Below are 72,089 nucleotides of genomic sequence, written 5' to 3'. Positions count from 1 at the left end.
GGCCATGGCTTGAGCCATGGGCCCCACAGGCGAGCTTGGGTAGTCGGGGAGGCTCGGGTCTCGGTCGGTCGCGAATTCGATTTTTATGACCCGAATGGACGGCGCATTATCGATGTTGGCAATGAGAGGATTTTAATGAGCCTAATATCGATGTGTTTCATTCAGACTGATAACTTGAAAGCCTAGAGGCTCATGAGTCACTTTTGCTCGTTTCGGGCGATTTGAGTGATGTTAACTATTTTTGTCAACTCCAGGTGTGTCAGCGTTCTGGGCCAGTCGTTTTGATATGCTTTTCTGTCGGGGCAGAACCGTCGACTTCACGACCCCAGGTACTTAGGGAAATTAGAAGATGGCTAGGGAACTTGAATGTCTCAAGGTGTCCAGAACCCATTATGTTCTTCGTTTGTTGAAATTGGATCCCAAAGGTTTGCCAGGCGGCGTTTAGGACCCTTCCGGAGCTAATCGGGAAGTTTAAATGATTTGTGCAGTCTTATATGAAAATGTCCTCCTTAGTCATTGGGATAACTGGGATTGGTCGGGCCTAACCTCGGGTGTTAACATTTCGCCTGATGGACCGGATTGGGAACCTCGTTGGAAATGCCATTTTTTCCAATTTGGAATCGCTTGTGAGGTGAAGATGATTTCCAAAAAACAGTCTGAAGAGTGCTCCACGTTCTTGAGATCCCCTAGAACTGGCTGGGGTCCTCGCCGGAAAGGCCCCTTTTTCTACTCGGAAGTTTTCTAGCTCAAGTAGATGATTTGCGAAATGTGCTCAGAGATACCCTTCATTAGTTTGGCACTATGAGGGACTTAGAGTCCCACATTGGATATCTTCTGATAGCCCGATAAGCCGGAAGTGAATGGTGCTACTGAAAGCCACTTGTTGACTCGAGACCATGTGTCGTTTGGACTCCCCAGCCACGTGAGCTCGTCTTCGGTATGTTCTATTCTATCCATACTCTCTCTCCCCTCCCCTTCGATCTCACGATCTCCAAAGAGTAGAAGTAATCAAAAGATATCCCTAACTATTCGGTTATTCCAAAGACTAAAATGAACTATTCTCTTTCTTTTTGACTTATTTGGTAATGGTAACTTTCTATTTAACAAGAGTTTTGTTGTATTCAAAATAATAAGTTTCTTGCAAAATAATAAGTTTTTTTATTATTTAACAAATATCTTATTATATTTAAAAACAATAAGTTTCTTATTAAATAATAAGTGTCTTGATAAGTTTTTTATTATTTCGGCACTGATAAACATCCAACAACTTGCGACGTGGCAGTCTTTAATTAGCCTCTACAAAATCCTCTTTTTAAGAGGACACCTAACTGAAGTTTATTTCATTTGGTAAACTATAGCAAAAGGTCACATCTTCCAAGACCAATTGATGAATAGGTTTTACTCGACTCTCAAGTCTATAAGAAAGAAAAAAAATATTAATAAAAGAATATAAAGCGGGATATTTAATTAAGAATTTTGCTAAAATCCTCCTAATTATCCTACTAAAAATCCTCCTAACTACTCACAATGGTATAAATTGTAATTTCATTGACATCTAAGGGCAATTTAATACATGTCGGTATTGGGAAGATAATTAGGCGTATCTTTTTAGGAAGATTTAGTATTTTTATTTAATTATTGTGATATTTTTTTGCGGTAAATATGTAATATGATGGGTTGCACATAATAAATAACATAAAGAATTTGTATTTGCCCCAAAAAAAATGAATTTGTAGATTTGACGAAGATTAGCAAGGGGCTTGGTGGAATCATTACTCCCGCTAGCTGCTGAAGAGGGAAACATGGAGGAACGTCACACGTAAACATAGAAAAAAAAGGGAAATGAATTTAAATTACACATATGCTAAATTGAATAAAATAATTATGATTAAACATTACTATCGTATTCCACGCATTACACGGAGTTAGTTCCAACATATATTAGTATTCTGGAATCATTACTCCCGCTAGCTGCTGAAGAGGGAAACATGGAGGAACGTCACACATAAACACAGAAAAAATGGGAAATGAATTTAAATTACGCATATGCGAAATTGAATAAATAATTATGATTAAATATTAGGGTAAATTACATTAGTGGTTCAAAAAGTTTTACAAATGTTTCAATATGGTACAAAAAGTTTTTTTTTTACTTGATGGAACACAATGTTTTAAAGTTGTTTCAATATAGTACAAACCGTCATCTCGCCATTGACGCCGTCAAGTCGACGTTGATTGTGCAAAATCGGTTTTTGTGGGACGTTACATGATGGTTCAAAATGTTTTGAAGTTGTAACTTAATAGTACAAAATGTTTTACGTAAGTTACATGATGGTGCAAAATTTACAGTCTTGTAAAGGACAGCTTGACGGCGTTAATGACGAGATGACGATTTGTACTATATTGAAACAACTTTGAAACATTTCGTACCATTAAGTAGCAAAAAAAACTTTTTGTACCATATTGAAATATTTATAAAACTTTTTGGATCACAAATGCAATTTACTCTAAATATTAATATCGTATTCCACGCATTACGCGGAGTTAGTTCCAACATATATTGGTATTTCCTAGTAGTTAATTGCAAATACTTTTTCCGTTACGTAGGAGAGAAGAGAACCAATGACAGAGAATAGAGTCGGACTAATTGGAGGAAGAGGAAGGGAAATTTAATCCCAGTGAGAATTGAACAGGCGTTTTCGTTTTGGTTTAAACATGAGAAATCATTGTACTTCATTCCCTTTGCTGGTTTCAAATATTCAAAATACTAATGTTTAGGTAAGTAAGATTAGAGATATAATTCTAGACCTAAAATATGTCTATTTTATCGATCAAAGGACTACAAGACTAGTTACAGAAACCCAACTTGGGAAATTAATTTGTACATTTGTTTCTGGTGATATTTTTATTTCTATACCAAATGTTTGTTGTTTTCTTTAGAAAAACATTTTTATATGACACCCCACTTTCCTTTTTTTTTAAAAAAAATATTACTGTATATTGATATACCAGTCAAATGTAATAATATTTGTTTGGAAACCTTATAAATGAAAATAGTTTTACTAAACACATAAAATCGTGACAGAAAAGCAAATATACAAATTTCTTTTGAAGAATTAAATTATCCAAGTACTCGACAAGACAATTAATCACAACCTGAGTTTTTAAAAGTAATGTTATCATGGCTCTTTCTAATATTTATCTCGGACTTTCATATATTATAATTGATTAGTGATACCAGTCAAATATAATAATATTTTTTGGAAAAATTATAAAGGAAATGAAGAACTATTCATTCTAAAAAAAATGACAGAACTAATCATAAGCAATTTGATTAACAATTCAGTTCACGAATTTTTATGTTGCAAAAAAAGGGTGTATTAAGGCACATATTCTTGCTTGATAATTTAGAGGTTTCAGATTCGATTATTGTTTCGGAAATAAATTCTTGGGCCATGCTACCTCACCAGTGGCATGAGAAAACATAAATTAAATTGTATGAAATAAGGGAATTGATGCTAATCACTCGATAATTGCCATAATTATTCTTCACTAAAGGAAACTTATTGGTTCTTTCTCGTTACGTCAATATGAGGAAGGACCACTTAAGATTTTTTTCCGTTTTGGGACCATCCTTACCCATGTATAAAATTTTTTATATCCTTGTATTAGTCCCATGACTCTCCTTTGTAATGAAAAGTGATAATTAGTTTGTAATATATATATACACAAATAAAGTTGTATCCCACCCTATTAAATAGAATTAAAATAGTAAATATCAAAATAAATCTTAAGTGAATTTTTATTAAAAAGTCAAAAAAATAAATAAATTATATTAATCTCTCACCCTATTAAATAAGGTTGAATAGTAAATATTAAAATAAAGTTTAGGTTAATTTTGCTTACTGAAAAAAGTGTAGGTTAACTTTTATGAAAATCTTAAAAATAATAAAAAGTTAATATTTTTATTAAGATAAAGTTTACGTTATACTAAATAAAACTCACTAGTTAAAAACTTGAGGGTAATAAAATTTATAAGGGGCATTTACTCTATTGCATAAATTAAGAAATATTACTTGCCTTTGGGAGCAATTTTATCATATATATATATATATGAGCATAAGTGGAAAAATTATAACATTGTATAAAATGGGTAAGTATATACACACACAAAAACAATGCTATCATATTTCCTTTTTCTGTCGATATATGGTAATTAGAAACCAGCAGTTTGGTTGCCATATATTAAAAAAAAAAAAAGCTACTATTTCTCTCGCGCCCCGAACTCTAAAATGAACATAATACTATCCCCAACTAGAATCACGAGCATCAGTACTGATTGGTAGATCTCGAGATGGATCGATCGACAATAGAAACTCCATTGTCGCGCGGACACAACAATTTTACGCAACCCGTAGTGATTACGGCTACTAGCTAGGAGGGAGGAGCCAATCCGGATAGGAAGAGGGTTGGGGGGAAAAGGACGGGAGTGCCCCCGCATGATCCCATTCATATAAGAGCGGGAATCTCTTGGGAACTCGCTTTCGTCCGTATGCTTCCCTTCTCAGATAGTCCGCTTCGCTTTAAATTGGACTGCTCCCCCTTTCTTCGTTTCTCGGGTGTTTCCTCCTCACACACTCTCACTCTCACTAACTTCCTTCCCGCAGCGAAACAAAACACAGACAGACACACACACACACACAAAGACACCACCAAAGCAAAGCAGATAGCCATGTCTTTCCATTCTATGTCTCTCCCTAATCCCTCCCCTACCATCACAACCATCACCAACCACCTCTCTCCCTGCCCCCGTCGCGACCTCGTCTTCGGTATGTTCTATCCAATCTCTCTCTCGCCCTCCCCTTTGATCTCACGATCTCGTTGTTTCAGGGTTTTGATTCGATGATCCATTTGGCGTTGTTTCAACAAGGTTTTGTTTTGAGAGACCAATATATAGTTTGGAATATTAATGGTTTGAATCTTCGTTTTCCCTTCTCTTCCTTCCCCTCTTCTCTTCTTCTTCTTCTTCTTCTTCTCTTCTTCATCGGTATCTTTCCAATATTGGGGTCTTTTCTGCTTCCTTTTACGGCACCGAGAGGAGAGAAGAGAAGCGATGACAGAAAAAAGAGTTGGACTAACCGAATCGCCTCGTGCGTTGAAACAATGGAAAGGTCATGATGCTTTAAAGATAAAAGAGCTTTTCAGATGTTATATCATATGTGCACATAAATGGTCCCATTTGGAAAAGGGAGAACAACAGCACATAAGATGGCAGCCCGAAAATACTAATTTGATTCTTTATGTAGTGTGCGAAAACACCAACAGACTTCGATAAGCGAAAGAATCGCTGTCGAGTGTCATACTCTTTATTAATTGCATTTTTATTCTTTGTCGTCTCATCATCATGAGGTAATATGATTTGAGATTCTCTACGGTGATATGGTTGCTTAAAAGATTACTATATGTTTTTTTTAGGGATTAATCTCTGATTAATATCTTACCTTATAAACTTTTCGTCAACCAAAGTTTAATTTCATCTCCTTTCCTTTCTTTTGCTTCTAATTAATTAATGATTTCCTAGAATGAGTTTAACTACAGGCCGGTTCGTCCCTTGTGTTATCTGTATCTCACCCTCGCCATCTTTCTTGTTTTTTCGGCGTGCACCATCTTGTATTAGAAAGCCCAACGGGCTTCTAGCTGGGTCGGTTCATTAAGGTTAAAACTCTCGCGATCAGGATTTTCTCTATTCATGAACTCAAATCTTAAATCTTGTCCAAAAAGAATAAACACTGAGAGTGCGTTTGGATTTAGAGTTGAGTTGAGTTGAGTTTTGGTTTTAATTGATTTGTAATGATTGTATTATTGAATTATGAGAAAAAGTGTGAAAAAGTAATGAATAGTTGAGAGAAAGTGATGACAAAGTAATGATTGTGTTGTTGAATTGTGAAAAAATAATGAATAGTTGAGAGAATTTAATATTAAAAATTGAATTGAATAATTAAAAAAAATTAAAAAGTTAAAAAAGTAATGATTGTGTTATTGATTGAAAATAAGTGGAGTTGAGTTGAAAATTAAAAAAAAAAAAACACACCCTGAACCATCCAAATCAGTGTCGTTGTTTTCAATTTTCTCTTCGAGTTAATTCCCCTTATATCCGCAAAGACGGATGAATGTGTTTGTCGTCGAGGAAGAGCATATCCGCAGAACCCATTCAATAATACATCAGTATGATGAGATGGTTTTTAATAATTATTTTATTCATATACAATAAGAGATTAATTAATTTTCGTGGTTTGAAAGAATAGTGCTGTCAAAAACATTTGCAGGTGTCTTGTTCTCTAAGAAAAAGGACAAACAGAATCACTTTGACGTCCGCCCCAGGTGCAACGCTGTTTCCAAACCTCGCACGCAGGGTACGTACGGCTCTAGCCAAAATACCCCCTTGTCTTGTTTTCTGTTGTAATAGTTTTCGTCATTAATAGATTAAATTGTCGTCGCATGATTGGAGAACTTCGCGCCGGATTTTATCTCGTTGTCACTGTTTATACAGTGCATTGTACTAATCGTATTTAGGGTTAGCAGCCCCGTTTTAGATATCAGTGGCAACATCGACACAATCAAATCCCAAACGAACAAAATGTTGAATTGAATTGTGAATTTCAATTTAATAGAATGTGTTATAGATCATATGGATACCTGGAAAGCAATGATTGGAAGTATTGCATTCTAATATAGAAGAGTAAACTAACAATTTGTCCCTCAAGATTGATGTTACGTCAAATCAGATCTCAATTTTTTTTTATATTAAATTAGATTTTGACAGATTAAGTATACACTAAATGACCCTTTCCGTCTACCTGTCGTCCAATAGTGGACTGAAACATTTGATGTGACATTATTTCTTACTTTTTTTTTACATCAATTTTGATTTTGACCCATTAAATGTACATCATATTGCTCATTTTGTCAGAAGATTCAGTTGAGTTTTTAACGGCAGACAAACGAAAGGTACAATATAATGTATATTTAATATGTCAAGGTCGAAATTATTGTAAAGATTTTCTTGAGATCAGATTTAATGTAACATTAATCTCTTGAGGGGCAAATTGTTAATTTACTCTAATATAGAATAATATTGGCTTTTTAATATGGTTGTAATATCACCTTTCTTTTTCTTAGAAAAAGATAGAGGAGAAGGTGGCCCGTGTACTTTTTTACTGACACTGACGATGATATAACTGGGGCAGGGTATGATGTGCTTCACAACGGTCTGCCAGTGATCAAGTGGCAAGAGATCATAGAGGATGAAGACATCGAAGTTGAATCCTTTGATAAGGTAATAAATTAGCATTATTAATTTGTCCATTTCAATTTTTTTTTTAGTATCTACCTGCATCACGTTTTCTAGGTTACAAAAGAAATTTTTGAGCCTAGACTAGAACGGAATAACTAGGGACATGTGACTTAAGGGGATATGAAAAATCACACTAATGAGAATCGACCTTAAGATTATTTATATCTTATTAATTTTTTACCGTTTAGCAAAAAATGATGGTCATAAATATTAAATATTTTTTATAGGGCTATGCCATTAAGATTTTTAACGAAAAAATTCTACAACCACTCCAACTGGGTGTCATGTTAACCTTATGTCAACCCATCACGTGAAGTCAATTTTTTGACCATTTATTGGGGAAGGGATATTCCTCACTAATTGGTTATCCTAGAATCCACTAATTTAACAGTTTATTTTCTATTTAAAAGTTTAAGAATCAATAGCATATATATCTTGTAAATTCTCTTATAAGGTCCTATGGTGCCTTACTTCAAATTTCATGTGCTTGAAGAAGGATGGCATAGTGGTTGGGTTGTTTGAATTTGTGAAGTTGGTAGAGCAGAAAAGGGGGGAAAAAAGGTCAAAAATTATGGAATACAAGTTGACCCCGTCATCCCTCAGGTCTATTCGATCACATCAACCTGCATGAATGATAATTTATTATCCAAATGCTCTTAAGATGGGATTTAAAGGTCATTAGATGGAGTGGATGGGTTTGAAACATTTGGTTTGTGATGTGATGCTTACTATGGGCCCTATGTTATTATTTTCATTTCATATAATTTGATATGCTTTTGGGTGATTAAACATTTCTGTTCAAATAGATTTCGCTACCAAATGAGATCGAGAAACGTGTGGACATTATCAAATCTTTGCTGGAGTCCATGAATGATGGGGAGATAAGTATCTCGGCTTATGATACAGCGTGGGTTGCACTCTTAGAGAAGAACGTAAGAAACTCTAACGGCAACGTACGTGCACCGCAATTCCCTGAGAGCCTCCGATGGATTGCAGATAATCAGCTACCAGACGGCTCATGGGGCGACTCTCAGATCTTCTCGGCTCACGATCGGATCATTAACACAATCGCTTGCGTGGTTGCGCTACAATTTTGGAACGTCCATCCTGAAAAATGTGAAAAAGGTACCCTGGACATAGAGGGAGAAATATAATTGTATATGTAATAAAATATATCATCTATATAAATGATTTACACATAATATATTATTATCTATTATTATGTGCTTCTTAATCCTATTCATCCAAAAAGTATTAGCTCTATCAACAAAGAAACCTTTCTCAGTTTTTTCTTTCTAAGTAGATGCCATTTGTCTCATGCAATTACAATTTAATAGCTTTGTAGTTAATAAAATATTTTCCTTGTAATTAATTAAGTGACATTGCAATGTCGTCCTAGAAGCTCCCTTTAATTCAATAGTGTTCAGTAGTTATTGAGTTTGATTCTCACGTACTTGCCCCCAAATAAGTAACACGACATCTTGTTTGTCAGTTTTATTAATTAGTTAAATGCTTTTGTGTCTTAGGTATGCTTTTCTTTAAGGAGAACTTGTCCAAGCTAGAAGATGAGAATGCCGAGCACATGCCAATCGGATTCGAAGTCGCGTTCCCATCAATTCTTGAAATGGCCCAAAAACTGGAGATTGAAGTTCCTGAGGATTCCCCTGTGCTGAAAAGAATCTATGCCAAGAGAAACCTGAAACTTAGCAGGTCAGAGAAACTTTTCCGCAATTAGACTTAAACCCATGCATGAATCTGTTGGGTATCCCTCTAAGAATTCTTCTTTAAACTAAAATATGTAGAAGAGTAAGAAGAGAAAAGGGTTTGACGCAATGTGACATTGCTTGGATCGTGGGGTTATGGAGCAGTAGGGTGGGGTTGGATTCCAAATCTCAAGTTTGAATAGCATTGATAAGAGGTAGGATGGAGGTAGAGAGGGAGTCGAAATCTCACGTTTGGGTGTATTATTAAGGGACGGAGAAGGCTATTTTTCATAAAAAGAGTAAAATAGCCTTATATGACTTTTGTGACTTTTAAATGACATGGACACAAAGATCTTTTCCTTTACAATTAAAATAAAAAATAAAAAAGACACCTCATCTTATTCCACCAGTCCCCTCCTTAAGAAACTCATTTCCAAACATGCCATTTTGAGTCCCACTCCACCCTATACTTCCGAAACCCACGAACCAAACATAGTCTTATGGTTTGATTCTCATTGGTTGGACTCTAGTACCCATTTATATCCCTTTCCTCTAACTTTTTTTTTTTTGGTTTGAACGGCAATTTTTATTAAGAGAAAAATAATTCACATTGAGGCATCGACTAGGCCACTGGCCATCGCGACCCCCAGATTGCCGGTTTTAGTGCCAGCCAAATTCCCCGCCGAGCACGAAGCCAGCCAAAGACACTGCCCGCCATGGAGCCAGCGAAAAACACTGCCAGCCAGTAAGCTAGCCAAGGAACCAACTAAGACATTAGTATCGACCAAAGGAGGCTGATAGACAGAGATTGATCCATATGCAGCCTTATTAAGAAAACTGACACCATAAACAATATGAAAAACATCAAGGAATCATACCCACTAGATTCTAAACAGATCTGACCCGACACAATACAGGACATAACAACTACCCACGAACTAACCAAACCAATGACACCTCCGGTGGACACCAGGGTAGGGGACAGAACATCGAGCAGGTGGGTACCATCGGACTATGTTAGTAAATCGTCGACGGTGATCGTCCGGGTAGTCAGAGCTTTTCTTGGTGGTAAACAAGGGGCAGTGACCAAAGAAGATAACATAGGTTCCGACCAGGCTGGGATGAGTGGCCATGGTATGTATCCTAGCCGAGGCAGATCATCGGGAGAACTAGAGGCGGTCAACTAAGATGTTGGAGGGTCGGTGGTGGAACAGATCCGCAGCAAGATCGTCGATGGAGGAAGTGTGTGGAACGGCTACTTTCGATCTGCCCTGGTGGTGGATGAGTATAGATTCGCGGTGTTGGAGTGGCAATCGAGCAACGGCGGAACACAGCAGTGGAGAAACGGTGTGTGCAGAATCGGGGTACTGAGAGTCGATAGGGGGCAGGTGAAGGGGAAAGGAGATGGATTTTTGGTCTCGAATATGGGTTGTGGGTGGGGGAAGAAGAATAGTTTAGTCTTTCAATACAATTCCGAATTTTTAATTATTGAAATACAACTTCCATTCAACCCTGAAACGGGACCGCGAGAGGGAGTGTAACTTTTACATCCATTCCCCTTTCATGATTTCTTTCGCATAGTTAACAATATCACCATGTCCTCGTAGAATAATGAAGCTTGGCCAATTACATCTAAGCAAATATAAACACGTAAATCATCATCCTCTATTGAAGTATATAGATGTGGATGTATAGCAATAATTACATGTAGTACAATAATGGAAATAATTGTGGGAAATATATATATAATCAATAGGATACCAAAGGAGATATTGCACAAAGTGCCCACCACACTGCTCCACAGCTTGGAAGGGATGGGAGGGTTGGATTGGGAGAAGCTTCTGAAACTGCAAAGCCCAGACGGCTCCTTCCTCTTCTCCCCAGCTTCCACTGCCTATGCTCTCATGCAAACCCAAGACCCCAATTGCTTTCATTACTTGAAGAAAGCTGTTGACAGGTTCGATGGTGGAGGTACGTAACCACGTAGCGTAGATTCGAAATGAAAGCCGATATGTTTAGTTCTCTTCTTTAAAATGTGGCTGGGGGTCTAAGCTGAGGTTTGTGGTTTTTTGGGGTGTGTTTAGTCCCGAATGTTTACCCTGTGGACTTGTTCGAGCATCTATGGGTTGTAGATCGGCTGCAGCGCCTCGGGATAAGTAGATATTTCCACGAAGAGATCAAGGAGTACATGAATTATGTCCACAGGTGAAATAATGCTAAATATAGAAATTTCATCGAGTTAATTACCATTTACGCTGTCTCCAAACTAATTTGAGTATCGAATATCAGATACTGGACTGATAAAGGAATATGCTGGGCAAGGAACTCACCCATCAGCGACCTCGATGATACGGCAATGGGTTTTCGGCTACTCAGGCTCCATGGTCACCAAGTCTCTGCTAGTGAGTCATCTTCTATGCCATAGATTTCCACACAATCACATACATTTGACTACTCAATCACGTGTATATAGAGGGCGATAAGGTTGGTGCAAGGAAATAAGAAGTTAAATAAAAAATTATAAGTATTCTCATTAATAAAAATTGAACATGAAACCCTTTATTGCTAAGCGAATATACATGCACTATACTATACCTTATTTTTCTTTTGTCACACATATTTGACTAATCTCTAAGATTGATTCAAAGTCATAATTATTGTCTCGAGGGCACATGTACCTTCCTAAGCTCGTCAATTAATTATGACTGTGTCATTGACTGATTGATGTGCAGATGTGTTCGAGATATTTAAGAATGGGAGCAAGTTCGAGACATTCGTGGGACAGTCAACGGAGGCTGTGACGGGGATGTTCAACCTCTACAGGGCTTCCCATGTGCAATTCCCCGGGGAGACAATCCTCGACGACGCTAAGGAATATGCCATAAATTTCCTCACTCAAAAGAGGGCAGCCAATCAGCTACTAGACAAGTGGATCATCACTAAAGATTTATCGGGCGAGGTATTCTATTTACAGATCATCATGCTTTAATGTGATAACGTGACTGTCGTCATTCGTCATTTATAACTGCACAACATGGATTTCTTATGCGGGGTTTAAAACTCATTAAAAGCATATGACAGTTAGAATAAGTCGTTGAATGAGTAAAGATTAGACTCAACTAACATGCCAAAAACATGTCGTGTTCTGGCCGAAAGTAATATAAAACTATCTTAGGGAAACCCATGTATACTTATTGAAGCACCACATGCAATTGGGGATTAAAAAAAATTATTATTTGTCATGATGACACGTAATTGAAGCTAAGTTTTTGTAGTCTATTAATTCCTCTGCCCCTCTTGCCGAGTGGGCACATCTGCAGTTCGACTAGAGCCACCGTAAAATACGTACATGCGGGTCTCCCCGTACGTGGCTCATGCCATTTGAGGAGGCCGAGCCTAGCGTTCCTTTCAAATTCCCATTTTTATTTACTTTATATTTAATTATGATCAATTAATATCTTTAACAATAATTAGTGAAGTATACTGTACTAGTTTTAGCATGGCTTGATTCATGAGCGTGATTAAAGAATAGTTAAATTCAGTGTCACAAAAGTAGATATATATATATATATATATATAAAAGTAATACATATGCCATATTTTATTATTTCGAAAGATTATGTCATATTTTATTTATTATAACAGTAATATTTTAAAAAATCATACATATATGTATATGCGTGTGTTTTGTGCATGGGGGACATGCATTTTTACTTGGAGTAGCAAAGGCCAGTGGCGGGTTTGGGGAATGTGGGTTCTGACATTTCCTGACAAAATGAGTGAATCTAGAAATCGACGTCGATCACCTTAATCAGCATTGGAGTAAACATGATTCTCTGTCCTTTGGTTTGTTCTTATCTTATCATTAACAACAAGCCAAGGAGAATAATTGTCGGCCAAAGTAAAAAGGAGGAAGAAGAAGCCAAACCTGATTTTCTTTTCCCGTATTTTCGAAGAGAATAATTCGATTAATTTGATTTTCTTTAAGATAATAAATAATAAACAAAGAATTAAAAAATTTAGGGGAAAAAAACAAATTGCAGGTGGGGTGCGCGCTAGACATTCCTTGGTACGCGAGCTTGCGTCGTCTGGAGACGAGATTCTACATCGGGCAGTACGGCGGGGACGACGACGTTTGGATTGGCAAGACCCTCTATAGGTATGTTGCAATAGAACTTCTAGGTTGTCTTATTATTTAGCCATCTCATTTTCACAATTTAATTTCACTAATAACGGACAAATCCAAAACTTCTGATAAACATGGGATATCACATAAATGTTCAACTCATCTGCCAATTTCACAAAATTATGATATTACAAAATCATGATTTTAAAATACTTTATCAGACAATGTTTATTATTATAGAAATAACATAACGATACTAATTTCTTCCATATCACTTCCAAAAAACTTATTACTTCCATTGCATAGAAAATTTCGACATATGTTCAACACTATGCACGCAGATCATGAAATATTTTTTGGCTCATCCCAGGATGCTCAAAGTTAACAACGATGTCTATCTCGAGCTCGCAAAGCTCGATTACAATGAATGCCAGGCATTGCACCTTTCGGAGTGGGACAGTATCCAAAGGTAATCGAAATTTTCCTTCGATGGATATCAAATTCAGCAGGAATTTCTTTTCGAGCAGTCTAAGATTGTCAATTCTGCAGATGGTACTTGGAGAGTGAAATTGGAGACTTCAGGATCAATACCGAAGCCCTTCTCTTTGCATATTTCGTGGCAGCTGCGAGTATATTTGAACCGGAAAGGGCGGGAGAGAGACTCGCATGGGCAAAAGCATTGATTCTGGTTGAGACTGTCGACTCATTTTTCAGTCCGGAAAGTGCTTCTAGTCGCCATCAGAGAAGAGCTTTTGTCCGTGAATTTCAGAGCATTTCCAGGGCGAGGGACTACATCAATAGAAGGTAATATAAACGTGCTTATGCATATAAATATATATGTATGTATTATTATAAAAGTGAAACCTCCGATGAGCAAAGATTGTGGAATTCAAGAAGTTTTGCAGTTGAAATTAATCAAGAAAAATAGAGAAGCTGCTGTGGATTGTATTGGAAGTCAAAGTTGAAGCTAAAGTAATCGTGGCCACCAAAAAAAAAAAGTTGAAGTAATCTACGTTTTATCTCAAAATGCACCTTAATAGAGTAACTGATGATCGGAAATAGCCAGAGATTATATCTTTCCTTGTAAACTATACGTAATTTAGTCATGGACATTAATTCGGTGATTCTTACTCTATATAATAGAATACATTATACCTAACTAAGCGTGGGAGGAATTCAGTCACTCTCTCTCTCTTCGTTGACGCCTTTTTAGGTAACTTTTTGCAGACAACATATCTTTTGTTGCAATCGAAGCATTTACGATATATATAAAAAAAAAAGGAAAAAAAAACAGAACGATTTATTAAATAATAAATAAGGAATAAATTTTGATTATGCCATCAATTATGGGGCAAATACTATAGTCCTATTTATTTATGTAGGACTATTCGTACCCCTTTATTAGATATTTAGGATTTTCTTTTCATGATATTAGATTCATAAACCTCCTCTGTAATAGAAAAAAAAGAAAAAAGCGATTGTCCTATTTGACATTAGTTTGTCTTTCTACATTATTACATTTATTCAAAATACATGTATAATACATACAACTTATTTATGATAAAAATTCAAATAATTTACTTATAACTCATGTAAATTATGTAAAAAGAAAGTAAATTACTTGAGATAAAGTAAAGTACTTAAAATAAAATACAACTAATTTGTTAGATTTATCTACTTAATGTACGTATGTCATATTATATTTTATTATTAAGCTAGTTTATTGGGTTGGACTTCTTACCTTATAGTACTATACTAATTAGCAATGGGATTAGTCTTCGGTCACTCCGAAAGAAAAAAAAGTTCTTCGACAAAGTAATTATGAAAAAAAAATAGTACAGAGTGAGAGAGAGAGAGAGAGAGAGAGAGAGAGAGAGAGAGAGAGAGAGAGAGGGTGTTTGAACTTTACATGAAAATGGAAGTATACATATGAGAAACTTTTATATATAATGGATATATTACATTATAATATCATAACCCAATATAAATTCACCAATTCGTCTCGATTTTCAGAAATACAAAAAAAAAAAAACCTATTGTTGATAAAAACAGTGTCACGTAATATAGTTACAGAATACATTTTTATGTACATAGATATGTAATATAAAGTACGAAAGAACAAGCATATTTTTTTGTTTTTTTGATGAGTAGAAAAAACAAGCGGCTCATGTCTGAGGAAGATCATTCACCGAAAAAATGTCAGATGAAGATCTACATGCAACGCATTCACAACTGCACTTTTGTCCTGCTTCCGACTGTAAAATTCCACTACTTTCTTGTCGTCTTCCGAGAGAGAATTGCATACTTCTTTGTCCTCTTTCACCCCCATTTTGTGTCCGCAACGATCTGCTATACACTTCTGTTTCTTTCTGTATTTTTCTTTCACACTTTCCAATAGCATAAGCAAGATCACAAATCTGGAAGAAATCAATAATAGGGAGGAAATAACGAGTACGAAAAATTCAAATAATGAAATCAAATTCAAGAACTCCTGATTTGAAGTTAAGAGTGATACAATTTCACTAAATCTCCTTTTTTTGCATACCTTGCGCAAAAAAATAATGTCATGTACATGCGTACCTCAGTTGCGAATATTCCTTACATGTCATAGCTAGAAATGCTTGAAAATACCATTGACTAATGAATTACTTACTTATATATCGAGAACTTATTATTGTTATTTTTGTTATTATATGTAATATACTTAAGAGACGAGAGAATGGAATTTGTTGCATGCAGGAGGGGGGTACCAAACAGGGCAGGACACGGGCTCATCGGGACTCTGCTCGGGACCTTAAATCAGCTGTCGTTGGATGTTTTAGTAGGCCACGGTCGAGACATTTATTCCCCTTTACATGATGCCGTAAGTCCCCTCTCCTCATCATGCAAATGCTTGAACTTACACTTGCGTATGGCCCATTTTGTCCGATGATTCATCTCAGCTTTTGGTCTTGCCAATCGGGCATTCCACTTGCTGTACTACGACCGACCTCCAAGAAAAATCATTATAGCACCTAGTCGGCCAACATATACTCATATATATATATATCTATGTATGTATATATGCCACTTCATGCCATCATCAACCATGAAAGTTATATATCACCTTAGATGCTCCCCGAGGATTAGCACAATGATGAAATTTAAATGTGCGTAGACTCTTGTTGAGAGTTTACGAGATGTTTAGTTTGAATCCTCACTATCATGCATACATAGCTTTTGATTAAGGTACTTGATTGTGTACTTTAATTCTGATTTGCTTGGGTCCATGGTCTTCTAGGATATTCATGTGCTTGAAACATTGATAGCTAACCGATTCCCTTTTGTCATTACAACCGAAAATTGTTTGTTTTCTCCGGAAAAGCTAAATCTTCCTAAAACATACACGTATTCATCCTCATAATACTCGCATAATAAATAACACTATTAGATGTTCATGAAATTACAACCAGTGCCGCTGTGAGTGATTATGAGAATATTTAGGAGGATATAGTAAAACTCTTATTCCTCGTGTTGGATAAAAATGCATGCACACTTCAATTGTGAAATTTGAATTTCGTAACTGGCCCAACTTTCCGAAAACAAGAGGCTGCATGCAAAAATATTTTCTTAGCGTTACGGAAACCATATTGGACCGTCTAGTTTCAGAATGCGATGCACATAATATGTCTGAAGACTTTGCCAGTCTTACGTGTAATACGTCAAAATAGGGATGTCAAGGTAATTTCGTGATGATGTGCATACGAGCATACCCCCATGAGATTCTTTTCAATTATGCGGCTTGGCCTCTAGCTTGCTAGAAAATAGAGGGAAGTGTTTATTCTCATGTATTTGTGTTTGTGCGTATGTGTTCAACTGCTTTTCTGTTTGGTTGGTGGTGACGATGATAAAAGTGGGAAAAGTGGTTGATGGGATGGGGAGAGGAAGGAGACAAGTACAAGGGACTGGCAGAGCTGCTCGTGCAGACCATCAGCCTCGGCGGTGGCCGCTGCTCCCCGGAGGAGCTGCTGTCCCTTCAGTCCTACGGCCGCCTCTCCGATCTCTCCAACCACCTCTGCCGTCTCCTTGGACGCCTCAAGCCTCAACAGGTCAGTAAGTAAACTTAACTACTTTCTTGTTTTATTTTCTTTTAATTTTTATAAGTAAAACAATACAATACATCGTTTAGACAATTGTCTCAAAGTTACCATATACTTTAAAACTTGTCTAAAATTACCTATACTTTCAATTTTGTGCTAGATTTAGCATGCCCTGAAATTTTCTTCCAAATTGGACAGAATCGCTGACATAGCGCCTATTCGGCATATGTAGCACTCATGGACTTATTATAGAACTGACCACGTAGAACAACTTTTAAGGATGTGTCAAATTTAATATATCATTTGGCCAATGTACCAAATTTAGCACATTGCATAATGTGTCAAATTTAGCACAAGTTTTAAAAGGGTAAAACGGGAAATGGATAGGGGGATAAAGATGGTGGGCACCACTATATGTTCACGTTTACGAAGTTTTTGCAAATTAAGTACGTCATGTTAGCAATTCCATCAAATTTGAATAGATTTTTCATGGCCTTCTAGATTTGGTAAAATAATAATAATGATAAAATGGAAGCACTTTTAGGCCATTTTTAAAATATGTAATAAATTTGACAACATCCAAATTATGTGCTAATTTACCCTTATTTCCAAGTGTCATCATTTGAGCATTTTTTTTAATTAATTTATCCATGCACATTATATATTGCAGTCTACAAGAGTCAATTACGGAATTAGTCTAAATAAATAGATTGAAAAATCCGTGATGCCACTAATAAAATGATAGATTCCCAACGGGGGGCGATCCAAACACCTTCTTGGATGGAGAGGGGGCAGAAAGGTTTCATTGAACCATAGAATTTTCCTATAACGTTATAAAAATCTGCCGAGAGTTTTGATAGATATAAGGGGCGACATGGTACTTGCGGCTCGGTAACTAGTGATACGAAAATGCCTGTGCTCTAAACATATAACTGCAAGGTATAATTCATATCCTTGCATATAGACAAAGAAGGAAAATGTCACTGGAAAACTCCAAACCACAGCAATGGTTCGAGATCACCCTTTAGTTTCAATTTGAGACGGAAAACAAAAAGGAAAAAAGAAAAAGAAAATGACAGATGTTGTCTGCATATATATTACTTTGTGGCTTGTACGTGTATAGCATGATCATACTTGAATCAAACTGGCCACTCTAAAGTAATTAGTTAAACTTAGGGGAAAAGGTTTGACATTACATTAAGTTCCCAATGGATGAAGTTTACCTGCAATGCAGGGGTTCGAAATTTATTGTTTGCATCTTGTGATCACAATCAAATTTGTATTTGGATGATGGTTTGTTTCGTCAATAGGATGAGGAAGGCTTGTAGTATAACTGGAAAAAAAAAACTAATAATTAGAGTTTACTGTTGAGAGCTTGATCTTACATCAGAACAACCCAAGTCCATAGGACTTTGTGAACTTTTATCACTTGAAATAGAAGAAGATATATCATGGCAAGCAGGAATGTCAATGAGAGTCGTTTTCAACTGAAATATTTAATCCTTTCTATCATATCAGGCGAATTATTCTAAAAGTCATCAAGACATCTGAATATTCTCCACATGGCATGCCAAATTAGTATCCGGTCTTGTATCAAATCAAGCATACCACGAATAATTACATGATCATCCGACTCATATGGCACTTACATAAGTTACGTACTATATGATCAAATATTAACCATGAAAACAAGATTTTTTATTGCACTTTTTTATCATGTCTTTTTTCTAGTGAGATCATGGATGTCTTTAATTCACAGTTTACTAACTAAGATTAACCTTGTTTGGGCATTGACTTGATCCGGATGACGAGGTGATATGGTATTGACTATTAAATAATAAAAAAAACGCTTTCATCTCGTACATTTGATAAATACTGATTTATAGTTTCTATGAACCCTAAATTTTTGTTATTCTCGGTGTCTTTCCTTATAAACTTGTGTGCAGGAAAATGGCAGCTGCTGCAGCGACATTCGCAAAATAACAGACCTCGAAATAGAATCCACCATGCAAGAGCTCGTGCAGAAGGTGCTTCAAGGCTCGACAGATCGAATTGGTAGGAATATCAAGGAAACATTCCTTATGGTAGTGAAGAGCTTCTACTATACCGCCCGGTTTGACCCTGAAACCGTTGAGTATCACATTGCCAAAGTTCTCTTTGAGAAAGTGAATTGATCGTCAGTCCCTATCTCATTGTACAAAACCGTCAAGATAAGCCACGGGAAATTATTTTTAAAATAGAAAAAAGAAACATCTTTAGTGTATTGTATAATTTTAAAATAGGAATTGTAATGCAATGGTAAGCTCCTGCAATTGTGGATTAAGATGTTTCAAAATTGATTGTCATTAGTAAAATTTTTCGTACTTCTTCCCTTTTCATTTCCTTGCTCGCTTATTAGTTTCTTAGATCTCCTTCCCAAAAGAAAATTGGACTTATTGTGAGAAAGAAAGTGTAACGTATTTGTAGACATCATCACATGGATAATCATGAGATTTCCCATTCGATTCTCATTATGAGACACTATATATACTCTTTTATTATATATTAGGATTTTTAATTAAACTCATGAACCTATGAACCTTTGTTGTAAATAAGAAATTGGACTTACGGAGGAATGATTTGGGGACGGAAATGTGGTTCTGCACGGTGCATGAAATAGATTAAAGTTGGTGTATGCAAAGACTAGAGAACCTCACACATCAGCAGCCGGCACCAATTAATGGCAGACAGTGTCCTAGGATTAACACGTGAAATTTTTGGAAGTTTCTTTCAATGGAAACTGCATATAAAGTCGTCCTTCAATCCGATAAGGGGAAAAGCAATTATCTTACAAAGTATGGGACCTTCAGTTGGTACCCCTTTATTTATCTTTTTCTTATTTCTTATTAGCCGGACCTATTAGTCTCTTATAACCGAAGGAACTTGAAAGGTTGTCAGATCGATTTTCAGCAGTGGAATTAAAATTATTGCTTCGGCCATATATTGTTTGGAATTGTGCTTTTCCATTTCAAAGAGACAAGATAAAATAGTATTGAAAACAAGAACAAAATGAAGTCGTTACACAGAAAAAGCAAACCAATAAAAAAGTAAAGATCGATCTAAAAATATGGTGTAATGCATTGACACATATCCTCATTCAAAAATTAAGAATGTTAATATTTAATTCTCATTGTGCATATGAATATTTGTATTCATTTATTTCACTTGTCATTATATCTATATATTTATATAGATGGATGGATCATATTAAAGGGAAAAAAATAGAGATCTGCTTAAAATATATATGTCGCGATCAACTCAAATATGTCTCTCGTCTATGGGACACCCTGAATCAATTCAACCCCGCGGCAAGGATTCTCTCGATCTCTCTAGCTAATCCACATATTAATATACACGTGCGATCCCGGCAATGTCCAAATCTCTCCATCAGCATCCACAATCCATCTACTTCCACGAACCCCACATTTATAAGAGAGAGCATAAGTTTCGATGTTTATGATGAGCATCGTTAACTGTAATGAACTAGTCCTTCCATGAGAAAAAGGAAAATCCAATAGTGACTTTGTAGTGAGAACTTAAGAATGAAAAAAGAGAACATGATACAAAAATGCATGCCTTCGTCTGATAGCTAAGAAATCTTAAGTTTGAAGCTCATTATAAAACTATCCATACCTGTCGGCACTCCATTTTGGCTCACTAGTTCAGGCGATACCTATCAACAGCAATTCAGACTACGACTTGAGCATCCACGCATAAGAGGGCTCGACAGAGCAGCAAATTGTTATTCATTCTCAAGTCAACAGAGATAGGTAGATGATTCAAGCGCATGACAGAATAACATACATAATCATCCAGCAACATACAGAGCAAACAGGGAGCCCAGATGGCATCTAAACCGGTGTTTTCAGAATACATCGCCGACAATGCTATATTCTACTGGTTCACTCGACCACCAGAAAATAGTCAATATTGGACTTCAAAAATTCCTAGCGATGCCAAACAGATGAAAAGTGTCTTCAAACACATTTTGAAGATCATTTGCTCTATACAGAGTAATTTTCTAAATACAGACAACTTTTCAGTGGAAGTCCAAAAATACTGATTCATCAGAGAAAAGTTAATGCCTGATGTCAGATGCAGTCACATCCAACAAATATACAGAGCATGAGCATCGCTTCAGATTACTCCTCGGAAGTCACACAGACTCATTGAAAGACTCCCGAGAGGCAGAACAAGCGTACCTCTCAACGGAAAACCATTTTCGGAGACTAATCTGATAGAACATCGACAAACCAAGTTAGCCATGTATTGCCCCCAAAAACTACAGCGAACATACGCAATTGGGCAAATCAGACTGCATATCTCAACGCTCAATGTGAAATCTTCATACGGAATCTCACAATCCATATAGGCCCTCAAAACAGTGCTTTTAGGGTTTCAGATGCACTTTTTCAATCCTTCGAAGTCTGTTATCAACGAACAGAGATCATAGCAATCTCCAGATCATCCAAGCAACTCACAAAGCATTTTGAGAAATCCGGCTTCAGACTCCTAGACGTCTCCGGCTTCACATTTACAATACTGGCTTAAGGGTCAACTATTCGGTTTGATTGACAATACACGTCAAAATGAACAATTCGTAATGCAGACACGAGATGTGCATTCAGAAATGACTAACTTTGCTCCAATCACCTAAAATGAGCAAAACTGGCATCCGACCCAAAAAACCACACGGGCATTACCTTAAGCAAAATAGACAATTTTAGGCTCGTTTGAACCGTTTTCGCGCGTACATTGACAATTCGACGTTTGTTTTAGCAACGAGTGTCAAACGCACGATCAATCGATACCCGAACTTTGTCTCGAACCTTCCTTAAGGTCCGTGGGACCCACGGCTTGCCCTAGGGCAGCCGCAAAATGCCCAAACCGCCCTCTCCCTTGTCTTCTTCATCTTCATAAAGATAAAAAAGCCAACTTTCAACTCTATCTTCTTCAAAATATCTAAGTCTTCCTCTTCAACACTCCATCATCATCAATGCATTTGGATCTTCTTCATTAATGCATTTGAAGAAGTCTTCATCCCCATCCTCATTAAAAATTCGGATCCCCCCTAATCAAGGGCTTAATTGCATTTTGTTTCACTTAATTACACTTAATCTTTGCCTATATATTGTCCAAATGTCATTAACTTAATCACAACTCACCACATGCTATATCTCTAGCTTTCTCACTCTTTAAATGCTCTCTAAGACTTGAAGAAACCGCAGCAAGCTTCAGCAAAGCAAAACCAAGCAAGAATACCAAAGACTTAAGTTGGAATCATGGTATTTACCATCCCGGCTTAAATCCAAACTTCACCAAACTTCATATCCCAAATGTTTTTGACCCCCTTTATCCATTTCCGAGCTTAGATTTTAATTTTGAAGCCTCCAACCCATCAGAACAGCTTAGTACAGAACCGAACTGGAAAACTGCTCTTCTCGGGTCAAAACTTCAAACCCGGGTTTCAAGGCCTTTCGGGTCGGTTTGAGTTGTCAAAACCCATCAAAAACCTCCCCACGCAACCCTAGGGTGTTAAGGAGTCGAGAAATCCAAGAAAAACCCGTTGGTTTTAGCTCAGCACGAAGAAACACCCCGACTGCCCAGTCGGGTCAAAATTTCTAACTGTCTTTGAGGTTTTCTTGCTGATCGAGTTGATCCGAGACTCTTTTCGCAAAACGACCACCACAGCCACCTCCGGAGGCCAGGTAGGAGTCGGGAGCCACTGGCCTTGCCTCAAAATTCCATCGGGAGACACCGTGGTGACGTCCGACCCGAAAACTGCCCAGTCGGGTCTGTTTTCCAGACGTACTCTATTTTTCGTGATCTTTACAGGGCTATACGGGTCAACTCGATAGGTCTGAAACTAAACAACCATCACAGTCACCTCCGGGAGTCTCTTAGGAGTCGTGAGCCACTGGCCTTGCCTCAAAATTCCATCGGGAGACACCGTGGTGAAGTCCGACCTGAAAACTGCCTAGTCGGGTCTGTTTTCCAAACGTACTCTGTTTTTCGTGATCTTTGCAGGGTTATATGGGTCAGCCCGACAAGTCTGGAACCAAACGACCACCACATCCACCTCTGGGGGTCTCTTAAGAGTCGGGAGCCACTGACCTTGCATCAAAATTCCATCAGGAGTCACCGTGGTGACCTCCAACCCGAAAATTGCCTAGTCGGGTCGAGATAGCTTCTAGTCGGGTCTGTTCAAAGAAAAACAGCCCAAAATCGACCCACCAAAGGTCCAACCTGACTTTTTACAGTCCCATCCCGCATCACGGGACTAGGTATGACCATTCCCGACTTAGAGGAGTTAGGAATTTTACATTTTTGTTGTGTTTATGGGGGTTATAAGGGGTTTTATGCATGTGAGATATAGGCGAAATCAGGTTAAAGAGAATGCTTGAGACCTGAAATGGGACAAGAAAACCCACAGCTATTCCCCAAGAGGAAAGTGCCGAGAGTTCTTTGACCTTATTTGGGTCAAGAACGGTCTCTTTACTTCGATGAAATCAATTTCTCGGATTTTGTGTAAATTGCAATTTTAACATTGTCGTAAATCTCGCATGCTAACAACTTTAAAACATTGTTTTTAAAGTAAAAATGCATGAATTCATGTATTGATGACTCTTTTCGGGGCCATTTAGGTTCCGAGAGTATTTTGGTCATTTTGATCAAATTATCCTCGACCTTTCTGGACCTGTCTTAGTCGCCGTATCATGAATTGTTTTCATCAAATTAAGCTTTTCAAGTATTCAAACTTCATTCAGTGGATCAATTCATGATATGTATGATTATCTGTAACCCGCACATTTACTGCATTCGGCATTTAATTTTAAGTTGTAATCCACAAACAGGTTAATCGGGACGCTCACATGAGTAAACCCACTTCACACTGACAACTTTTGCATGAATTGGTAATTAACTGATAACTCACGTCGATGAGTTGTCAAATGACGTTATACCCTTTTCCAAACTTGTCCATTTCAAAACCCGAAATGCGCAGTTCGATGTAGCATGGACGTCTAGAAAGGACTTTTGTGTCATAACTTGAGTTTTTACCTAATTTCAGGTAACTCAGGTCAGGATACAGAAGATATTTCTAGATCACTTCCGGTTAGGTCGACCGTTTCCTTGGCTTTTTCGGAGTTCTTGCACAACCATGGACGATCTAGGGAATTGGTCAACGCCGGCTACAAGCTGAGGTGGCTTGCACTGCGACGTTTCCCTTTTCTGAAAACAATTTTCAAATAAAGGGCAGAAACGTCTTTTCACAATTCAACGACACCCCTAGAGTTAGCTTGACAAAAACACTACGGTATCAGGATAAGAATAGGCTATCTATTCAGGTGCAGGTTAATCTGCAAAGCCTTTTCTTATCCACTGATAAGTTTTTGTCATCCTATCATAGACTCGGGTAACTAAAACGGTTATCACTGTAACAAAACATGCAAAATACTGATTAACCTTTCACTCGACCTAACCAAACACTATATAATGGTTAGGGGAACTCTAGGTTCTAAATCTAGAGTCAAAACACGAGTTTGGCTAATTCAGTGTTGATTCAGTGTCATAATACAGAACAATTTTAAAAGCAATTCACACACAAAGGACTTGACTACAGACATTATGTCTGTCAGGTCCTTGAAACAAAGCCGAATGCAAAATGCTTTGCCCACATTCGCTTGTTTAGCATATGGCATTTGCTTACAAAAATACCTCTCGGTTAATAATCTGTTAATCCACGTACATTTGGTAATAACAAACACATTGTGTGTAATCTACATGTTGTTTATTAATTTTCTGCTATTGCTTGTCCATGCGAGTCGAGCCCGACCCATAAGACGCACTGCACTTAGGGTTCAACGCTCTAACCATCAGTCACGGGGTCCAACGCCCTATTCACTTAGAGCGTTTGAATTTCAGTTTTCGGTTTTTCCCTGAACTCATGGCTAGTTGGAGCGGAATAATAACCGAACGCGAATCGACTGTGATTCAATCATTTGTAATTTGTATTTATTGTTTTTTTCTGAGAGCATTGTAAAGATTTATTTTGTACATTCATTTTGTAAGAATCTCGGTCGGTGAGTGAACGGTCCGAGAGTCGAATCAATCGAATCGGTCTAGTACTTGCCCAAGCAAGAGTAAACCCAAGATATCGTGGTTCTAGTTCACGCAGGAATTCAACAATCACGGTTTGATGAACTGTAACGCAAGATTGTGAACTGATTCCCTGACATATAGGTCTACTTCTTTCTTTGCTTTTCAACCGACATCATTTGGTTCACCGAATTTTCGGTGTCAAAATGAGTAAGCCGAGCGCAGCTTAATTCACTCGGTAAATGATTAAAACATGCAAGTCTAACAAACCAGAGTACTGTAAAGGTGTGCGGGATATAAGCCCGCATATAACATGAACCCCCGAACTCGAACTTTCCGGTTTCGTACAGACCAATGCCTTAGCAAAACTAGGTGTTCCATATACCTAGACCCGGATAACTTACCGGCCCTCAACCTATCGTAAAATGGTAAGTGGCGACTCCTTCTCACGCATGTCCGTCACTCATCCCCGGGAAGGTAGGCACTCCCAAACCGCGCAATCCAAAAGCGCGCATGCGGGCCCCAACGAGAGTCCACATTCGGGTCCGTACAGCTTGGCGACTCCACTGGGGCTACTTAAAGGGTTCGAGCTCGTTCTCGCTTACTTTACTTGCTTGTTTATTTATTGCTTTCCGCAATTTCCCGCTTATCTACTTTACAAACTTTTATTTAAAGCACTCGCATTGCATATCACGCTGGCACAAGGTACCCATGGGTCACGTCCCATGATTGGAGTTAGGCAACCCAGGTTAGACAATGGTTCGAAGTAGGGGTACGGCGTGCAGTTCGAATGTCGCTTAAGCCTTAAAAAGAATCCTGCCTGATTTCAAGAAATTGACACCCTTGAGTTGATGGCTCCCATCCCTAGGTAGCATGGTCTCTGTAATACTGAAACCATGCATCGTGCTGAGCCTCCATGTAATCTTTCAACCCGACTTCGACAATAGTCCGTTGAGTCGGCCTACGAGCCACTTGAATCTTTTTCATTTCGAGAGTGGTATACATGTACCTTGTAATTTCTATTAAGCCGTGGGCATTTACTTTCTCTGCACTCATGCATCATGCAGTTTTCAAAATTAGGGTGTCATTTGCATTGATGAGTCCTAAACTGATCTTCCTTTCATCTTGATAAGGGATGTTGCACTCGGCTTCCTTTTTGCATCTCGACAGAGTCACGCCACCGTTTGAGCAGATCAGTCACATATGGACTAGCTTGCGCTAAATTGACCGAGACTATATCACTGCCTTTGTCGGAGATGTGCCCATGCTCTCCACACAACGAGTAGATTGAAATTTCCTAGGAGCAGCTGTGATGTTCTGGGATCCAACCCATGTTGTCTTCAACGTTAAGGGTACAGAGCTCACGCCCACCATTTAGGAGTATTGGACCCTCATTGGCAGGACTGCGGTTGCCCACGGCATTGTGGAGCCCAACCTCCGTACTACTCGATTGGTCTTAGTCTCGCACCTACTCAGGATGTACAGATCTCAGCTGCATGCCAAACTTGCATAATCCGGGGGCACTGAGGTAGTAACCACGAAGCTTCTCTACTTTATCGAATCACGAGCACGTGAGGTTCGAGGGAACATTTTTCAAGCGAATTTATGCCATGCATTTTTGCTCCTAATTTTCGAGACCCTTTTATTCCCTAGCACAACCGATCGCATAAACGCAGCTCTGGCTAGCGTCGTCCTCCAAGTGGTTGGAGGCTGCGAGTACGAGGTAGCCCTAGTGGCTGAAACCATACGGTCACTCGACCGCGTTACACGAACAGCTGATCGAAGGTTGAGGGGGTCATCAATCCTTTTGCAAATTTGGCTACAAAGCCACGCAAGCCCCTTCAGCCTCGTGCGCCCAGTCTTGTTTTTTAATCGCTCGAGTCAATCATTTCGCAATTACTATATATATATATATATATATGAAAGTATTATTTGAATAATAATATTATTGTCCCTCGTAATAAACAAAAATCAAATTAATTCTTAAAATTATCATACCTTTTGATTAATGGAAAAATTTCATAAAAAAACCTAAATTTTGTAAAAAGTCTCAGTTCTGTCCTTTTTTTTGTAACAAAACAAACCATAAGTTTTCTAAATTGTCTCAAAAATGACATCCGTTATAAATTTCGTCAATTTTACATACGTGAACTGTTAACATCAGACATAAATTAATAAACAAATAAGATAGGTTAAATAAAAGAAATATAAATTTTCAAAAAATCTCAATTTCATCATAAATTTGGTATGTAATGAAAAAAAAACCATATGATTTATTAGATAATGTGTAAACTTTGTGGGTCCCGTTAAGTTCATGTAGGCAAATAGATGACAAACTTAACATAATGTTAACAAGATGTCAAATTTGAGACGATTCTCAAAACGTGTGGTTTTTTTGTTACAAAACAAAATTTAGGACAAAACTAAGACGTTTTACAAAATTTATGTTTTTTTTATGTAATTTGCCCTTGATTAATATCCTTTCACTTAAACAATACAAGTAAAATAATTTATCAAACTTTTCTAGAGGTCCTTGCATCACCAAGGGCAAAATGAAATGCACACAATACTTATTTTTTTAGTTTTATTTTGAAGATTATATCTTTTTTGGTACAACAAAATACTATAAAGATTATACCAAAAAATAAACAGTAAACTATAATTTAATAAGAAGATAAATTTAATGTTAAATTAAAACAATAAATTTAACAAAATTACTTCATATTTGACAAAATATGATTTTACGATAAAAACATGAGATTGCACTCTAAAAGGATGTAACTATTTAAAAAGTTGCATTTATTTCTACTATATACCTTCGAGTTGTCGAATAGACATATGGGAAATCATTTGAACTTTCCTCTTCCTCTAAAACTATTATCCTAGATAGTTCTTCAAGAAGTCTCAGAAGATTATCGACGTTGTTGCTCAAAAATCTCAATATTCATGTTCTTATATTTCAAAACGGTATTTCATCTCTTATAAGATATCTATTCCTTATTATTTATAGATTCTTTATAGGTCTTTAACATAGAATATTTACATATGTTTATTTGTTGTTCTTCATAGGTCTTACTTTTTCTTTTTGGGGATATCATAGGTTTCTTTCATATTTTGACATTTTATTTGATCATCTCTTGTCATTTTTTTTCAACTTTTTCTCCATACTCTTAGTCATATTTTCATAGAAAGCAGAAAATTGAGGAGTAAGAGCCTTTGGCCAACAGCCACCACCTGCTGACGACCTTGCCTGAGGTGGTGGTGCTCTCTAACAAGCCACCACTGGCCTGATCTACTTTTCTATTTCGTTTTTTGATTCAGTAAGTTTGCTCTTTGTGTGTGTATATATAATTTTTAAAATATTTTTTCATAGATTTTAAGTTTAACTGTTGAAATTTAAAAATATTTAAGATATTCAAAAGACCTTATTTGAATATTAACAAATGTCATTGTACCATTTACTCAAAATAAATGTTGAAAGAGAAAAGGTTTCAAATGTTTTGACTTTTTTTGGTATTTATCCCAAATGAAAATTGAGAAAAATTAAAATTATATGTGATTTACAAACAAAAGAAGATTAACGAAAATTATTCATCACTTTCAAGGCAATTTTTGTAATAGTGTTCACTCTTTCGTTCTTGATTATTACGATTTTATTCCTGACTTTTGCTAGGCTTTTTTATATAAATTAATTTATTTCTCTTTTTCCTTTTTAATTTTTGGGCATTTTAAAACTACTGTATGTATAAAAAGAATATTAAATTACTAATGTATTTAAAATGAATATTTACTACAAATTCTTTTTAATTGAACAATTTTTTCTTCTTTTGTTTCAATTAACTACTTCAAAGGTCTAACAAATATGTAATAGTTTGGTAATGTGCATTATTAAAAGATCATACCTTTACTTCTTATATTAATATTAATTTTTAAAGTAAATCGACTTACTTATGGCAAAAAATTGAATAAATTATTTATAATGCTTGATAACACCAATATTTTTTATTTAAGTAAAAAACTATCAATATACTTTAACGATATAAAGTAATTTCATATTTATTAATTTGGTATCTTTAAATCAACCAATAAGATAATTAATGATATCACATAATTAATTATATATTTTTTGAATGGATATAATTTTTTATATATATTTTCTAGTATTTCATGAGTATTACAACTTGCCACTTTATCGAAAAAAGTTTTAAATGTAACGCACGTATAGATTATCTGGCAATAGAATAATGTAAAAATAAAAATATACTTAGCATATATATATATATATAATGCTAATTCTTTGCATCATGAATCTCATACATGCTGTGGTGGGAGCCTAAAGCTCGGATACTATTCTAAAACATCCTCCTTGATTTATTTACTGCAACGAAAATGGAAATTCATCCTGAATTGATGGACTGGACTAACCGTGGTGAATTATTGCAGGAAGGTGATCTATCGGAATTTTTTTATTTCGGGATGACTTACTACAATTATAATGCTCTTATTTACTGTGACTTTTTCTAAGTGTATCTTTCTTTGTAGTTTGCCAACGAGTCAATCAAGTTTCTTACTCATATAATTCATGTATAGTGCTTGGATATTTTCTTTTGTATCTACTTTTACAGTGAGCCGATTTATCTATTTAGATATTAATGAAGAATTCTCATTATCTTTTGAAAAAAAAAAAACTGATGCATGCTTGTTGGCATTTTAAAAAAGAAACTATCAGAAGTAAAATCTACACAAGATAACATAAAAATGGCTTTATGTGATTGGCATCATGAGCCCCCTTGAAAATCATGCATGCCTCTACTCTTTCTTTGCTTTTTATTTTTCCAACGAGATAGCACAACATGCTCCAGCCAGAAATAATAATAATAATAATAAGGGAAAAGATAGCAAAAAGATTTGATGTGATTGGCATTATTGAATCATGCATGATGCGGCATCTGAAATCATGATTAAAGATACGCACTACCCAGCTATATTTGAGCACTTAAAACCAAGAAACCTAGCTATATAGAAAATTATTTGGTCGATTTATGAAATATTTTCTTGCATTTGTATGTTATTATATCATGCTTTTGTCATCGTATTGGTCCCACCACAAAATATAAATCACCGTGGCTTGTATAGGGCAGAAATTAATGGTTTTTTTTGGCGGGAACCAAAAAATGATTTTTATTTGTGGTTTTTAAGCAAGAGAAGTAAGGGATATCTTAATTCAACCATTCGAAACCTTATTTGGTAGATTCTTGTGGCTGAATGATCTACTTCGATACTATCAAAGTCTAGTGGCCTTTTGTTGCTTATTCAAGGTCAATGATATGTTACAATAAGCAAGCTTTGAACTGGAAAATATTTTAATGAGCATAAGATATATAAAATAAAATAAGAGATATAGACAAAAATAAGTAAAAGTCAATCTTATTTAAAATTAAATAATGATCAATGTAGCTTTCATATGAAATTTTTTTAGTTCAAATAATTCAACGCTTGTTTTTTTTAAATAAGATCTAGGTTCAAATTTTGTAAATGAAAAAAAATTCATGTTGAGAGCTTTATTCCCTTAATTGGTCAACTAGGCTCAAATTAAATTAATTGATGGACTTTCAAATATTAGAGTACACATTAAAAAAAATATATGCTTATAAATTTGACTTTTCATCATGGCCATATCTGCTGTTTGTGGATGAAGACCAACGTATGTCATTGGATGTCGTAGTTTAATTTGTATGCTGATAGTGTGCAACCATGATGCAATAAAATAATGTATGATTTGACTAGAGAACAAACATATATGCAAATCACGTACAACTATATATGATGCCATTGGCATGAAATAACATACAATCCGCTGTATCAATATGTTGCATAAAACACAACTCTTGCGCTTGTGCATGAAATATATACCGATACTTTATTGCAATCAATAACTGCTGTCCACTCCATAAATGTCGATTACCCTAACAATTCTCATGAACCGGTGATCTTGACGCGTTAAGAACGGGCTTGCCAGAGAGCGAAAGGTTATACGAGATTGGAAGGTGACAAAAGGAACAAAAGCAACGGTGGGAGTGCATGTGGAGAGGAATGAGTCCTGAGGGACAATCACTAAAGGTTTGGAGTGTATCCCAATTTAGAAATTATTGGCTCTAATTGATAAAGACCGCAATATAATTGAAAAAGGTCTCACGTCCCCACCCCCCACACTTGAAAACGTATAATTCCGATGTTTGGCCATTTTTTGAATGGGAACGAGGGCACGTGAGGTCCCAAATTCCTCCTCCCACTTACTTTTGGTCGTATGTCGTGCAAAGACTCTTGACGGGTTTGTCTTCGTCATTGTATAGATGATAACATGCACTCTGTCAAAATTCATAGATCAGATCGCCTTAATTGAACGAGAATGACCTGTTTTTAACTTGTCCATAGTGGTGAATTAGTCTATGTTTGCAAACTAGTTCAGATACCACATGACCATATAGTTGAATAACGAAATACATCAATGTTTACCATGGGCCCACTACTCTCTCTGCATACTACGGATGCTTTTCCTCTGCCGTTTTCATTTGTACGTGTTTGTTGTTTCTTCTGAAAGTTGAAATTCTTTGGTCTCCTAGTCCTTAGGGACCCTCGGATGGTACCCCACCAACAAGACCTACTTGCAAGTTTGGGAGACCAACTGGTCCACTAGCTAAGTCACGATTTGTCCGGTAGCACGGTGTGCGCTAGTGACGTTCAAGTCATTAGCAGGGGGCAGACGAAGGGAATATAAAAGGGATACTGAAAATAGTAGCATACTATCTATTGATTTCAAGGTGAGCACAAGTAACATCAATCCAGACTTAGGCCTCCTTTTACCTTCGGAAGGGGAAAAAAAAAATAAAAAGGGTGAGCATGAGTGGCAGTATATTGATTCTTCTCTCATTCCATCATCCATGTATGAACTTGCCCATCTTCTCGTTGTAATTAAGGAACTTAACTGCCCCTCTAGTTCTATTTATCATTTTGGAATTTGTCCAAGCTAAGCTTCGGGACGAGAAAGAAGATGATCAGCTTAGCTTGTTCATTTCTCAAACCGCAACCTTTGTAAGCCCATTGGATCATCATCAAACTTATCAATCGATCCTTAAGAAAAGAGGCCGTGGAGCATTTTGGTGAGGCCCGTCCAAGTTATTACTGGCCCATGGAGCAACTATAATTCCAGAAGTCAAGTATTCTTCATCGGCCCATTTGATTCTGAACGTATCGTGTAGTGGGGCTGATAAAAAAAAAAAAGTCTGCCCCGAAAACCCGATTCGAACCCCACCTTACCTGCCCCGAATTTTCGGTTCAGTTAGATCTCAATTCGGTTCTCGGTTCGGTTTCCTCTGTCTTTTTCGGTTATGGGGATGGGGACTGGTTTCAAAATCAAAATCCCGAATACCCCGACCAGCCCTGAGTGTGCATTTTAATTAATTTTCTTAGCCCAGCTTAATGAGCCCACTAAACTTGCCTACAGCCCACTGCCTAGTGAGCTCTCATCAAAACCCTTCAAAATTCTAGACTGTCCTCACTCCTCCGCTTCTTTGTTGTAATTGCAAGCACTCATCTCCCTTCTCAATAAGTGTCGTCTCTGCTCTGTGGTCACGCTTTCACGACGGTTCGTTTACTTTGTTCTTTTAGTTTTCTTTCACCTTAGCTAATCAATAGAGGTCGCATGTTCTTACTTTAAGTTTTTGTCGATTTTATTTTTTTATTTTTCCAACAATGTAGATGTCTTTGGATAATTTTCTCGGGTAATCCGAGAACCGAACCATAAAAACCCTAACAATAAGGGTCGATTTTCTTTACTTATTTTGTTTACGGTTCTCGGGAACGGGTTCTGAAATCCTTGAACCAACGAAAACGGTGAATCGTAATTTTACGCCGCGTATGCGAATATCCATTCAACTGATGAATAACATTTAGCAATATTGTACAAAAGGTGGGAACAATTTATACCCGAGCAGCGCATGGGACTTCAAGGTAATATATGTTCCCTTTATCATTTTTTTTTCTTTTCGGAACGTTTTCTTTTATCCTTCATATTTTTCTTTTTGTTTGCTTGTTTAGTTTTTGATTTGTAAAATCGTCAATGAACTTTCGCGATATCTTCTTTTCAACCATCTTTTTATTAAAAATTTCTTCCTAAGTGTGTCCCTCTAATTAAAACATTTGAGAAATTATCTCCTATGTATTTCGCAGATAATTTAAAACATAACCGTTTCAATATGTATAACATTAATGTTCACATTTTTGGTTTAACATCAACAAGAAGTAAGCAAACTCCACGATTTTCTTTTTTCTTTTTTTCTTTCTTAAATTCTTATATATTTAAGAAACCACAAAAGTACCTCGCTTCCTCTTTCATTGGGTTCGATCCCGATAAACCCCATCTTATTGCTTCTTCTCCACCAATAATTCCTACCCTTTCAACTCGTTCTAAAAAAATATAAGACAAACAAAATAAATTCTACAAATGATTATGAATTCTCATAATGTCTTTATTTCAACTCCTTTATAATTCTCACCTGTCTTTTTCTCAATTTCGTATGATGCATTTGACATTCATAAAACGAAAGAAAATTCTTTTGAGATGATGGACAAGGTTGTGGATATGGTGGGAGAAGAGAATGTCGTACAAGTCGTGACCGATACTGCTGCATATTATGAGGCTGCAAATTGTAAGGCTGCAGGACAAATGTTGTTGGAGAAGAGAAAGAGTCTATTTTGGACACCTTGTGTTGCCCTCTGTACTGATCCAATTTTGATGTATAATTAGAAGAAACTGGAGTCCCAAGAAAAGACAATTCCGAAGCTTGAAGAATCACATCTTTCATTTATTCGGAAATCTAGTAAATTTGCAGCCCTTTAAAAAGGAGAAAAAGGTGCATCAAACCGTGGTGGATAGCAGGTTTCGGAAAAATATGAACATTTGTCTTAAAGCTGCAATAGCACTTATGAAAGTCGTTCGATTATTGGATGCGGATGATCCACCCTCTATGGGCTTCATCTACCAAGAGATAACTCGGGCTAGGAAGTGCATCAAAACTAATTTTAAAAACGTCAAGAAGAGGTAAAAGTTCTTGATTTAGTGGCTACTTTTTAACTTATAATAATTTATATAGTCATAGTCTCGTATAATTGATTGATTCTATGTTTTTCAATTTGTTTCATTCTAGTTATGAGCCGGTCTTGAACATCATTGATGAGAGATGGAATGTCAGCTTAAGTAACATTTGCATGTTGCGGGGTTATTACTTAAATCCTTGATTCCATTATAGTCTTGATTTCTATGTTGACAAAGATATCAAGTTAGGGCTATATGCTTGTCTAAGAAAATTAGTCCCCCATAGAGATGAGTGGCAGATGATAGATTTGCAACTTGATGAGTTTAAGGATGCAAAGGGTTTGTCTGCCATCAAAGAGGCCATAATGGCAAGGGAGAAAAAGCAGCCAGCAAAGTGGTGGAGTTCTCATGGAGATCATTGTCTTGAATTACATAAATTTTCTATAAGGATGTTGACTCTTAGATGGTAAACTATCTTTTAATATAATGAACTTACATTACTTTTGAATGCTTGACTTTTCCTAATTTATTTTCTCAATGCTTTTGTGTAGGTTCACATGAAGAAAAGGAGTCGTCTTAGCCACAACGAGATGAAGGATTTGGTTGATGTGATGATGACCAACTTGAAGTTAACTAACAAGGAAAAACCAAGGGAAAAGAATCTTCCATCTGAGATTAATAATTTTATTTTGGTGATGAATGGTTGGTTGAAGAGTCCGCAAATAAAAATTAAAAAATAAATAAAATAAAACAAGTGGATGGATTGAGCTCAATATATCGAGGAGGAAGAAGGCCAAGGGAATGAAACTGATGCCCTTGAGATTGGGAGTGCAGGAATCTCGAGATTGAAAGATGATCTTGATATCATTTTAGATGACGATGACAGCGAAGATGATGAAATTGGTGACGTCGATGATGCTATAAATGCTTAATTCGTGACAAAGTTTGATTTTATTGTGTGTGTTTATTTTGATTTATTTCAAATTTTTAAGTTCAACTGAAGTTTCAGGGACTTATTTGTTGGACTAGATGTTTCTCTTCGTGTTGTGATTTGGAAGTTTTTGCTTGGACCGATTGTGGATGTTGTTGAAGTCATTTTGGATTGTTTTAGATTTATATGGACTTGAAATTCAACATGTTTAAGTATTCAAGTGTAGTCTATTTTGTGAATAAACAGTTATGGTTATACTATATATATATATATATACAATTTTTATACCTAAACTTAAATTATTCATAAAATCACGAATTTACGAATCTACAGGAGTCTCATCGAATCTACACGAATTCACAAATTCGATAACCTTGGTCTAAAGGTAAATTTTTTGCATAGAACGTTGAAACCTAAATACTATTTTACTTTTTCTGCCGTTATGGCATAAACTAAAAGGCATATGACTAAATTTTTTTTGGCACTCGAACCTTTTCTATCTTTTTTTTTGGTGAATGGTACCTTTTCTATCTTGTTTTAAGTGTTTCATTGCCCACTTGTTACATAAGTTTCGCAAAAACATGTGGTTGCATACCAACGTTCTCGTAACAAACGGTAGGGTTCCAACCACGACTTTTAATAAACATTGTTTGCCATTAAGCATGGAAGTCTTAAATGGCCTCTATTTCTTGTATAAGACTTCAAATTCTATGATTGGTCTAAGGAGAAGTTAACTAAATAACTTCACATCTTCATCGCATTCTACCATGTCTAAGCCAAAACATCAAATGTAAAAGTCAGTGGATCTCATTTTTGCATCTTAGACCTACATAGAATACTTAAATAAATTAAAAAGCACGCATACAAATACTATAACTAACAAATATGGGAAGAAGATTTGTTATCACCGAAAAAAAAGAATCAAATAAATATAAAAATTATTGCACTAATGTCGCGCGGGCGTGGTTTTTAGCCCTCTATCACCGACTTCGAGATTTTCTATTAGTTCATGTGGCCTGGAGCCCAATTGGGATTGGAGTCGCCGCTACACCGTTTTATTTAGTCGATGAGCCACCTAAGTAACCTACGAGGTCATGATATTAACTGCCTAAAGATTTAGGTTTGACTCGGTCTTTCTCACTAGAGAAATGAGTCTGGGGTTTTGTTACGAGATTAGAGACTTGCAAATCAATAATTCGCCCTTTCGGTACCCTTTTGGATTCGTAATAGTTCTAACACATTTTATTCATTAAAGTCATGTTAGATATTAGGATCAGGATTATATCTGTGATTGTGTAAGGAATTTAAATAATGAATTTATAGACTCCGCATGATACACGTGCTTATATAATTATATAGTCCGACAAAAAAAATACCATACATTCGAGTCAAGAAAAATGAAATGGATCATATGTTCATAACAAAGTAAATGGATTATAAATTCAGGTCAATATATATGCACTCACATTCATGAGCAGAGTAGATGTACAACTTGGCCCAAAACCCAAAGAAAGAAAGTGAGCCTAGAACCCCTACTTAGGAAAAAGTCTTATCCTTTTCTACCCGAGTGTACTAATTTTCATTATTCTTTCCCTTTTTCAATTTTATTCGAGAATCATATTTATGCGATTAATTATCTTGATTCCCAAGATGCTAAAAGAAAACCATAATCCCTGAAGGTGTCAAATGACCTTCAGATTTATTTCGAAGACTCACACTTGAGTTAGTTACCCATAATCCCGCGAATTATGTTCAAATTTATATGATTATCCATCTTAATCTTGATTGGTCCAAGATTCACGAAAGAATGGATTTTATTACTTAATTAGTCGACACTTAGCTAAATTACGGAATTTAACTATTCTCGAATCCCAATGACTTACCTCAAGGGCACAAAGACCTTCTTATGCCCTAAGACGCCTAATTAGTGTCTAATTAGCCCCAATCCCATGGAATTAATCTCAATTTACGTTATTAAAGTCAATTGGACTTGAATTTTTATAAATTGACTCGAATTGACTCAATTGATGATGCAATCGATTGGCCACATGTATACACGAACAGTCCAACCTATGTCCTCCAAATTAGATTCAATTAGACTACCACCACAAGTGGTCGTCACCTAATTTGCTTATTTCACTTGATTAAGCCTAATTGGACTCTAACTCGCCGCCTAATTTGTCAAGCTTCATATTTTTTCATCCGTCATTGTTCGGAATTGTCAATAATATTATTTCCTATGCATTTATTTCCACCGCTACGATGTTGGCATTCTTATTAACAGAAATACCCTTACTAAGAAATTCATTTTCAATCTTGCCTTCCTCGTCAGATGTAGGAGAAAATTGAGTAGTTCATAATGACATTGCACAGTGGTTATAGAGTGGTTGAAAATTTGTCCTAACAATTCATAATGCTTGCTACCATTTTTAAAAAAGGCCTTGAAACTTGTGCATATCCGTCTATAAACAATTCAAGTGTCGATATGATATTATATATATTATTAAAAAAATCTTAAATATAAATGAGGTAAAAGTTTTAAATTTAAATAGATAATATTGGCAGGATGTAGCAAGCTATTATATGGTTGAATAATAATATAAATGCAATTATAATTATATAAATAAACTTTTATATATTAACGAGCAGAAAGTTTGTAGTAACCAATTAATACAAAATATATGGTTCAAGATGGTTGAATAAAAACAGGATGGAATTTCTTGTTTGTCATTATAAGGTCCATCTGTTATATTCGTATTTTAAAAGGCTACCCACATAATTGTAACAACATAATCTATTGCACTTAGTATTATATAAATAAGAATTATAATTTAATTTTTACGCCTAATACTAAGAAAGTACCTGCCAAACTGATTAGGGAGCATCAATAATGTTCATATCAACACCATGTGTATAAATCATTTCATCAAGTAGCTCTAAAAATTGACAGTGCTCGGTTTGAGAAACCAGGAATATATTTCTTTTAAGCACTCTACCCCATGCCTTTCTCTGATGAGTTTAAATATTTTATGATCCATCGATTTCCAATCGGATTAATAGCTGGAGGAATGCGAAAGATTATTTTTCACTCTCTTGGACATAAGTTGCATTTAAAATACCCATTTTGTTCAATACTTCTTCTTATCATACTCAAAATCTAATATCTTTTCTCATTTGTAGAATAATCAATTAAGGCAACCCTTGAAGAGGGAAATATGGCAACGGTTGATAATTACAATTGAAGAGATAAATTCAACAACAATCGAAGAGGAAAATCTGGAATCAATTCCTCGGCATTCAATTTGTATTTATTTCTTTCCATTCTTCAATCTTGATGAAGATTTCCACCTTGCATATTATATTAAATTTGTATTTATTTCTTCCCATTGAAACGAAGGGGGAAGACGAAAAGGGGAAGAACATGTGTCAGAAAGGGACAAACTTTAACTAACAGAGAGAGAGAGAGAGAGAGAGAGAGCTCCATAGCATTCCACGTCTCCTTATCTCTTCTCTTCTTCTCGTTTAGCCAACGGAGGGACAGAGACCCATTTGTAGTCGTCAAGTTCTTTCTTTTACTGTGAAAAATCTTCAATGGCGGCCACTCTCTCCCTCCCCAACAATCACTCTCTGCCCTCTCTCCTCTCCCCAAAAACCCCATCTTCCCAAGCGCCACCATCATCCCTGTTGATCCCCAGATCCTTGCATTCCCAGTTTCATGGCATCCGGCTGTCCACTCCCACCTCTCTGCCCCTGGCGTCTTCTTCCTCTGCCAAAAGCTGCATCTTTGCCAAGGTACATTGAGCGAATTTCATGGGTGTGAAATGTATTGCGTAATGTGCTTCCCTTAAACACATATGACTCGCAGGTGAACAAAGGGCGGGTGCCGCCGTCCTTCACGCTGAAAAACCAGGACGGGAAGCCTGTGAGCCTGTCGAAGTTCAAGGGGAAGCCTGTGGTTGTCTACTTTTACCCTGCAGATGAGACCCCCGGCTGCACCAAACAGGTGTAACTCACAAGTATTGATGCATTTTTCGCTAAATTTACGTGATGTTCCGGGGAATCGCAGTGTATCGGTGTTCGCCATTTTGGTTGATTGCTTGAACTAAAATAGAAGACAAAATAGAAGGACATAAAGATAATGTCTATTGTATAGCCTCACTTCCTCATGATGCTTCGAGGAGGTAGCACGTGTGTGCTGGTTAGCTTCATGGCGTTATATCGATTGCAATGCAAATGCTATTGTGAATCTTATGTATTTCTCTTGGACGCTTTGCTCGAACAGTTTTAAAAATGAGATGCAGTATATAGGCGGTCCAAGTGAGTAATACTATGCTTTTATTCTCTGCAGAAATTATGAATGTAAACGTAAATAAGCATAGACAAGAACGGTTTCAGTTTCTTTGTGATACCAATATATCCCATGATATGTTATGCGATGAACTAGGATTGTAAAATACCATGGCGGAGTTTCAAGAGACATTAAGGTAGGATTTGCCTCATTGATTTCGAAGCTTGTTTGACCTCTGCTTCAGATGTCCAATTGGCTTTGCCATTTCCTGTGTGGTCGCATGACTGTATTCTTTAATGTCTCATGCACCCCGTGGATTAATAAAGGCATATTGAAAAATTGGTTTTCCATTTCAGGCATGTGCTTTCAGAGATTCTTATGAGAAGTTCAAGAAAGCCGGAGCTGAGGTGGTTGGAATAAGTGGGGATGACCCATCTTCACACCAGGTGAGCATTCCCGTACTCAAAACTTAAGCTTGAAACTCGGTCCATCACCATTTTTCCATGCTTTAGATTATCCTAGCAATCTCAGCTCAGTTTGATTTCCTTTAAGTACTATGAAATGAGGCCAAACTCATACTAATGTGAAGCTCAATGTTTCCCTAAACAACATGCTCAAACCTGAGTTAAGCTCAAGCTTACAAGTAGTTGTTCAGTTGAGATCTAAGTACATATTAACAATGAGTTTGAGTCACTTGAGTCATTAATGACGCAAAGAACATATCTTTTCAATTTTAGGACTGTCGCTACAGAGATCAATAACTTGGCTCTTAGTCTCATACTCTAATTAAGCAGACTTATCTTTTATGATTCCTACCAATTATATTATATGTTTCAAAAGATTAAAAGTTGCCAATTAAACCGGTGCAGGCTTTTGCAAAGAAGTACAGACTCCCATTTACATTACTGAGTGACGAGGGCAACAAGGTGAGGAAAGAGTGGGGCGTGCCAGCAGATCTCTTTGGAGCATTGCCAGGAAGACAGACGTATGTCCTTGACAAGAATGGGGTGGTCCAGCTAATCTACAACAACCAGTTCCAACCAGAGAAGCACATCAATGAGACGTTGAAGCTCCTGCAAAGCCTCTAAATTTGATCCCATTTAATTCATGTACTTCTTGTATTTATTCATATCATATCACGACGAAGTCGCTAGACTTTATATGTATCTAGTTTCAATTAGCTTTAAATACTCACTTTTGGAACCTCTCACCTCTCATCATGAGAAATGTGATCGGATTCGCATACTATTTATCCTTACTAATGCAAAGTTCAATTTTTGAAGTTGAATCTTCCATTGAAATGTTTATCAATTTAATGCCACGTCTAACGAGTTTCGACGTATTGAAACTTGAGGTGTCGTTAGGTGACTCCATCATGGTTTTTTGTTGGGATGCATTCCGCAAGGACATTTGGTTGTAATCAAATGCTTCCACTTATAGATTGCTCCCGCCACCCAACTCCTCGGCTATCTGTGTCATTGTGGTTGATGCTGAAAGTCGAGACACAGTGCCTCTTTTAGAACCTTGTCGTCCCCTCCACGACTTTGATCTTAGCTGTCTGCTCAAGCATCCTATCCATGCTTGGGAGCTTGAACTTCTTGCCCAGCAGCCAAGGTAGCCCCTTGCTCCAAAGCACAGAGGAATAGATGTTCGAGGTGCTCTCCACATAGCCGCAAAAGCCATGTTCTGTATGTATAAATGGATGGCCAGTTCCCCTGCTCGGGATTGATCATCTTAGTACGAAATTAGCCGCTACAGCAGCTTTTCTCGTGCTACTTTGATCCCAAGTTATAAAATGGAACACATTGTATGTTCTTACTTCAGTTTGATGAGTCAAGTGCAACTGTATTAGGCCATCTTATTGGGTGGCAGCTCCATGAAAGCTCCTAAAAGGCTTTGGCAGTGTCATCTTGAGCTACTTCGCCCATCACAGCCAACCGAGAACAGGGTTATAGTAATTAGTAACAGGACTGACTCAGCACGCCCCTTGGAGTGACAAACCAAAAGGAAAGTGAACATGATTAACCTGAAGGAGAGACACCTATCCAATGTGTTCGCATGTGATGCATTGATCAGTAAGTTAACCATAAAGTTCGAGAAGGGGGTTTAGTATAATGATGCAAGTTCTTGATTTTGATCTTCAGACGTACTGGGCAGAAGGATGCTCTTATACCATCCAATAATAGAAACAAACGGTATGTAGAAAAGGGAGACCCCTAACAGTTTAGTCATCCAATTATTCAATAATCACCGCTTGACTACCTAAATTTTCAAAAATAAAAATTTGATCCCCTAATTTCAATTCCGTCTAACAGTTTAGTCCTAACATCAAGTCCTTGAACGGGAAGATGATGTGGAAGCTGAGTTGGATCAAACGGTGTCAAATTTATGCCATGTCCTTACCGAAACAAAGTTGTTTTGCTTCTTGCACACCCTTGAACAAAAATGACATTGTGCCGTCCTCTCCCCACCCCCCAACGCAAAAACGTCATCGTTTGGCAACCTTCAGTCCCGAAGAACAAAAAATGATGTCGACTTCGTCCTTCCCTCAGTCTTCTTACAAGCGAAACCGGAATCGAATCCCAAATCCCAAATTCCATTCGAAACCCTAATCCCCAAATTTTGAAATTCCTCCAATCCAATCGAAAACTCTAAGCCCCAAATTCCCCAATCGAATCCCAAATCGTCCAATCGAACCGTAAACCCTAATCACCAAATCCTAAAATCCTCCAACTATTTGCGATCTCAATTTAGAGCACCATGAGTTGCAACTCTCAATCACAATGGAGCTGTTGTAATCACCGTCGGTTGCGTGAGGATTCAGCCGTCTACCCCAAGAGCATGAGAACGAGCAGTTTGAGCATGTCCAATGACGAAGATGATGGGTTTTGTGCTTGCGGGCGAAAAAAGAGCAGTCAGAACAGTAACATGGATGCAGACATCTATTGTCACTGTGGGCGAAGATCTCTGAGGATGACTTCGAACACCAAATGCAATCCTGGAATGACATTTTATAAGTGCCCATAGTGGAGAAATAAAAAGTCTGGTTCCTATAAAACAGACTTTTGTTCCTCCCTTGTGGGTACCTATAAAACGCCCTTCCAGGATTGCATTTGGTGTTCGAAGTCATCCTCAGAGATCTTCGCCCATAGTGACAATAGATGTCTTCATCCATGTTACTGTTCTGACTGCTCTTTCTTCACCCGCAAGCACAAAACTCATCATCTTCATCATTGGACATGCTCAAACTGCTCGTTCTCATGCTCTTGGGGTAGACGGCTGAATCCTCACGCAACCGACGGTGATTACAACAGCTCCACCGTGATTGAGAGTTGCAACTCATGGTGCTCCAAATTGGGATCACAATCAGTTGGAGGATTTCGGGAATTTAGTTATTAGGGTTTACGGTTCGATTGGACGATTTTGGGAATTTGGGGATTAGGGTTTTAGGTTCGATTGGACGATTTTGGGATTCGATTGGAGAATCTAGGGCTTAGGGTTTTTGATTGAATTGGAGGAATTTCAGAATTGGGGATTAGGGTTTCGAATGGAATTTGAGATTTGATTCTGGCTTCACTCGTAAGAAGATTAAGCGAAGGACGAAGCTAACGTCGTTTTTCGTTCTTCGGGATTGAACATTACCAAACGACGACGTTTTTGCACCTGGGGGGAGGAGAGGACGGCACGGCGTTGTTTTTGTTCAAAGGTGTGCAAGAAGCAAAATGACTTTGTTTCGGTAAGAAAATGGCATAAATTTGACGTCGTTTGATCATACTCAGCTTCCACGTCATCTTTCCGTTCAAGGACTTGACATTATGACCAAACTGTTAATCAGAATTGAAATTGGGAGATCAAATTCCTGTTTTTGAAAATTCAGGAAGTCAAGCGATGACTACTGAATAATTGGAGGACTAAATTGTTAGTTGTATCTAAAAAAGGTTTGACACTTTAAACTCAAGATGTGACATCTCTGTTTGATTTGTGAGTTATATTTTTAAAATTTTAACTCTAAATTTAACTTTACTCACTAAACAACAAAAATCAACAACACAATTATTACTTTTTTCATTTTCTTCAATTTAATTTTTAATAATAAATTTTATCAACTATTCATTACTTTTTCACATTTTTTCTCATAATTCAACAACACAATCATTACAAATCAATTAAAATTAAAACTCAACTATATTTAACTCTAAGACCAAACACACCATTTTGGACGAATAAACTTTCACCGTATTTGGCATTTTTTTTTATCAAAAAGCATCCGGCATATTTTTCTTGGACCCGTTCATGCACTTATATACTGATTTGGAAGAGGTTTAAAATAATATTGAATGAAAACTAATTTTTTCTGTATATTATTGTCCCCTATAATTTTCCAAGCCCAACAATAGTCTGGAAATATCTTTTTGGCATCTCATTGTGAAGATCAGGATCTGGAAGCCACTTCAGTGCTGATGGGGACCCTTTTGCCGGTTTCAAAATCGGGATCTCAAAACTCACAATGGTTTATTCAACTAGTTCGACGTTTATTCCCCTTAAACAACGTTTTAGATTCGAGCCTTGTAAATGTGAAAAAAGATTTTTAATTGTAAAAGTTTTACCCCTTAATGGGCCGACCCAGTTCAAATTGAATATCAGGATATATACCGAAAAAGAAAAAATCGGGATCTCAAAATTTTCTTGCAACTCCAATTTACTGCAGTCCCTCTTATACATATTTTCTAATTTATTTACATTTCTTGGGGTCGCGTGGTATTTGATGATTTTCCACAGCACTGTCCCTTTCCTTGTCGGCTCGGATCAGATCCCGTCCCTCCTTGAAGCCGGCTGCTCAACTAAATCGATTGCCGCTATGTCACCTCTTCCTCCATCACCAATCGTAGCTTCTTCTCATTTCGACAAATTTTGACTCCGGTATGATATACAATAGCAATCAGAATAAGAAGCCCTATGAGGAGATGAACCAGACTACCTTGGTTCGCTCTTCTTTGTTCTTCCGTTATAAAATCAATTTTCATTATATTTAGGAAGAATATCTACAAATATTCTCGGCCAGCTTTATGAGGAACATTTTATCTAATAATAAAAGAAAATTTTCTAAATAATAAAGAAATTTTTAAAACCCATATATATATATATGGTAAAGATAAAACCTATAATTAAAACCTAGGTTATTTCGCTCTAAGTAAGAGTAAGCTAAAAAATTTTAATTTTTTAAGACTTAAGAAAATTACTGGGACAAAGTAAACTAGTTCAATATTTCCGAAGGGGCATCTGTATTTTTTTTTCCTAACGCGGCAAAACTTTCATTCCAAACTGGCTTTCTAGCTGGCGATCCCTCTTATTTAAAAATATTTTTTGACTGCATTACATATTTAGACGTGATGAGTTCATATGAAATTAACTGTTTAAAGGAAGTGGTCCTCTTGACCATTCATAAAATTAAGTTGCACAGTTGCAACTGATCATAAATAGACAAAAGAGATTCATCAAGTTTTTTTCTTTTTTACTTAGCATATATGCTAATTGATATGCACACCCAGAAAGGTAATAGAACTTTATTTTTGGGAAAAAAGGGAAAAAAAAAAAAGAAAAAAAAAAGAAGAGGAAACCGTCCTTAATTCCTGTCATTTTTTACTGTGTCTTAGATTCTTTTGATTAAAAATTCACCCATAATAATTTGACAATTCATATTTTTGGTCGTGTATCTTCTCATCGACGCTCGATCTCATCTGTGAATGAACTGGATCCGGTACGCTATTAGATCGATGAAACGCACTGATCAATCAAATAAAAAATAATTTAATTACTTTTAAAAAATAAACAATAAAGAAACACAGTACAATGTCGTCTTCTGTTCATCTCCTCCAATCTAACAAAAACAATTGAGGGCAACATATAATCTCTAAGAATCCGTCGACGATTGTCACCCCTCAAGGCTGCCTGCCCTTCCGGGCTCTACCTCTAGCTCCGAGCCCAACTCTTCCCCTTCGGCCCTTCCTCCCCCTTCCCTCCCGGCTCTACCCCTATCCATATACTCAATTTCTATGAATCTTTATTTACTAATAACCATATGCTCGATTTCATTTATTTGTGATAACGTAACATTGGAGGCAGTCTTACTAAATTTATCGAGATTTGAGGTTCAACCTTCTAATTGACTTGAATGATTATGGTTTACGAAGAAATGCAATTCACCTGTTATTTATGTGGAAGGTGGGCCTTTGATTAGAGTAATAAACAAATTTCTACGTGATGTTTTCTTTGTTTCGTCAAAATTTTGGCCCTGTCGTAACGATGACTCTGTAGCTAACAGGGATAGAGGCAGACCCGGGAGGAAAGGGGGAGGAAGGGGAGGTGTCGGGTTCGAAGCTGGAGGCAGAGCCGAGAAGGGTGGCAGCCTCGGGGCAGTGACGATCGTCGATGGATTCTTCGAGATTGTATGTTATCTTCTATTGTTTTTTGTTCGGTTGCAAAAGATGAACAGAAGATGCCGTTGTAGCTTGTTTCTTCATTGCTTTTTTTTAAAAGTAATTAAATTAGTTTTTATTTGATTGACCAGTGCAATTCGTCGATTTAATTGCAAATCGGATCCAGTTTGTTCACGGACGAGATCGCGTGTCAACGAGAAGATGCATGGCCAAAAATATGAATTGTCAAATTATGAGGGGTAAATCTTAAACCAAAAGAATCTAAAATGCGTATGCGATCAAGATCTTAAGTAATGAGATCTAACGGCCAAAGATAAAACAACCGTTATAATTATTTTTGGGTACCAATCGCCGTCACTGTGCATAAACGAAAGACATTGTATGCGTGAACTAGATCAATCAGCCATATTTTTTATTTTTCTTTTGCATTTGCTATATAAATAGTAATTTGTAAACATCTACATAAAACGTAATATAGCTATGGACTTTGTCAAAAGCCGTACTGCTCTCTTGAAGAGGAACCTAAATAGCCTCAAGTAGTAAATAGAGTAGAACGAAGAGGAACCTAAATAGTTGCCTTCCGGCTTTCTTGAAGAGGAACCTAAATAGCTTCAAGTTGCAAATATAACGAAGCAATAAGGCAACAAATGTTATGGATTTTAGGAAACATAAATTTCGAATACAAAACAGAGCGCAGAGCTTCATAATAATCCAAAGGAAATCTAACAGTAAGATTGACTCGAAATTCCAACTATCGAATCAATCCAAAACTATTGATCTACATAGCTGACATCACAAAGAGAAGAAACATTAAAAAACAAAAAAGAATATAATCAATTCAGGAAAAAATCCACATATAACAGCTTGCCAACTCGGGGAAAAAAAATCAACTGTATATATCGAAAAATAACATTCATGATAACTTCCTCCAAATCGTCTTTCATTCCATCTATTACTCCCCGCTTGAGCCTATTCCACCCAAAAATTATGCATTCAATGGACAACTCTTCAATGAGCAACAATAGGAATAGCATAAATTAAAAAAACAAAATAAAACAAAATAAAGAAAGATATAGAATGGTTCCTATCGAAGAACGTAGAACTGAAGAATATTCATTATTTGTCTTTTCTAATTTTATCCCTTTGGCTGGAGGCAGTAAACCTTGGCATCGAAAATTGGAAGATAGACTTTCATAGAGAGAGATGGCTTAAATATTGTAGAACTCTTATACATCTTTTTCCTCGAACTTAGTAGGGTTTTTTTGCTCAAATTACTCATGATTTACGTGTTTTGTCAAATTTATCGTATGTTTTTTTTGTCAAATATATTTTATGGTTTACATTTTGCTCGAAATCTATCCCGCCTTTTTTGTTGTCCGTTAATGAAACGTTAGTAGGCTCCAAATCTATTCCATGGTTTCAATTTTTTTCCCAAATATATCTTATGGTTTTAATTATTTCCTCAAAACTATCCCATGATTTTATTTTTTTCTCAAATCTATTCCGGATAAAAGGGGTTACTATAGCAAAACTGTTAGACATTGATGGAGATATAACGGCGGAATAGATTTGAAGTAAAATATAAATCATGGGATATAACTGATAAAAAAAAGTATATGATAGATTTGACAAAACGCGTAAATCATGGGACATTTGGTGTAAAAACCCCAACTTAGTAAAGGGTGCAATTTTTTTTCCAACAGTACATAGCTGGGAGTATGGGATTATAGTAAAGGGTGCATATTTTTTAGGTGAAAATTGGAAGATAGACTATCACAGAGGAATAGAGATTGAACCTGTAGGCTGGGGCAAGGCAAGTGCCCCACTTTCCATAGGAGAATAGGCTGATTTATCCGCTTCGCATGCATCAACGGTCTTGGCAGCATTGGCACTCAGCGGACCAGAGGACTGAAGCTCAGGCTCCTGCGATTCAACCTCGGGCTCAGGCTCCTTGTCCATAGACCGACTCTCAACGGGCAAATCGGCATTCAAACACTACTCCGCCTGATAAGCCTGAGGATCAAAATTCAATCAATCAAACCGGAGAAGCAGACATCACAAATATGACAAATCTTGTGCATTTCTTATTTACAATCTGAAATTTTTTTTGTTGGAATTCCTTAATATGAAACACTGGAGTTTTATTCATTGTCAAATCCAAACTTTTCAATGACTAGAGTTTTTCACTTAGAAATTCCAAATTTTTTATGGAATAGACAAATAAAAGAATGGAGATTTTTTGAATCGTGTTGTACAGTTGAATTATCAATATAGTCAAATATATTGCAAAATCTGTATAGCTAGAAACTGGAAGAGCTTTACAATGGTCCCAAAGTAAAGTGCAAATAGTGGGCACACCTTCACCTTCCTGCATGGATTACAAACAAGAAATTAAAGAGCTTCCATTATAGATTGATTGGCCAGTCTGCCTTCCTTTTTTTTTTTTCTTTTCCCTTTCATGCTTTGATTAATAAACGTTACTTTCACTATTACTTTTATACATATGGTCATAAGTTGTTAATAAAATTCAATTTTTTTTCCTCGTTTTAGTACTAACTTTGCCTGCTTTGGGAAATCTGACAACATACATGAATTAAGCTTCTAGCCAAAGAAATAAAAGGTATTGCTTTTGCATATCCCCTTTCTCTCATTATGAAATTATATACTTAAAAAATTACCTGTCAATAGTTTCATCGCCCACAGTTACTAGAACGTTGATTTCATGATTTTTTTCCAATTATAAAGGGGCTCTATGTTTAATAAGTGATAGGAAATAGGAAATAAAGGAACACGAGCAGTTTCGCTGCGAGAATTGAATAACCCCCGACATTTCTTCATTCGGAGTAAAAGGTAATGGGACCTCCTTTCTCTGATTTCATATTTAATTTGTTACTTTTAGGTCCAATTTAGTACGCGAAAATGAAATTGAATGTTTATTTCTTCACTTCATTTTCTTATTATTGTCTCTTATGTAAGTCGGAAAGAGCATTTCGTCATTATCATTTTTTTCCTTCATTTAGTTAGAATGAGTATTCCCTCATAAAAGAAAAGAGAATGATCATTCCCTCATTTCATGTTATACGTTGTGACTATCATATATGTTCTTTTAACTTCTATATATATATATATATATATATATATCTAAGAATGTATATAACATGATATCTTGATAAATAAGTCTAATTATATAATTATATTCCTTCATTTTGTAATGGTCATTAAAGAAAATAATATTTTTCACTCAATACCATTACATTTCCCTATATATATAATCCATTCATTTCCATTTCATTACATTACTGTGTACTAAATGGGACCTCGGACTAATATATTCCTCTTGGTGAAAATGTGAAGTTTTCCTTCTCTCCCTATGTATACATTGCATTGCATGATTTAATGTTGCACCAGCAATTCCGTGTGCTAGCAGTAGCATCACATTGACAAGAATTGTTAACACACACCCACACACATATATATATATGAGTAATCTATATAATTTCTTTCCAAGTTATATTCCTTTTCGAAATTAACAGATATGAAACGGTGCACGTCTACATTGTATATATATATATATATATAATTAAGTGCACGTCTCACATTGTTCACCCGAGAAAAGGTGTACGTGTAACACCGTACGGAGCATGGTGCTAGTTAAGGTAGATTAAATTTCTCCCATCCCGCCGAATCACCTGTCCTAGTAACACGATGAATGCCCGGGTCAGTTGACATCTTATGTGTCTATTTCTTCTCGTGATTCATCGCAAGTTTCAGATATTTCGTTTCTGTCCTAGTCAGTGCTTCAATCAGTGGGGAAAAAAAACCTTATAAAAGTCAAAAAAAATCAAAATAGCCCCACTGAACGACTTTCAAATTTTTATAATCTCATCAAAGCAGGGTGCAGTGTAGTAGCGCACATTCTCGCCTATTGACTTAGAGATCGTAAATTTGATACCTAGTGGGATTATCCGTGCATTTTTATTAGTTATTTATGATTTTTCTTTCATTGTACTAGACTTGGACCTCTCTTATAACCGAAAAAAAAATTATAATTTCTCACGTGTCCACATGAAAAGATGAAATAAAATAAATATCTTGCCCAAAAATAAATTAAAGCAAATTATAAAAGCAAATCTTTTTTTTTTCGGTGCAAAAATAAAAGCAAATCTCACTAGTGTTTATATATGGGGAATTACTTAAGCAATAGGCTTATAGCAGGTATATATATATATATGTATATGCCTATCATGCATTTTCAGCATCCCTGCTTGTTCATTCAGAACGGCACTAAACTCCTATAAACCAACCAAAATAGATTTTCATCGACTGTCAGATTTCTCTATCTCCTCCTTTTGATCTTATTTAGAAGCGATCGAGGATGAAGAAGGTTGGAGCTTCTCGGTTCATGAAACCGCTAATCACGACCATGCTAGCCTCCATGACGAAAGCTAAAGCTTGTGCCTCCGCAATCAAACTTCTCTTCTCGATGCTCCGAAGCAAGAAGCAGCTTCTTGTTATCACTGGCTCTATCCCCCGCAAGCTTGTCCCACCGCAGGGACAGGAAGAACAAACGTCTAAAGACTACATCCTCTTTCAGGCTGACCAAGGAGGGCCACGACTTCGGTTCCGTAACTGGTGGCTGGGCTTGGGCAAGGCCTGGGCTGCAAAGGACGACAAGGAGGACGGTGCTGATGATGATGATTGTGACAAAGATGGGATTTTTCAGGTTCCCGACTTGACGCATTCGATGTTCAATATTGGCCTGGAATGCGCTGAGCTGGACGAGGAGGAGGAGGGTATTATCAATGGAGGGTCCGTGGTGGAACTGGTCAGGAGCTCACGAGAGGAATTGGGGCAGGAGTTCCAACTGGAGGACGAGATCGATCGGGTCGCAGACATGTTCATCCGGAGGTTCCATCTTCAGCAGCGGATGCAAAGGCAGCTGTCTTTGAAAAGCAAGAAGGTGTCCGGTTAACCTTTTTAATTAGAATTGTCTTGGGACAATTAATTAACTTTATCATAGATATGTTGTCGATCTAGTGTGGCTACAAATTTGAAAAGCAACAACCCTATAGGGATACCAAGTTAAAATTAGTTCATGTATTGCACACTATCTCCTTATTCTTCCCTTCTTTTGATAATAATTTCATGATCATATGCAAACATGCAACTTGGCGATGGCGTGGCTCGACAAAAGATATGACTCTACTAGTCTTTTGCGTATTGGTGATCTATAGGACATCCAAATCGTTTTTTAGTATCTCAGAGCAATCGGTAAGAATATTTTGCAGTCCTCTCATTTGGACAATTTCCCGTCTAATAGATAATGATAGTGGGGCAATATCAAACATCAAAGCCCGGATCGACATTACAGATATTTGCTAAAGGAATATGCAAAATCAAAGATCAAAATCTAGTTGGTCGCTATACATATTTGCTAGAGAAATATGTATGTGAAAAGGTCTAAGGTGCAATGGTTCTTTTCTTTTTTTGGTCATGCAAAAGTTTAGAAAGTAACTTTATAATTAAGGAATTGCACGTATTTTGAGAAATTAATTAAGGTAATTTACTTAAATTCTTAATAATTGCTTATATTTAAAGTAAATAATACGAATTTTGGTAAATCTTTAATTACATTATTAGTTACTTATACGACTTTTGAAAAAATATTTTTACTTAAACTTTTTTTTTTTTGGTTCGGTGGAGAAGGATGCAAAAGCTTTACATTTGCATAAAGTTTTAGTAAAATATTAAAGTGCATCATGGCATCACTTTTAAGAAATACATGATAGAATTTCACAGAATATGTAAGTCATGATGCTTATTTGGTTCTCGAGCCAGGCCAATTATAGCAAATAGATACTTAGTCATCTCACCGCGCATTGCGTAAGATTATTCATGAAAAATATTTTATTACATGATTAGACCTTTAAAAATACTAATCAGTTTACTATTGTAAAATTAAGTTTTCAATAATTTTCAAATTGACCATAAAATGAAATAAGTAAAATTAATTTTAATCAAAATTAAGTACTTTATTTACATAAATAAGTACTTTAGTTACATAAATAAGTACTTTATTAACTCAAAAAAAGAATCATTTGTATATTCTATTGATGATATTAACATAATCAAATTAATAAAATTATTTTAATCAAAATTAAGGTAATTAGTTTATATTACAACATAAATTTAAACTGACAAGACTGAAATTTATACGTCAAAAGTTATAAGGTTAATCTTGATTTGCTGCAAGAAGTTTGGACCAATCTAAACTTAGGCCCTTTAGTTTCGGTTTGCATAAATATGAAAAAATAGTTGTACGTAAATAAGTAATAATTTTTTCAAAAGTGTGAAAAATAGGTTTAATGTAAATAAGTACTTTACATAAATTTAAACTCTTCGTTGCATAAGAAATAAACTATTTTTAGAAGTAATAAGCATAAGATATTGTCGCTCTCTGCTCGATCTGTTGTTGATGCTACGAGAGTTACAGTTAGCATAGCCTAATTAAAGAACCTTTAACTAATCTACCTCTATTTATATATGTATGTATATATTAAATAATTGGAACTACTCTCACGAGTCTTCTATTCGTGCAATGAACTACCACGTAAATATTATTGTGCAAGGAGGAGCTGCCACATAAGCATTGACTATCTCTTATTAAATACATTCTTGCTTCCTTTTAATCATCTTTTACTATCTTATTCCTTGTAGGTAAAACAATACAATAAAGAGTTAAGAACTTGATACATGGTACCATCTTATTAATTTTAGGATGACACATGGCATAGCCTCATTTAACCTACTTTCTTGTTTCGCTATTATATATTATATATAGATATTGTCATGTAACATATTAAACAATACATGGTTCTTAATTATATGAAAACATATGCTCGTCAATGTAGTTTCATATTAAAGAAAGCATCAATGAAACTGATAAGATACGACGAAAATATCTGCTAATAGTACCTATTCAACTATTGAATATAATAATCCAAGTGCAAAATCTTCAAACGTAGTTTTTCTTTTTCTTGGGTGGAAAAGATCTTCACGACTTATTGATATTATGGAAATTAGAAAAGCTTTAAAGCCCCATAATAAGTTGCAATCGGGCATTTCTTCATGCAGGCATTATAGAAAGAGAAAAAGAGTTTCCAATTAACATCATCTTCAGATTAGCTTTCTTTTTTTTAATAATATAATAAAAATTAATGGATCTAATAAGAGATATGAGAAGAAAATAAAAAATAACTCGTATGAGAAGTCTCATTCCATTAGCGTAAAGCAACTCCAAAATATTAACACCTTTCGATTACATAGGCAAACGTCACTGCCAAACTGTCTCCTCTGTTCGGTTCAACATCATGGATCCATGCTTTTGCAAGCTTTCGTTTGCTTGCTTTTTTTTTTCCCTGTATAAATGGTTCAATCAATTCAATGTAGCTCTTTCTTTTTAGCTTTACCTACTGTAAAGTGCGACGCACTCAAATAAAGCTATATATACATATTAGCTGCATCCTATTTAAATGTTTGGCAGCCCCTCTTCAGCTCTTTCCTCACATTGAAGTTATGCTATTACTAATGTTTTTCAAAGGTTTCTTTGACCGCCGGTTCCTCAAACGCTTGATATCATATGCATATTTTGGTGTGGCTCTTTCGTTGGAATGTGAGAAACGTGTTAAATTCTTCGTGCTTTCTTTACTGAAACTACAATTGCATGGTTTGCGTAACATTGTAGTGCACCAATTACGTGCATGCACGCATCATCGAGATAAATATTATGGTATTACTGTATACAAAAGATCATTTGAGAAAAGTGACTCAGTTTAATGCCACATACATTAAAAGGCATTTTAGGTTCAATTTTCGTCGAACCTAAAATGCCCCATCACTGTTTACTTTAATCCATCCCACTGGGGGTGGAGTCCCCTGAATCCAACGCACTTTCGTTCCTCCACTTGTGACCTTCCTGCTTAACGTAGCTACCGTCGGGATGTGGGGAAGTTTCGGTTCGTCTTCATTCCGCTCTGACATCGCCTGAGGATTCTCGTCCGAACCAAACCACATATAAACTGAACACGTAGTTCCTCAACAAAATCCACGCGTTCAACTATGCTTATGTAAATAATATACCCGCAGAGTAGGCTCTCTCTATACCCTCCACTCCTTTTTTAGCTTCAGCATTTCTTCCTTCAGCATGCCTTCGTCGAGTTTGTCTTATGGCCAATCATCTAACTTCTTCTGATGTTTATTTCTATTTGGGCCTCCAATCATTCTCATGGCCAATCATCTAACTTCTTCTGATGTCTTTTTTTCTATTTGGGCCTTCAATCATTCGATTATGAGAGTCTTAGCTTTGATCGGGCTGATTCTCAAACTGAATTAATCGAAAGTTATTGAATTTTTGAATACTAAAATGCACATTGAAGAAAAATATATTGATCACATGTGTAATATTCTAAAATTTTTGGATTTATACCTCACATCTCATATATAGACATGGGTGAATGATACTATATTAGACTCCTTTTTCTCATTGTAATCGAATTATTTGGCTGTGGTTAATGGTCCATATTGAATCATGATTGACCAAACATCAATTTTGTGCACGAAGCCAGTAATCCAGTTTTATTTGCAGTTCTTTCTCATGATACTTATTTTCTCCGTGAAAGAAAATTAGTTTATATGTGGGATCGAGCCACGACATATAATATTAGACTATGGAATTAATAGCTCCCAAACTAAGATCGAATAACATGTGGCCTGTAATTCAGTTTTATTTGCAGTTCTTTCTCATTATACTTATTTTCTCCGTGAAAGAAAAGCAGTTTATATGTGTGATCGAGTCACGATATATAATATTAGACTATAGAATTAATTGCTCACTAACTAAGATCGAATAACACAGGTTCTGAAGGCCCATGCGGTATCACCATCCAAGACCGCCAGTAGGGAAGGCGAGGGAGAACTACATAACTCAAGCTTGGCCGACGATAGCATGAGAGCTCTCCATGCCATAAAACACATATAAATGTTCCTCCTTCAGTAAATATCTCTCTGTGCCCAAAGGACCTTGGACCGCAGTAAACAACACTGCAAGATTAAGTCTAGTAGAGCAATCATCACGGGTAATCAGCACATAGACCTCCATCGAGTCGAGCTCGACGATAATATGGCGATAGCCTTTCTTCCAACACGGCTCCAATGCCAAGCGTACCCCCCATAGCTCGGCTCAATCGACTTAGCTCTACAGATAATCCGAGCAAATCCAAGAATCCACTGACCCTTGTCATCCCGCAGCAATCCACCCTCTCCTATTGGTCCGGGGTTGCCGGATCATGCGTATTCCTTTCCAAACTCTTGAGAATTGTTGGTTGATGCAAGATCTTAGGCTTCCTTTATTTTGGGAATTTAGCTTTATCCTTTAGGGATATCTTTCAAAACTAAAAATCAATGATTGTGCATGTTTTGAGAGCCCCCTCTCATATGGTGTAGTCAATTACTATGGTGCATCATTTTTACCGAAATGAGTATTTCATTTTTCTCTTCTCGATATGGCTGAAAAAGCGAGGAAAACAAAATGTGTTCGCCTGCGTGTTAGATTCAGAAGACATTCGATATGTCTTCTGCTACTAGTTCTTAAATACCACGAGAATATGCAAACTAGAAAACTTCCTACTAACTTGATTACCTATTAGGGTTTCGAGTATGTGTTTTTATTTTCCCGATCCGTCGTGCTGTATTTGGTTGTTCTAATATTAGAAAACTTCTTACATGAAATTCTCTCAAACAATACGGGGTCTGAAGGCCCCAGCAGCATCACTGTACAATACCGCCAATAGGGAGGGCAGGGAAGTCGGGGGAGAAGGACACACCTCAAGCTCGGTCAACGACAGCTTCTCAAGCCCGGTCGACGACAACTTGAGAGCTCTATTCGCCATAAGATCTGCACAAATGTTCCCTCCCGACATATATGTGTAACACGAATACCCTTCCACCCTGGTATGTCACGTGGCGTGATTTTTAGGCTTCTGCCCCGACTCGAGTGTTCTATTAGTTCACGTGGCCGGGGACCCAATTGGGATTGGAGTCGCCACTACACCATTTACTTGGCCGGTGAGCTACCTAAGTCACCAATTGGATCAGGATACTAATCGCCTAAAAATTTAAGTTTGACTTGATCTTTCTAACTAAAGAAATGAGTCTGGAGACTTCATCACGATATTAGAGGCCTGCAATCTAATAACTTGTTATTTCTGTACCCTCTTGTGCTCTTAAAAGTTGTACAATTTTCTATTTATTAAAGTTGAGTTGTTTAATCCTATTGTCGAGTCCATATTCGCGAATGTACAATATATTTAAAGAAACGGGCCACATACTATATAGTCTGACTCTTGAATAATGGGCCACATATTCGGGCCAAGAACAGTGAAACGGGCCACATCTTTAGGCCTAAGTAAATTGGTCATATATTCAGGCCAATATACATACGTGGGCCGTACATTCAGGCCAATCACTCACACTATAAGGTGAATGGGCCCAAGGCCCAAAGAGAGGAAAAAAGGGCATAGAGCTCCTAATTTTAAAAAATTCTAAATTTATTTCTTATATTCTACACATTTTATTCACGATTTTTCCGAATTTTCTCAATTTATTAACAATATTATATTTACATGAATTAACCAATTAATCCCAAAAAATCTATAAAGATGATCCTAATCCCCGCAAAGGTCAATTTGACCTTCAGTTTGGATCCTAAGACTCAATTAGTGGGTTAAGTACCCTTAATCCCCATGACACATATTAATATACATGATTATCATTTTAAATCAATTTACACTCAAAACCCGAATTATTAATCCAATTAAGTCAAGTGATTGACTTTAATCTAGTTTAAAGGATCCCAAGTCCTAATGACTCAACTTCAAGGCCACGAAGACCTTCCTAGATCCTAAGACTCCTAATTAAATTATTAATTAACCTAAACCCATGAATTAGGCCAAGTATATGTAATTATTACAAATTAACATACGATTTTCACAGTTTGACTGATTTCGACTGAATTAAACACATACACGTTCGGTCAACATTCACAAGGATGGTTATCTACATTAAACAAGCCTCAGCATACTCAATTAGACTCTATTAGATTCTGATTCCTAAGGCCGAAACACTAATTAAGTCCATTTCACCTAATTAGTCTAATTACTCCTAATTAGACTCTAATTACGCAATATCGAACTCAATCGGATACTAACCACTCGGTCTTCAACATCATTCATACAATTAAGAGCTCCATACATCGACTGAAGCAAAGATTAAAAGAATCGGCCATAATTAGGCCTTATTACACACGAGAAATGAATAATCAACACAATTAGCACCTAATTAAGCCTAATCGACTACAAAATCAATCAATTGGATCTCGGATCAATTCAGCAAAAAAAATTTAGCATGCTTAAGAGGTCAAGTCGGAGCTAATTAAGGCTAGTTGGACCTACTTAAATCTAATTCCACACAATAGGAAGTTAATAACTCCTAATTAGGCCTAATCAAGCACCAAATCATCAAAATGACTCATCTAAGCCTAATTTACAGAGAATTACAGAATATTACGAAGTCAATTTCATGCTAATTTCACCTAAATAAGCAAATCCAAGCCTTATTACTTATTGTCAAGTTCGTAATTAGTCCGATTATACACAAGTTGAGTTGAATTACACCTAATTGACCCCAAATTGAACCTAATTACTACACGACCAGAATGTAGACACCAGCAATTAAGCAAGATTAAGCCTAGGCCCGAGCCACTATTCATAGCGGGGTCGACAAGGTAAAACAGACAACCCCGAGCCATTATTCATAGCGATTAAGCTTGGATTCAGCTCTGACCAGAGGCATGCGACCTCCACACCTTGTTCAGGAGAAACTTCAGATCTTCGAGCTTGGATTCGACGAAATTGGGGGGTTAAACTCACTAAAATCCTACTAATTAAGAGAACTAGGCTGAGATCAATTGAATTTTGAGCTGCTTCTTTTGACCTAGTCTCAGAACATAAGGGCCAAAAGGTCCTTTTTTTAAGAAAATGCCTCTCTATTTATAGGCAAAGAGGAGTCAAGGGTCGCTTCGTAGGTAACGAAACCTGTGGGGTGAAAACGAAAGATTTTCTCGAAATTTTGGTGGGCTAAATTGTCAGCACTCTGTTTTAGTCCACTGGCTATAGGAGTGGACATCAACATCGCTCATGGCTACAACTTCCTAAGCTTTAATAGAAAACGGCCCAGCAAGGCCCGAGCCACTATTCATAGCGGAGTCGACATGGTAAAACAGACAACCCCGAGCCATTATTCATAGCGATTAAGCTTGGATTCAGCTCTGACCAGAGGCATGCGACCTCTACTTACCTTGGTTCTGGAGAAACTTCAGATCTTTGAGCTTGGATTCGACGAAATCAAAGGTTAAACTCACTAAAATCCTACTAATTAAGAAAACTAGGCTGAGATCAATTGAATTTTGGGCTACTTCTTTTGACCTAGTCTCAACACATGAGGGCCAAAAGGTCTTCTTCTTCTTCTTCTTCTTCTTCTTCTTCTTCTTCTTCTTCTTCTTCTTCTTCTTTTCTTTTTTTTTTTTTAGAAAATGCATCTTTATTTATAGGCAAAGAGGAGTCAGGAGTCGCTTTGTAAGTAACGAAACCTGTAGGGTGAAAACGAAAGATTTTCTCAAAATTTTGGCGGGCTAAATTGTCAGCACCCCGTTTTGGTCCACCGACTCTAGAAGTGGACACCAACAGCGCTCACGACTACGACTTCCTGAGCTTTAACATAAAACGGCCTAGTAAGGCCCGAGCCATTATTCATAACGGGATTGACATGGTAAAACAGACAACCCCGAGGTATGACAATAGAGAAGACCTTAGGGTTCTCCACAAATCCTAAAGAGCAACCAGAGGGTTCAAACAGTGCCTGATCCCAGTCTAACAAAAAACGACACCAACAGTACTATTCACTATCGACTCACCGGGCCATGAGAAGGTATCCAATATGGTGTTCTAAAAATCTCTCACGTTGCCAAACTGATGAAGAACACCACTAAACTCATTCCGCAAATTGTCATTTGCTTGTGCCGGAACACTCTCGAGTACTCGCAGACAACCCTTCTAGCGAGGCTCCCGAGACACTGGCTCGTCAGGCCAATCGTGGGCACTTGAGGTCGGGCCCAGCCAGGTCCAAGGGTTCTCAGGATTATGGAGCTCACTTCAGACTACTTTCCAGAGGTCATCTTCACCTCATGAGTGGCTCCCTAGTAGAAAAAAGGCCCATTTCAATGAGAATCTCGAATTGGAGGCCTGTTTGGCGAAATGTTAATATCCGTAATTGAAGGTCCAGTAGGAGTTCGTAGGTTTCCACAGAGGAAGCTCTCTCCCCTCCCTTCCCTTGCATTCTATTTGTAGATTAGAGAGAGATACAGAAGGTCGGACAAAGACATAGGACCTCAGACAAAGACATAGGGGCTCAGACAAAGCCACAGGAGCTCAGAAAAGAGAGAGACATAGGTCCACCCACAAGAGAGCACAGACACCGTCGATGCTCTCATCGCTGCAGCTGGGCTTGTTCTCGGCGTCGATCGCGAACTTACAAGCGTACGTCTGGTTAATCTTTAGTCTCTGTATGGATTACCCTCTGTCTGCTCAACCATTTGCTCATCCTTTCATTGGTGTGAAGATTGTGTGATCAGAAAGGAGTAGATGTACTTTGTTCTTATTAATTGAGGTCTCTGATTGTGTTGTAGCTACATTGGAAGAATGATCATTGCAAGCATACAATGTACAGTTGAATTCCAATAAAATTGGCAGTTCAACTTGATGCTTCTTTAGCAGATTGTCTCACCTTATTACTCATCAAATGTATCTAGTACCAGATTGGGAGTGATAAATTGCAGAACAGGAAAAGGGCAAGGCAAAAGAAAGAAGGAAAAATCAGGAATGGACAGGAAGGCAGGGGATAGGACAGGAAGAGAGAAATGTGACAAATGGGGCCTACATATATGCACATGTAAGTACCGTTACAAAATTAGTGTGTCACGTATGTAATTCTGTTAATTTTGGACCAGAAGTTAGCATTGGGACGTTAAATTAACACGTTAACGTTGTGATATCTTAGGAAAAAAATTAAGGTGGGATTCAAGAATAAATGTCAACGTTAAGTCTAAATTATTACCGGTCATAAGGTCACCCGGAGCTGCACGAATGACGAAACCCGCCGCTCCCCAAGGAACCAGTCGAGCCATGTGGCGCGCTCTCCCTTCCTCCGTATCCCCTCAATCTCTCTCTTTCTCTCACATGCAGAATTAATAATTCATTCAAATTAAATTAAATTCCACAAAAAAATCCTTTTGCATTCCCGAGCCAGTCGAGTTCAGAGAGCGAGTGATGGACACTCTCCTTTTCCACTGCCCGCCTTCCCCACCACCGCCGTCGTCCATGGCCAACAAGCGCCCCTGCCCCTCCTCCTCCTCCTCCTCCTCCTCCTCCCCCCACAGTCCTTGCCGCCTCTCCCCTCTCGATCAGATCGATAACCTCTTCGACACCTTCCTTTCCCTCTCTGACTCCTCCCCTCACTCCATCGACCTCTCCTTCGACCGCCTCCTTGACTCCCGCCCTTCCGACGCCGATCAGTCCCTCCTCATCGACCAGGCCCTCCGCCTCGGCTCCGCCGTCCTCGAAGCTGCCAAGCGCTCCGCCAGGAAGCGTGCCTCCAAGCACAACTCCCTCTCCTGGGTCCTACCCCCTGATCTCACCATTAAGGTTCTCTGCTCCACGCCATTCTGTTAATCGCCGCGAATTTTGGAAATTGAATCGCATTCCCACATTCTGATCAATTGGGGAAATTTTCCTGAACTGCACGTCGTCCAAAATTTGAGCTGAATCGATCGTTGCATCATCTGAATTCTGAGCTCGTTTGCTTTTACACGCTAATAATCAATTTTTTGGCTGGATAGCTCTGGGCTAGACTTGATTATTAGTTCGTCTTTATTTTGCGCTTTTGGGGAAGTAGCTGGAATCGGCCGACCGTCGAATTTCAAGTGCATCACTTGCTGTTCCATCTTCGGAATTCTGAGCTTATTACAGTTTCATGCTAAGCTATCCAACACTCCGTCACGGACCTGATAGTGTCGGTTATGTGATAATGATTTTATGTACTGAAGTTGTCCCATTTGTATAATCTAAATGGGGACGGTTTTTACTGAATTGCAATTTTGCTGTTGCCTTCTTGGGATTAGTTGATGACGGGCTCAGTTTGATTTTATTAATAATCTAAAGTCTAATAGCAGTATTTTGTATTTACAGTCCTTTTCCTCGTTTGAGAATCTCCTCCCTTCTTCCACTTCATCCTGAAGAGTAACTAGGACCAATTCAGTTCCATTTTCATGTTCCAGTTAAGCACTATGATAAATTCTGTGGTGGTGGATAATTACAGCTCCCTCATTCCTTGATATGATGTGCAGTGAAATCGAATAGTATGCTGAGTTAGCTAATTGCGCCCTGCTCTTGCTCTCGGTGCTACTATTATTTTTATTCCACATCAAAAGCTTGTGTCTTCTTACTTTCTTTTGTGCAACTCTATAGGTGTTTTCAATGCTTGACACGCAAAGCCTTTGTTACGCTGCTGCTACATGTTCAATGTTCAACAAGTGCGCCATGGATCCTTTATGTTACACCAACATTGACCTGACAACAGTTGTTCCTAAGGTCAATAACGCTGTGGTGTCAACCATGATACAAAGAGCTGGAAAAGCCATGCGGTACAAATTAATGTTTCCCTAAATTTATTAATCGCTTGGTGCTAATTTAATGCTTAGTTGAATGGATTGACCTGTATAATTTTATTCACAAACTCCCTTCCAGACTTCTTGGTTCCTTTTGCTATATTTTCTTGATTTGCTGAATATTCCATGACTGTATTTGCCCTTTCTTTTGAATCAATTCTATCATGAACATGTGTGTGTGGTATAAATTATAGTCCGTTTGCAAGTGCAAGTTTTATCAAGTTAACCGTATCCCCATTTAATAGTTCATATTTGATCATTTCATACATTTTGCATTAGAGATATCGAGTCCATATATTTTCTTTAATAATATTTGTCCTGGTTCAAGAATATCCTCATGAATGGGACAGTTCCCTGTCTTTACCTTCCAGTCCTCATATTAATAACTTGATTGAGATTCATGTCTCCACTTATCTATTTTCTTCTTAGTATATTGTGTGCTATCCATAAATTTTCTTTCCTTTAAAAAATTGGGTTTGAGGCATAATATTCCACACGTAGAGGAGAACAGCTCTTAATAGTTGAAGAACTCTTGATTGTTACATCCGTCTTTGTTGCTACTTTTGTAAGGAAGCGGTTGTCCATTCTTAATCTTATTTTGTAAATGTTTTTTTAGGTCATTGAAGCTTGGTCTAGTTCCAGGTCCAGCTTCCTCACCAGGACCTTGTCAGCAATTAGTTTATACGATAAGGAATTCTGTGGATGTCTCTAATTTTTCATGGAACGATAAGAAGACCAGGCAGGGAAAGGAATCACCTATTCTGACCCGAACATGCTTGAGCCCTTTAATATGTGATGGTGGGAGTGTTGGGTATGCCATAAAGTTTGCTTCCGTGCTCATTTGATTTGCTAAATCATTTTTTTGGGCTTAAATTCTCAAGCACCATTACCTTCTTCTGTTATCACAAGGACCCTGCTTAGAAGGTTGCATCTGTACAACATTGATCGTATGGACAGTGTGTCGCTCTGCATGGCATTATCTGCTTGCCCAGCTCTATGTGATCTTGAAATTGTTGGCCTGTAAGTTGCTCTTGTTCAACTTTCTGTCTCAAAAAGTTATGTTATACTTCGCTCATGGCAGAAGCTTGCTTCATGGTACTAGCTCAGTAACATATATTGGCAACTTCATTTTCTTGTTCTTGCTGTCTGGTATTTAGTGTTAATATATATACATTATTCTCCAGCCAAAGTGAAAAAAGAATATTCACAGTTTCATGTTCTATCTTGGAGTAGCTTGTTTAATCCCCACTCTCATTATTAATTAGTTTATCATATATTGTTTCTCCTGACTATGTTTAACATTCCTTAGCTTTCTTTCGTTTACACTGACAGTCATGTTGAGTTGAGGCAAATCTTGAGTTCCGTGAGCAAATACTGTCACTTGATAGAGCGTTTGTTCTTGGAATCTTCAAAAACAGGCGAGATTCTTTCTTATAGCACTTTTGGAATTCTGCTGCTCCTAAAGATGTTGATTGGGTACTCTTTCTTTATCAGGTAGAGATGACAGTTTGAAATCACCAACCTGTGTTGATCTAGTCAACAGTTGTCCCCATCTGACTTCCTTGTCCCTAAGAGGGTTTAAGCTGCATGACTGTAAAGTCAGGACGCTGGTTAAGGTACATATATTTGTCAATAAAAATCAGCAATATGGCTGCCAACAGAAGTTCTTGAGATTATTTCATTTGTTCAATCCTGAGATTCGGTTAAGCTGATTTTTAGAGCAGCAAAACTTGCAATTTGTTTAGTTTGCAAGGTCTCAGCTCTCTGGCTGCTCAAATTCATGTCTGTTCCATGGTTAGTTTTGTTAGGTGCTTGATGTTCAAACGTTCTAATTCACTCAAAAAAAAAATCTAATTTTGCCTCTTTCAAGTTTTGATTTAGACCAGCGAATGTTATAGAGATTATAATTTAATCCAGGTCATAGGCAGTTGTACGGTATTACATTATTTTCATCGTGATTGTATGTGCCCTCAGACTAGTTTTTTTTTTTTTTTAGGATATTATTAATTCAGACATTTAGATTTAGGAGACTGAATGTGAAAGTGTCTGTGGAGGTTAGGGAAAGCTGCGATAAAGCACCATTTTCTGATGGCTCAACACCCACTTATCTGATTGAAGATTTCCCAATCTTCAGAAAAACGCTGGGGTTACTTTCACAGCCCGTTTAGCTATTTCCAGTTCCACTTCAAATTGGAAATTTTGAATAGAGTTGCCCATAAATGAATTACATTTTCCATCCTTTCTATCGTCTTAAGTGTCTCGGTTATAGTTCAGATACTCTTTGCTCCCCATATCTTAGACAAAAAGTTAATCGCACCTGTTCCTTCCATTATTGAAGCAAACTTATGATGTTTCACAAATTGGAGTAAAATATGGACAGAAACCAAAGAATGCAACTGATTCTAGGTGCAATCATAAAATCAAAATCCTCTTGGAACAAAAAGTAAAGAACCAAAAGAAAAAAGGAAATCATAAGGATTAAGATTGAGAAAAATATTAATTCTAGGCTCATCATTTATGTGCCAAGATTCAATATACCAAATTATATGCTTATTGAAACAACTGTTTCGCTTCTCTATACTTTTTGCAAATTCCATATGGAATGGAAGGTGAATTCGAATGAATGGAATCTTAGGGAACTATTCAGAAACTTCTGTCGGCTGACACCTGTACATCATCTGTATGTTGTATGATCAGTTAATTGATCAAATTTTGAATTACTACCCTGATAACCACTACCTCTGCATAATATTTACGAAGTATGTATATAAGGGCTCCTTTTACTTCCAACATCATTTGGCTATGCAGTAGCTTCAACCTTTGGAAAATTATGAAAACATGTTTCTCAACTCAAAAAAATTGATTTCCTAGAAAAGTGTAGTTCCCCCTTTTCCTTTTCGTAGTTAATTGAGATTCCCTCACGGCAGCATCTCAATTTTTATTAATTGGATGCATAAATTGAAACAATGTTAGAGCAACTTCTGAATTAACTGTCCTAAGATATGTCCTCTTCACTTCTGAATAGAGAAATGAAGAGAGAGTAGGGATTGAAACTAAATTAAAAATAAAATGTCTTTTTGGATGTAAGTGTACACTATGAACCTTCAATTGAAACAATATTAAAGATGAGCATGTTGTCACTTTAATAAATCTGTAGCTTGTTTAGAAGTAGGTATCTTCATTGGGGGCAATTTGTAATTTGTCAGGTTGCATCCACACTACTAATAGCTTCGTCACCCTGATCATTAGCAATGGCAGATATCAGCTCAATAACATGGATTAGGGAAGCTTCTATTTTAAGAATTAAGAGTGTTGAGAATTAAGGGTTGTGGTGGGAAGAGCAGAGGAAAAATAAAATGTTTTGCGTTCAAGAGAAGCTATAAGTTATAACATCATATTATAAATTCATAGTCCTTAGACTTTGCAACATTTGAACTTTGACCACTATTATCTAGGTATTCCTTATGGATCTTAGACTAGGTCTTGTGATTCCTTGTTCAATTTAGGCGATGAAGACTTTTCCGAGTAGGAATTCAATTTGCTCTCTTTTAGAAGCTTGTCCTACTGATTTTTGCATAATCCTAAATAGTGAGGAAATTTTATTTATGGGGAACTTGTCTAAGTACCTGTACGCCACCAATGCACAGAAAATATAAAAAATTGTCTGATGATGTTAACAATAAAACGTCACGACAGCAGCTAGCCCTATCTGCAGCTGGAGATTTCTGCAACACTGCTGTCATGTCATTTCAGAAATCCTGGTGTGGAACCCTGGGCTTTTTATGTACTGCAACTGATTAAATCTTTTTTGCCTTGTCTTGTGGTCAGGGATTTCGAAAGCTAAGATATATTGACTTTTCCACCTCATATTCAATCACAGGAAACTTTTTAAGGTCAGTTGACTATTGTGTTTAGCGTCTCTTGTGAATTCATTGGGCTGAAGCTGAAATATTCTTTTCGAATGTCTTGCCAATTTAGTAGCTCTTCTCATCCGGTATTTTAGGAATATTGGTAGCACTCCAAGTGGAAATCTACTGGAACTGGAGGTTTTGATTTTAAGGGATTGTATGCATCTCAAAGAGGTAGACATGTGTATGCTCTCTTCCAGTTTTTCTCCTCCCCGTGTTTCTGATTCATTCTCTATGCAGACAGAGGTTTCTCAGTTTCTGTCTGCTGCTCTTGCGGGAGATTTCAAGTTTCTTAGATATGTTGTAAGGAATCTTGCTCGTCTTCTTCTCTATTTTTGTTATTATTGTTTTCCTAGAGCCTTGTATCAGTAGTATCTTCATGCAGGACATTTCTAATAGAGAAGGCTTAGCTTTGGAAGGTGACTGGTACAATCGATGCTACTCTGCGACGTAATGACATTTCTTCTTCAACCCTTTGCACTACAAAGAACGTGCTTTTTTGTATGGAATTTTAATGGTAAAACCTTTTTTTTTTTTTTTTTCATGCAGAGCCCTTCCTCTAAGGGAGGTAGCTTTAGAGAGGCCTGACATCTGTTTGCTAGCTGAATTCCCATCAGAAAGGTTTGTTTTAAGTGTCATAAACGGTTTATTATTTTCATGAGATCTGGATTATATTCATTGAAGGACCTACATGGCATCTTGGGTTTCACATTTGCTTGCAGTTTCATTGATGTGGAACAAATGATTGAGAGTGACCTAAATACTGAGCTAAGCCTGCCATCGCAGCTGAACGGTCATTTATCTGATAGTTCGATATTCATAAGTTCGTCGGAGAGCAGCTACCACAGTGACCACGGTAGTGGAAACGAGGACAGTCATGATTCAAATTACATTCTTTATGAAGAAAGTTCCGACGAGGTGGACTTCTTGGCTGTATAGAAAAAGCTTGACCATGGCAAAGTATTGGAAAAAGCACTGGCCAACGAGAATGGTATGGTCCTGTCCTTACTATTTTTATATTAACGAAATGCACGAATTGTTTTTGTCAAAGTTGAATGCTTGATATGTTTGTATCCCATTTCTTCCTGGTCATTTCTGTCTTTTTGACGAGGCATGACTCACCGACCTACATTGAGTCCATTGCTCTGCGGACTCTTCAAAAATCTGACTGACTACCAACTTAAAAAATGACAAAAGTAGTTGAACCTGATTGTGTTTCCATGGCCCTGTCCATCCATTTAACCACTTAATCGACACGTGAGGATCCAATCACGTCTTTCCTCGTTTAGATAATTCTAATGCATTAAGTTATCAACCAGTGCAATGGACATGTAAATTTTTCCGAACTGTTCAACTTGCTCCTCCAACTTTCACGATTTTATGCTGTTTGGAAGGAGAGATTTGTGTCAAAAGGTTTCATATATATCGAGTAACATGTAAGAAATATCTATGAGGTTGTTTTTCTATCCTTCTGCCTGCAAGTTCCCCTTCCCACAACCAGTACCATTCTTTATATGCAAGAAGTGATTTTGCTCTCACTGCAATGATTATATTATTACTTTTTTCGCTTTCTAAACTAGTTGCTCTATTATTGTTGCTGACTCAATTCTGCAGGATGCCTTTTTTTCTGTTGCATCATCCAAAAGACTCACTGGCTCGTGTAAACTGGATTCACATCTCAAATGCCATTTTGTTTTTCTCGAGCAACCGGTGGCTCTCAAGTGATCCCGTTGTATCCTTCCCTCTCCACAGTATGCAAAAGAGCAAATAACTTTGCAGAATTCCTTTGCTCTCTTCCTCTGGCTCCCCAGCTGCAAAACAATCGATAATCTGCACCATTATCATTGGGACTCAAGGACTGATGATGGTCCTTGATCAATTGGTATCTCGGCTTTTGTAAGTAATTTTGGTCTGAAATTGGATTGGTTTGGCGATGAGGTATCAGCTACTGGGAGCCTGGAATGGTGTTGAATATGTCAATGAAGGCAAAATCTTAAATCGTCTTTCCTCACACTCATCATGCCATATTATGAAATTAAGCACATTCCGTTATTGACTTCTCTCTGGAATTGTATGACTTGCTCTGAGATTGGAATTATTGGTGGTGGGAGTGACCCCGTCTGCATAAAATCCCAGCTTGAAAGATTAGTCGGGATTCACATCACTGTTACTTAGTTCCTAGTCAAGTCTCGTTTGGTCTAGTTAGTCCACTTGACTAGCACCAGCATATAATTTCGTCTCTGTAAGCCGAGTCATGGCACATTATTACCTGTTCCTTGTCCTTATTAGGGTCGTGGGACAGCATGAAACGATATATAACAACCAGAGGGCCTGGGAGATGGAAATTATTAATGGCAACAATGCCCTTCCTTTCATGGTGACCGACCAACGATCACATTTATTGCCCTTGTAAAGTCTCCGTTATCAGTTCATCTTTTGTGCCAGATGCCGAGTCATTGTCAATCATTGCGTATCGTACATAACTGTAGACCAAATATGTCGTGCCAGTGGAGCATACAGAGTCCCGCAACTTGGGTACGGGACAAACTGTAATTGCTAGTCATGCACGGCCGTTCAATGACAAAACAACCAAGAAACATTTGGTTCACTCACCATTCTGGATTTATCAGTAGTATGTTCGCCGCTGGTACACCCCGACCCTACTTCCATATTCTGCACAAAGCGATCAATAGCACTAATAGGGTATGTTTGCACTTAGCAATAAATCAAGCTAATCGGAACACCGTACGAGTTCAACCTTGATAAGACGGGGAAGATAGAAAACAAAGCGGAGAGAAGGCTTTGGAGCAGGTCACTCTTCACCATTCTATTAATATATGCAAGCGGGAGAAAGAGGTTCCTCTCCTACGGTCCTCATTCCCAGAATGCTTCAGACAATGTTCCGAAAATGTAGTAGTCCTTTCCTCTTCAAGACAGTAGGTTAGAGTAATTGAACCGAATGAGCACGGCCACGAAAGCAGTTTTTACCAGAAGTCCAACGAACATCGAAGTACAGGTCAGATGCAGCGAAAGATAACACGCAGTGTTAAGACGAATCATCTGTTTGGCAGATGAAGTGGTTGAAACCGCTGCTGGTAAATTGTAAAAGAAGCAGTTCGCTCTTAACTGCTTGATGGCAAATAGAGCAAACTTGGGACTAGTCTAATGATCTCCTCCAACGATAACTTAGGATACCAAACCCGGAACAAAACTAAATATATGAAACACCATTTCAACCAGCAATAGCATTGATCTTCGATTCACTGGAAGGAACATATATTTACCCTATCTTCAATCTCACATCTATGAAAAAAAGCTCGATTTCTACAAGTATTAATTGCGTTCGTTTTCACAACCCGGAACGAAAACCCGAAGTAGGAAAAAAGAAGCGCACTATCCCAACTGCACTATTCGCTCCTCCACGCGTAGAATATAACTGAGAAATCGACGCCCGGTACCTTGGACTCCTTGAGTTCTCTGTATGAATTCGAGCAATCCATCATAGACCGATCAAATATCGATTGCTCGGTCCACGACTTCTCGCCCAACAGGCTGCTGTGGAACATAAACACCGCATTCCCCGCAGAGTTACCAAAGAGCCAGTTGTGCACATCCCAGTAAACCTCGACCGGCATCCCATCCACGTGGATCGTGCCATTGCCCCGGAACTTCCACCTCAACCGTCTCACTTGCATAACGACCTTGTCGTCCACACGGACCACGAGGGACGGATCGCTGAGCCCGCCCGTGTCGCACTCGATCGCCACGTCGTGGGCCCGGCCCTTGTCTCGGAACTGTGCCCTGGTCCCATACGACTTCTTCCCGAATATGTTCTCCCTCTTGCCGACGAGGACGGCACTGAAAGAAGGGGCGGCAGGCTCCGCGTCGATCTTCCTGCACGCCTCCTTCTTCATGTCCCCGAGGAGCAAGACCAGCTCCCGGTCGAAGGCGATGGCGAGGTAGAACCCTTCCGCCGGCTCCGGGCCCGGCCCGAACCTCGCGTTACAGAGATCCCAGTACACATCGACCGTCCTGGGACCGGAATGCACGACAACCTCGGTACTCCTGTGCCCTTTCCTCTTGGAGAACAGCCATGGCTTGATGTCGACCTTACAGAGGGACTGGTGGGTCGAATCATCGATCGCAACACTGAGGCCTTGACCCATTAGGCCCTTCGTCCACGTGACAGTGATCAAGCAAGAGTGAGAGCTCAACTTACATTTGTAGACGGAGGTGACGAAATTCTGGGCATGTTTCGGGGAAATCGATGATGGGGATGAGGAAGAAGAAGAGTCGGCGACCTGAACTCCGCTCTCACCAAAACAAGAAGGGAAGTCCTTCATCTTGGCGGCGGAGGATTTGGCCAATCTCGTCCTCTCCACTATGGCCTTTGCGAGCATCAGAAAAACAGGACAAGAACTTCACATTCACTAAGGAAAAGAGAGGGCCTTTGCTCTTTACCCTGAATGCCCCCAGAGAAACAACCGACTGTTCCGAAATCTGATCTCCTGGTCTCACTCCACTCAGCAAAGGGCGTCTGCTGGGATAACTCAGATTTGCTTCACTGGCATTACTGTGCTCTGTTTTAGAGAGAGAGAGAGAGAGAGAGAGAGAGAGAGAATGTGGAGGTCACATGGGGGAGGGAGAGGGAGAGAAGAAGGGGGGACTTGTATTGCTGGAAAAGTCTGTCCGTTACGTGATGAGTTTATATGAAGTCTCAAAGCATAGAAAAGCAAAAGAGCATCTTTTCTTTCTCTCCTCCCCCCTCCCTACTTACTGAACATATTCAAACCCCAACACTCCATAAAAGCTATATCCCCTCCAATGAGACCCCAAGAATGAGTTTGAAAAGGAGGACATGTAGAGGATTCCCTATACATTTGTAGCGGGGAGTCTAATGTATATGCAGGTGGGTATGTGTTCAGACATTACATATATAGTTGGGATATTGGGAAGGTACTTGAGTAATTCAGGTATGGATCATTGGAAAGCAGACAAACGAGTTTTGCAGTATCTACAAAGAACAAAACATTTAATGCTCACTTACAAGAGATCAGATCAGCTGGAAATCATAGGGTATTCTGGTTCTGATTTCGCAACATGTCAAGATAGTCAAAAATCCACGTCTGACTATCTATCTGTTGGCTAGAAAAGCCATTTTCTAGAAGAGTGCTACGCAGACGCTTACAGCCACTTCGACCATGGAGGCTAAGTTCATAGCCTATTATGAGGCGTCCAATCATGCAATATGGCTGCGAAATTTTGTCATAGGGTTGCAAATTTTGAATAGCATTGAAAGACCACTAGGGCTATTCTGTGATAATAACTCTGCAGTTTATATTCCAATAACAACATGAGCTCTTTGAAGTCTAAGCACATAGATATCAAGTTTGTGGCTGTTAAAGAAAGAATTCAGAGTGGTCAGCTATCTGTACAGCAAATTGGTACAACTTCCATGCTTGCGGATTCGCTCACTAAAGGTTTGCCACCCTCGGTCTTTCATGGGCACGTAGCTCGTATGGGTATTATGTCTAGTGAGGACACTATGGTTTAGTGGGAGATTATACTATTTTGATACCATTCAGTTATACTACTACATTATAGTTTATATGGTTTATTCATAATACAATTTATGGGGCATTTCACTATGAATTAAATATTATTCGATCTCACTAAGAAATACAGTGGATCAGTTGGAAATAGTCATGTTTGGATCACATTGCATGTAATTTTCATATTGTGAACCCATATTTGATCTATGTCATTGGAGATATTTATATACGTGATCATTGATGGGTCTAGCCACAATAAATGTTTGGGGAAGATCACTTTGGTCCTGTGTTGATATGTTCAATGGACCAGATTGTTTGAGATGCTTGTCAGGATACAATTAAGAGTACTCATAAGAAAAAAATGTAAACGTTACTCTTCCGTAATATATATGTTGGCCAAGTGGGAGAATATTAAATTTTATTTCAACGATGTGGCCCGGTATATGTATATCATGTTAAGTAATATGTGTTATCCTATTAAAAGGTCCGAATTGAGTGATCTAATATAGTTAAAGACAATTGGCATTCTCGATATCTTGGTAAAATATGGATTAATATGCAGATACCAAAGCGTAATTACTAATTCTATGATGGATGGAATCAGAATTACATAAATCTCATGCACTAAAGTGCAATTTGAGAGGTT

At 37.4% G+C, this 72,089-nt stretch overlaps 5 protein-coding genes and 1 long non-coding RNA gene across 8 annotated transcripts; 5 read left to right on the top strand and 1 right to left on the bottom strand.

The window, feature by feature from the left end:
* The first annotated feature begins 4,553 nt into the window (after positions 1-4,553).
* Positions 4,554-19,640, top strand: LOC116209810 ((-)-kolavenyl diphosphate synthase TPS28, chloroplastic). 2 transcript variants are annotated; one of them, XM_031543517.1, is made up of 15 exons: positions 4,554-4,829; positions 6,327-6,413; positions 7,248-7,336; positions 8,161-8,479; positions 8,881-9,064; positions 10,814-11,028; positions 11,142-11,262; positions 11,347-11,459; positions 11,790-12,016; positions 13,101-13,216; positions 13,554-13,652; positions 13,733-13,987; positions 15,923-16,046; positions 17,077-17,275; positions 19,209-19,640. In XM_031543517.1, the coding sequence occupies exons 1-15, from the start codon at positions 4,733-4,735 to the stop codon at positions 19,319-19,321; spliced, it is 2,358 nt and encodes a 785-aa protein (XP_031399377.1). In that variant the 5' UTR covers positions 4,554-4,732; the 3' UTR covers positions 19,322-19,640. The 2 variants fall into 2 exon arrangements, with proteins under 2 accessions (XP_031399377.1, XP_031399376.1); XM_031543516.1 differs by having other exon boundaries at positions 4,558-4,829; positions 17,077-17,271.
* A 19,289-nt stretch (positions 19,641-38,929) lies between these two features.
* LOC116209901 (peroxiredoxin Q, chloroplastic) lies at positions 38,930-40,999 on the top strand. The gene is made up of 4 exons (XM_031543652.1): positions 38,930-39,215; positions 39,289-39,426; positions 40,068-40,157; positions 40,581-40,999. The coding sequence occupies exons 1-4, from the start codon at positions 39,015-39,017 to the stop codon at positions 40,797-40,799; spliced, it is 648 nt and encodes a 215-aa protein (XP_031399512.1). The 5' UTR covers positions 38,930-39,014; the 3' UTR covers positions 40,800-40,999.
* Positions 41,000-50,356: 9,357 nt separating this feature from the next.
* On the top strand, positions 50,357-51,323 carry LOC116210056. Its single transcript, XM_031543857.1, has one exon. It carries the CDS (start codon positions 50,524-50,526, stop codon positions 51,118-51,120), a length of 597 nt encoding a protein of 198 aa, XP_031399717.1. The 5' UTR covers positions 50,357-50,523; the 3' UTR covers positions 51,121-51,323.
* A 2,721-nt stretch (positions 51,324-54,044) lies between these two features.
* LOC116211856 lies at positions 54,045-55,681 on the top strand. The gene is made up of 2 exons (XR_004157766.1): positions 54,045-54,294; positions 55,063-55,681. It is a non-coding gene; the product is annotated as an uncharacterized LOC116211856 (long non-coding RNA).
* A 4,853-nt stretch (positions 55,682-60,534) lies between these two features.
* Positions 60,535-68,266, top strand: LOC116210677 (F-box protein SKIP17-like). Of its 2 annotated transcripts, XM_031544652.1 has the most exons (13): positions 60,535-60,961; positions 61,784-61,959; positions 62,600-62,794; positions 62,893-63,003; positions 63,316-63,401; positions 63,478-63,599; positions 65,812-65,876; positions 65,987-66,065; positions 66,132-66,194; positions 66,277-66,341; positions 66,441-66,512; positions 66,614-66,882; positions 67,506-68,266. In XM_031544652.1, exons 1-12 carry the CDS (start codon positions 60,587-60,589, stop codon positions 66,828-66,830), a joined length of 1,626 nt encoding a protein of 541 aa, XP_031400512.1. In that variant the 5' UTR covers positions 60,535-60,586; the 3' UTR covers positions 66,831-66,882; positions 67,506-68,266. The 2 variants fall into 2 exon arrangements, with proteins under 2 accessions (XP_031400512.1, XP_031400514.1); XM_031544654.1 differs by lacking the exon at positions 66,132-66,194 and having other exon boundaries at positions 60,536-60,961.
* A 796-nt stretch (positions 68,267-69,062) lies between these two features.
* LOC116210678 lies at positions 69,063-70,990 on the bottom strand. The gene has a single exon (XM_031544655.1). It carries the CDS (start codon positions 70,289-70,291, stop codon positions 69,299-69,301), a length of 993 nt encoding a protein of 330 aa, XP_031400515.1. The 5' UTR covers positions 70,292-70,990; the 3' UTR covers positions 69,063-69,298.
* Between the last annotated feature and the right edge of the window lie 1,099 nt (positions 70,991-72,089).

The sequence above is a fragment of the Punica granatum genome, chromosome 6 (genome assembly GCF_007655135.1).
Source record: "Punica granatum isolate Tunisia-2019 chromosome 6, ASM765513v2, whole genome shotgun sequence".
Lineage (NCBI taxonomy): Eukaryota > Viridiplantae > Streptophyta > Magnoliopsida > Myrtales > Lythraceae > Punica > Punica granatum.
This window is presented reverse-complemented; position numbering and strand designations above follow the sequence as displayed.

Bases quoted from the DNA above. Each gene is read 5' to 3' on its own strand.
- LOC116209810 (XM_031543516.1), top strand. From the start codon at position 4,733: ATGTCTTTCCATTCTATGTCTCTCCCTAATCCCTCCCCTACCATCACA. The intron at 11,263-11,346 runs GTGAAATAATGC...ATCGAATATCAG, and splicing joins TACATGAATTATGTCCACAG to ATACTGGACTGATAAAGGAA. The intron at 13,653-13,732 runs GTAATCGAAATT...TCAATTCTGCAG, and splicing joins GAGTGGGACAGTATCCAAAG to ATGGTACTTGGAGAGTGAAA.
- LOC116209901 (XM_031543652.1), top strand. From the start codon at position 39,015: ATGGCGGCCACTCTCTCCCTCCCCAACAATCACTCTCTGCCCTCTCTC. The intron at 39,216-39,288 runs GTACATTGAGCG...TATGACTCGCAG, and splicing joins AAAGCTGCATCTTTGCCAAG to GTGAACAAAGGGCGGGTGCC. The intron at 39,427-40,067 runs GTGTAACTCACA...TTTCCATTTCAG, and splicing joins CCCCCGGCTGCACCAAACAG to GCATGTGCTTTCAGAGATTC.
- LOC116210056 (XM_031543857.1), top strand. From the start codon at position 50,524: ATGAAGAAGGTTGGAGCTTCTCGGTTCATGAAACCGCTAATCACGACC.
- LOC116210677 (XM_031544652.1), top strand. From the start codon at position 60,587: ATGGACACTCTCCTTTTCCACTGCCCGCCTTCCCCACCACCGCCGTCG. The intron at 66,195-66,276 runs GTAAGGAATCTT...ATCTTCATGCAG, and splicing joins TCAAGTTTCTTAGATATGTT to GACATTTCTAATAGAGAAGG. The intron at 66,513-66,613 runs GTTTGTTTTAAG...ATTTGCTTGCAG, and splicing joins GCTGAATTCCCATCAGAAAG to TTTCATTGATGTGGAACAAA.
- LOC116210678 (XM_031544655.1), bottom strand. From the start codon at position 70,291: ATGCTCGCAAAGGCCATAGTGGAGAGGACGAGATTGGCCAAATCCTCC.